General features: G+C 40.2%; 3 protein-coding genes and 1 non-coding gene across 10 annotated transcripts; 3 read left to right on the top strand and 1 right to left on the bottom strand.

Annotated features, from left to right (window-relative positions):
* The first annotated feature begins 1,312 nt into the window (after nucleotides 1-1,312).
* On the top strand, nucleotides 1,313-6,625 carry LOC121970174 (polyadenylate-binding protein-interacting protein 11-like). 4 transcript variants are annotated; one of them, XM_042520695.1, is made up of 10 exons: nucleotides 1,313-1,802; nucleotides 2,073-2,180; nucleotides 2,362-2,406; nucleotides 4,411-4,483; nucleotides 4,553-4,665; nucleotides 4,821-4,880; nucleotides 5,057-5,104; nucleotides 5,195-5,263; nucleotides 6,228-6,289; nucleotides 6,355-6,625. In XM_042520695.1, the coding sequence occupies exons 1-10, from the start codon at nucleotides 1,509-1,511 to the stop codon at nucleotides 6,419-6,421; spliced, it is 939 nt and encodes a 312-aa protein (XP_042376629.1). In that variant the 5' UTR covers nucleotides 1,313-1,508; the 3' UTR covers nucleotides 6,422-6,625. The 4 variants fall into 4 exon arrangements, with proteins under 4 accessions (XP_042376629.1, XP_042376628.1, XP_042376627.1 ...); XM_042520694.1 differs by having other exon boundaries at nucleotides 1,315-1,802; nucleotides 2,070-2,180; nucleotides 4,556-4,665; XM_042520693.1 differs by having other exon boundaries at nucleotides 1,315-1,802; nucleotides 2,070-2,180.
* An 18,795-nt stretch (nucleotides 6,626-25,420) lies between these two features.
* Nucleotides 25,421-33,800, top strand: LOC121970173 (casein kinase 1-like protein HD16). 3 transcript variants are annotated; one of them, XM_042520691.1, is made up of 16 exons: nucleotides 25,421-26,059; nucleotides 30,441-30,575; nucleotides 30,682-30,755; nucleotides 30,833-30,902; nucleotides 31,012-31,067; nucleotides 31,148-31,219; nucleotides 31,346-31,440; nucleotides 31,526-31,592; nucleotides 31,719-31,848; nucleotides 31,918-32,136; nucleotides 32,230-32,348; nucleotides 32,441-32,615; nucleotides 32,702-32,792; nucleotides 32,878-33,035; nucleotides 33,127-33,315; nucleotides 33,398-33,800. In XM_042520691.1, the coding sequence occupies exons 1-16, from the start codon at nucleotides 25,724-25,726 to the stop codon at nucleotides 33,455-33,457; spliced, it is 2,046 nt and encodes a 681-aa protein (XP_042376625.1). In that variant the 5' UTR covers nucleotides 25,421-25,723; the 3' UTR covers nucleotides 33,458-33,800. The 3 variants fall into 3 exon arrangements, with proteins under 3 accessions (XP_042376625.1, XP_042376624.1, XP_042376626.1); XM_042520690.1 differs by having other exon boundaries at nucleotides 32,212-32,348; XM_042520692.1 differs by lacking the exons at nucleotides 25,421-26,059; nucleotides 30,441-30,575; nucleotides 30,682-30,755; ... (3 more) ...; nucleotides 31,346-31,440; nucleotides 31,526-31,592 and having other exon boundaries at nucleotides 31,719-31,841; nucleotides 32,212-32,348.
* Nucleotides 33,801-41,980: 8,180 nt separating this feature from the next.
* Nucleotides 41,981-45,601, bottom strand: LOC121970172 (zinc finger CCCH domain-containing protein 17-like). Of its 2 annotated transcripts, none has more exons than XM_042520687.1 (9): nucleotides 45,087-45,601; nucleotides 44,926-45,021; nucleotides 44,758-44,847; nucleotides 44,602-44,680; nucleotides 44,328-44,451; nucleotides 44,049-44,258; nucleotides 43,254-43,340; nucleotides 42,425-42,511; nucleotides 41,981-42,036 (listed from the first exon to the last, which is right to left on the bottom strand). In XM_042520687.1, the coding sequence occupies exons 1-5, from the start codon at nucleotides 45,489-45,491 to the stop codon at nucleotides 44,423-44,425; spliced, it is 699 nt and encodes a 232-aa protein (XP_042376621.1). In that variant the 5' UTR covers nucleotides 45,492-45,601; the 3' UTR covers nucleotides 41,981-42,036; nucleotides 42,425-42,511; nucleotides 43,254-43,340; nucleotides 44,049-44,258; nucleotides 44,328-44,422. The 2 variants fall into 2 exon arrangements, with proteins under 2 accessions (XP_042376621.1, XP_042376622.1); XM_042520688.1 differs by having other exon boundaries at nucleotides 44,608-44,680.
* A 14,178-nt stretch (nucleotides 45,602-59,779) lies between these two features.
* Nucleotides 59,780-59,885, top strand: LOC121973983. Its single transcript, XR_006109876.1, has one exon. It is a non-coding gene; the product is annotated as a small nucleolar RNA R71 (small nucleolar RNA).
* The last annotated feature ends 11,545 nt before the right edge of the window (nucleotides 59,886-71,430 follow it).

Genomic DNA, 71,430 nt, shown 5'->3' with positions numbered 1-71,430 from the left:
GATAGTCAATGAGGTTAACTGGGATTATCATATATATATATATATATATATACACACACACACACAAAAGGCATATGCCGACCCGTACACCCCACACGGCCGATCTCATAGCCATATATAGAGAGGTAAAATAGGAAATCGAGCAAACCGCCACATGATAGGGTATTTTCACTGACTTTGTCAGGAATCAACCCTTATCTATTTCTACAAATCTATTATATGATGACCAACTCAACTTTATCCTGAGGCGAAAAATACCCTTTGTAGCATTTATGAAAATAATAGTCGACTGAGCGCTCATAAAATTGTCACGATGTCTACATGGTCAGATCCTACCACGCAAAGTGTTCTCCCTTGAGCGTGACACATAATTTCTACTCATTCTTGTTTCTAAGATAAGAGGTGCCCAATTAATTAAAGGGTGACAGATTTATTAGAGGTTGAGATTAATTTTTCTATCGACGTATGCCCTTGAGAAAATAAACTTTTCTCATTCTAACCCTATGTGTCGGATGGGTTGAGTGGAGGTTAAAGGGTCCCTTTCTTACATCCAAATAAGTATGTTATCTTTCCTTTACTTATCCACTCACCTCCTCATAAAGAAGTAAATTAAATTTATTTAATGCCACATAAAGAAGTAAATTCCACTTCCTGACCTCCTTCACTCACATCCTTCTCTAATAAAAATTAAAAATTACCAAACCTTTACTTATAAAAAAAAATAATAAAAAATTACCTTTCCTTATTACCATAATAGAAATTTAGAAAGAGATATTTATCCCCATCTCAAATTTCCTTTTATTGGAAGGAAATATTTACAAATTATCGGGTAGAAGGTTTTACCACGTAATTTCTAATTTTTATCAGTAAAAAATAAAAAATAAGAAGTCGAACGAAAAGCTACACGGAGGGAGGTGGTTACGTTGGTGAGGACCACGGTTCCTTCATTTAATTTTTTTAAAATTCAATAAACATTATTTTTATTATTTTATATTTAAAAATAATTAATTATATTTAAATGTAAAATTATTATAAATATTTATTTGATAAAATATTTGATAATAAAATTTAGAATATTTAAAAATAAAATATTTGATTCATTACTATTTAATTGGTAAAATATTTAATTATAGAATTTATGGTGCTTAAGGAATGGAATAATTAAATCATACTGTGGATACAAAAATAATAAATATTATATTTGAGGAAAATATCTACCCATATTTGACTGTAGATGCACTAATCTTTTCCTCATCACCTCTTAAACAAAACATAAATTGACCGTGATTTACCTCCCTTTATTTAACCTACGGACTGGCGCGAGAGTAATCACCTCGGAGAGAGAGAGAGAGAGAGAGAGAGGCTGTCAGACGTGGGTAAAAAAATCTCGCTTTTTGCTCTATTTTTGATCGGATTCGTTGCTTTCTCGACTTGATCGATTCGGTCGTGTACTCTGAGCTTCATCGGTGCTCTGGTCGGAGATCGCTGTGGGCGTTCGAGATAAATTAATGGCTGCGGTGGTGGAGAAGATTAATGGCATCGGGTCGGACGACCAGCTCCTCTGCAGCCATCCGCCGGCGGAAACCGACGCTGGTGCTGAGTACCATGGCGACGTGCGGAGGCTGGTGGATCTCTTCTCCAAGTTAAACCCGGCCGCCAAAGAGTTCTTCCCTGCCGCGGCCTTCTCCGACGTCGCCGTTGAGAGGAAATCTGAGAACCGGCTTTTCGCCGGTGGGTTTTATAGCAATAGTTGTAGAGGTTCGAGCAGCGACGGGTTGTTGTATAACCATCTGAATCGTACGGTAATTCGATTTTCTTCTATTTTGATTTTGATGCATAGTTAAGCGAGGGTTTTGGGGTTTTCTCTGTTCCAAAATTTAGGGATTTACAAATGCATCATTATTAAAAGTTGAGAAATGGAGGCAATTGAGCTTTTTCGATGGGCTATCGTCATCCCTCCCAGATCTTCACATTTTGGAGGATTTCATTCAATTTGTTTGTATTTCTTTGCCGAATTGATTTTAATAAATGTATATGTTTGAATTGCTTACTCATTTTATGGTTGTCAGAAGAAAGCTGGTAATAGTCAGGTGCAACAGAGGATTAACAACAGAGTTAAGAGAACTGAGAGACACGAAAGTGTTAAACGAACTGTATATGTATCTGACGTTGATCGACATGTGAGTAGACTAAAGAAAAAAATCTAGATTTTTTATTTGACCAGCGACAAAATTTGACGTTTTCATCTCATTCTCATTGTATTAATTTTTCATAGAGACAAAAAGGTGGATTTTTTTTCATGTATGATTGCAAACAATCTGTTATCTGTGCTAATGTGAGCTGTTGACTGACAAATATCAGGTGACTGAAGAAAGACTTGCCGAGATATTTTCTACTTGTGGACAAGTAATTTCTCAAACTGTCACTTCCCTATCAAATTTGTTGAACAATATAAGGATATTGATGAGATTGACAAAATGGCTTTATTATATTTTTGACCTCTTTAGGAATTTCAGCATCCATTGTGTTCCAATTCTTAGTAATTTCATAATTTGTTAATTTAATTCACAAGTTCCTAGACATGGAAAAAAAACCTAATGCTAAGATTGTCACCATTATTTCAGCTATACTGTCTAAGAAGCATTGCTTTGTTGACTAGCGACAGTAGTGTGGATTTCAACTTTTATAGCATGAATTTGAGGAACAATGAAAAATGATTCTTATACTTAAGATTAGTTTGACTCATTTTATCTTAAATAATATGGCATCTCGAAGATATGTACAGAAGCTACTAGATACTTGGTCAGTTGGAAATCTGCACAGATCTATGAACCAAAAAAGCATTACATGTCTCTTGTATAAGTTTTATTGAGTCTAAAAGCAACAGTTGGATCTGTAAATAGCATGATAGGCAAGCAAGACTGCCTTGCTTGCTTCCTTTTTAGGAAATAGGAGCACGGTACATTTTCTGCATCAAATCAAAAAAAATATTACAAATTTATACTGTAGAAGTTGAACTATTAATTGCCATGAACCTTTCTATAGGCTTACCTCTTTCTTTTTTCTATATGTTGGGGTGAGGAGAAGGTTGACTCCTTTAGTTCCATATGGCCAATTTAGAGAGATCCCACCCAAGTGGCTAGCAACTTTCTGTGGATTTGGGCTCATAACGTATTGGCATTAGACCCAGTCCTCTTGGTCATTGACTCTGGGTATGGGACCAAGGACTAAGCCCAACTAAGGGGAGAGCTGTGTTTTGAGAGGGGAGATGGGATGGATCTTTCTAGAAGCAGATACATGACAATCTAGTTGATTCGGTCAAGTCCCATAGTCTTCTCTCTTGTCTTTCAGATGCTGGGATGGAAAGCTGAAGGGTGGCTCCTTTAGTCCTACATTCAGGAGGTATTGAGAACCTTATGTGAAGGGAATGGCCCCGACCAAGTTGCTAGACATTTTGATTGGATCGGGGCACACAACATACCGATCGCTTATTGATCTCATTACATATACTCCATTCTTAGTTTAATTGCAAGCCAAATTGCTGAACCAAGATTTTGTTGAGTAGTCATATAGTTTTTCATAGACTTCAATATGATTAGATTCATGTAGTTGATCCCAAATTGTTGAGATTCATGCTGCGTGTTTTTGCTGTTGGTTGAAGATTCAGATATGGAAAATTTTGTCACTTTTGTTGTTTAGTTGGTCACGAGTTTCTAACTAGGTATTTTTTATTTCCCTTACACACTCCTTGGTCAGCATACTCATCCTACTTTAGCAGAAGCAACTTTATTCAATTTGTTTTCATTTTCTCTATTCATGTTCTTTTACTCAGAAGTACTTCTGATTTAGCCTTAGTTTTCTTGATGGCTATCCCATCAATCAATAGGACCAGAAGACTAACTTTGCTAATTCATCCTTCTTTTTCTTTATTTTCATTAATTTTTTGTATTTGTAATTCATTTCCAACTTGTATTCTAAACATTATAATAATGATAGCTTCATATACATGGATAGGTTACAAATTTAAATGAGGCCATCTGTTTTTTGTTTTGTGTGCCAACCCCAATCATTTGCGTGATTAGACCATCCAGTAGACCTAATAATATTCCTATGTTCTGAATCTGGTCCATAGATCAATGTGCTTAACATGTGCATTAGAATTTGAAGAACAGCCTCAATAGTCTCAACATTGGTGCTGATGATCAAGAAGCCACGCCTACCTATCAAAATTTGAAGGTTAATGGGAAAAATACGAAGTCAGGCTTCAGTCAGTGGGCTGCCAATTTTTTGTGTGTATTGTTTCTCTTATATGTGCATGTTTCTTGGTTTCTCCCTTGTTGCTTATCTGGGTGTGAGTATTTTCATCTTCTTCTGCCTTTGTCAAATTTCTGTAAAATTTGCATATTGAAGGTAGTTGATTGCCGAATTTGTGGTGATCCTCACTCAGTGCTACGGTTTGCGTTTATTGAATTCTCAGATGAGGGTAAGTGCAACTGTAATTGGCACCCATTTCTAATAGATGTATGTTGACCGTAATTTATATAATTGACAGAAGGTGCAAGGACAGCTCTAAATTTTGGTGGGACAGTTCTTGGTTACTACCCTGTCAAAGTGTTTCCTTCGAAGACTGCAATTTTGCCTGTAAATCCCAATTTTCTTCCTAGGGTAAGTTTTCCCTCCAATTGTTCCCCCTAAGCATAGTGATCTGTCCTTTGTAAGTATTGTCTAGATCTCTGACAAAACTTAGAGATTTCTTTTATGACATTCATTCTTCTAGTACTAGATCTTTCAACATTATTAATTACCAACAAATTATACAGACTAAGGATGAAAGGGACATGGTCATAAGGACAATTTATTGCACAAACATCGATAGAAAGGTACTTTGGCTTCTTCCATCTTTTCTAATACACAGATTGCATGGTTGGCAATTATGACTACTGTATTATACTGCATGAAGAGATTCAGATTGTCTAACGATTGCAATGTGCTGCTTTAATGGATCTAGTTTTGGCATTGTTTTCCTCCATGATCTGGACTTCTATATTTGTGGCAGATGATGCAGACAGATGTCAAAGCTTTTTTTGAGCAACTCTGTGGCCAGGTGCAGTTAATTATTCTCGATCTAGGAGGAGTTTCTTTTCTAATTGTCCAATTAGTTCATTATCATGTGAGCATAATTTGGTTTGAACAGGTTTCTCGTTTGAGAATTCTTGGTGACAACAAGCACTCAACACGCATTGCATTTGTAGAATTTGTGCAGGTAATATCAATAGGTATCTTTATAAACCTTTTAGTAACTAGTTTTAGTGTTACAATACTGTATTTTCTCCTTGTTTATATTTTGATGTTATCCCTTGCTGTTAGCTTAAGAGGAACTCCCATCATTGAGCACCTTCTGAAATTCCCATAGTTGCTGTTATACCGAAACTATTCTTGAAATCTTAGACATGAAAGTTCAAAATGAATGAAGGATCCATAGCTAAACCTATATATTAGTTAGCTTCACGAGAATGTGCTAAATTGATCTTCTAATGGAAGGTGCTCTTATCTACTAATTGAGATTTAACTGTTGACAAAGAGAAAGACAAGGCACAGTAGATTTTTCTGAATTTAAAGTGATTTTCTTGTTTTCTTCTGTTTTCATATCGGTTGCTACTCATTATTTAACTGCAAGTTCTGGAAGCCATAAAATCTGTCATATTAAAAGATATCTGTATTTCAGAAAGTGAGAGGATTCAGTTTTGGAGCTAATCCTTCACTGATTAACAAATTTGAGTTATCATTTATTTTGATGGCATAAGAAATAATTCCGTGGATTCTTTGTAAGATCATGTGACAGTAAATCTCTAAGTTGGTTGCTAATAGTCATCGTGCTAGCAACTATTACTCTTCATTACATTTTTTTTTCTTGTGTTTGGGTTCCTCTTCGCCATTTTGCTTCATCTATTTTCTATTTGTTTTACTATTTTTCAACTTGCGCATTACAGAACTGAATTTCACTACTCTTGTTACCTTTCGTTCTTGTTTAACTTCTCGATATTGCACTGTTCTAAATTTCATTGAACTACATTGATGTTTAGCTCCCAAGCTACACTCCTACAAGGAAATCCCAGTAAAATTTCAGATTTATTCTGCAATGTTTGGGCATAAAACATTCTAGCCGTAGCCTCGTTATTGTATCGATTAAGCTGCTCCGTGCTGATTTCCCTGCAAACACATGACAGGCAGAAAGTGCAATCTTAGCTCTCAACTACAGTGGCATGGTTTTGGGATCCCTACCCATTAGGTATGCTCTCAATCTGTCAGCTAGTTTATCGTTTTAGACGATGCCTCTTAATTTGTATATTTCAGGGTGAGCCCTTCGAAAACTCCTGTGCGACCGCCGCGCATGCCTTTGAACTCTGCCCATGGCAACTGAATTCAGAATACCCAAATCCTCAGCTGGGTTCCCATGCCACCCTAATGAGACTTCAGTTTAGGACCACCCATGTGTTTCATCTATGTATTCGTGTAAGTTGAATTAGTGAAATAAACGAGGTAGGAAGTAAGCGGTGTTGTTGGCTGAATCGTAGTTATCCAACTAGTAACTTTAACTGAACTAATCAAGACCACATGTGCTCAACATAGTCCCTTCGTGCGATAGTATGAGAATAGACGCTTGGTATGAACTCGCATTTGATTTCTAGCTTAGTATTAGATAAGCCATTTGCGTTGAGTTACGTTAGACATGACTCAAACATGGGTTGAGCTAGAAGTTGACTCAAACATGTCGGGTTGAGTTAGAAGTTGCATGATTCAATTTGCACATGACTACTTCCTTTCCTTCCATTAGAGTTTATATTTTTTTATATCTATTAAAATCAAAGTTTTAGATTATATATATATAAAAGAATTGTTATCTTACGGATCTTTTTCTACGGAATCATATGGACAAACTCAAGTGGCATATCTATCTCATTATTTCTCAACGTATCATCCTATTTTTCCTTATTTTCTTTTCCTCTCCTTGCCGTCGAAGCCTCGCGATCCTCCTCACTGTTGAAGCCTCGCGATCCTCCTCGTTGCCATAGCAATCTCTCGTCTCACCTACTCTCTTTCTCTCTCTCGCCACACCCTCCCTCAACTTTCCTCTCGTCATTCTCCTCGTCGAAACCCTTCCAACCCTAGCCCCTTTGGTCGTGTCCTCTTTCATCATGAAGTCTACCGTCATCGCGCCGAGCCTCCCTCCCTATTACGACGAAGCTAGGTTTTCCAACGCGTCCCTCACTTGCTGCAACGAAACGAGGTTTTCCCTCGCTCGTCGATTCGTCGTTCCTGTCGATAAGCTAGTTAGGAGAGTAATTAAGCCTCAAATATTTGTATTGAAGGTCTCCCTCACCATGCTACGCCAAGTTTAGCGAGGTATACCTCTGCCAAGTTCCTTCTCATTTGATGCATACACATCTTTTTTTCCTTCCCAATTTGCTATTGATCTTGTCCGAAAGTCTATGAGATGGAAAGCTGAGGATGTGGCACTCCCGTTGACCTAGACTTCGCTCCGACCCGCAACATAAATTACGTCAGTGCCAAGCTAAGGAAGGGGTCCCCGGCGTTGACTCTCTGACGCTCAAGTTAGTCATCGACAATGATGTAAAAGGCGGAGCAACAAGAATGAACAATAGCACTAGTAGTGTATGTTGCGTGTGTCGCGTCTGCTCGGCCGGAACTTCCCTGTGCTTGTGTCACGTCTGCTCGACCGAAACTCCCCTGTGCTTGTGTCATGTCCGCTCGACCGAAGTTTCGCTCTGCCAATGTCGAGTCCTGTTGCTTGGCCGAGTGAGCTAGCTGCTCGGCCCGGCTTCTGCACATTGTCTCCTCCTCTGTCGGACATCCAATATTCCATTCAGCGCCAGTCATTTGACACCTCCATGTGTCGAATGCGGGATTGGACCGAGGCCTTCTCCCCCCGGTCGGGGCATGATCGCCCGATCTGCCAATAATATCTGAGCGTTGACCTGATCGCTCGACCGACCGATGATATTTGAGCGTTGATCTGATCACCCAACCGGTCGATGATACTTGAGCGTTGACATGATCGTCTTGACTTTGACCTCCACCGTGGCAATTATCCTCTGCGGGGTGGGGCCCCTCCTTACCACCGCATCACATGTCTCCCCCTCAAGTCTAGTCGAAGGAGACTGCAAGTCCGACTAACTGAACAAAATTGTATATGAAGCTTTCCACCCGATCAGCTTCGACACTCCTTGGTTTCTGATCGGACTAACGTGGCACAACAGTCGGCTAGGTGACCACTCTTTGCCGGTCGACCTGTTGAAGATTGTCGTTCGACCATAAGTCTAATCCCTTAAGCTTATCGGCACAAAGAACATTCATACTTGGAAATCTTTTGGGCTTCTTTGGGTGAGCACGATCCGGGCTTACGTCACCCATATTTTTGGGAAATAGTGCAAATCCCTATGCATTATGGCTGAGCGCGCTCCCATGTCTTTTAGTTGCCCTCATTAAATGTCGGCCTATGGTGAGGCGTCATGTGTCCCACCTGTTGCCGCCGCATGCCTGACGTGATAGGAGGATATCCTCTGGCGATGTGGCCTTTGGCGTTTTGAATTCAACGACCAGATTTATGCCTGGGATTCCGCGACCTAGATCGGACGACTCCAGTCGGCCAACCTCGAGGCTTATAAGCTCGTGCGCGTCACCTTCTCCTCCTTCGCATTCCCGTCTTCGAGCTCTTCGGTGATACCCCGTCTCTGTGCTCCGGCGATATTCTTCCTTTCCTGCTCCTCTGGCGACCTTCTAGTAAGCTTCCTTCCAATCGCATATCACCTTCTTCCTCCATACTTCCCTGTCTTTGAGTTTTTTGGTGTTTCTTCGTCTGTGTTCCAGCGATATTCTTCCAGTAGGCTTCCTTCTCCTCGCATCCTTTCGCTGCCTTTGTTTTTTGCGATGACGAGTTCCTCACAGCCGCCTGTCGGCGTCCTTGGGCTTTGGTACACCTCTATTGAGTCCAGGTTTGAAGCTAGCAACGCTAAGAGTTTGACAACCGCCTTTAAGTTTCCTTCTGGATACAAAGTTGTTCTTTCTTCTCATTCCGATCGGCCAAACTCTCCGCCGCCCGACTATCTTTGCTTCTTTAGTGATCAATTTACTGTCGGTCTGCAGTTTCCTATTCTCACCGTTTGTAAATATTTTCGCATCTCCCTTTATCAATTAGTGGCGAACTCCTTTTGACTCCTGTGCAGGGTAGTTGTTCTGTTCCGCCTGCACGACATTTTTCTCACTCCCCAGATTTTTCACTATTTTTATTATCCGAAATTGTCCAAGCTGGGGACTTTTCTTTACCAAGCCCGAGTGAACTTAGTTTTCTTTGACAAAATACCGACCTCCAATAAGAATTGGAGGGAATACTTCTTTTTTGTACACCTTCCCGAGTGGCCAGACTTCCCGACCCACTAGCAACTCGAAGTGGCGAGTCAGCCTCCCTTGAAACAGTACAAGAGCCGATCAGACTACCTCAAGGCAACTTCAATGTTGGCCGGTCAGAAATATGACATCCATAAGTTACTACTAGAGGGTGTCCTCTACATTTTCGACTTGAGTCCGATCTGCACCCTCTTCCGTCCAGCCTAGGTATGCAACTTCTTCACTCCTTCCTTTGATTCTAACTGTTTTTTCTTCCTTTTTTGCAGCTGAAGTCATGCTACGTGCGGTCTGGTCGGTAAGGCTAAGCTTCAGGATGTCGCAATCAATGCGGCTGCTGTGGAGGAATCGGAGAGCCGCAGTCTGCAGCCGGTCGGTTCTCAAGAAGACCCACAAGATGAGAGCGAAGTGGCTCCAATTTTAGTGAGCAGAGGGGCAGCCAATCGGACGCCTAGTGGTGGAGCGGCTAGTGGATGCCAACCTCACTCCGAACTGCTTCTGATTGTTCAAGTTGAGGGGGCATCGGACTCCTAAGGAGAGCCGCTGATCAAGCGTAAGAGGCGTCGGGCGGAGCCTTCATCACGCTCAGTATCCTTGATGATGCGGTCAGCTGAACGGGTTGAAACTTCGACCCCCACTCCATTTCAAGAAACTACGGCCCCCACGTCATCTAATCGGACGCGCTCGTTATCCTGTCTGCCGCAAGGGACTCTCTACGTGCCACTAGTGGCCTTCATGCCACCACCATTGAAGGTCAAAAAATCCGGCATCAGTCTGGTGTCCTCGTCTTGGCCGTCCGGACGAGCGACCTCAGCCCAATCAGCCCCGAGCAGCCAACGCCATATAACGGTGGTTCTCCACCTCCCGACTGTAGAATGGCGCGAGTCAGCTAGCGCTGAATCCCGATCCCCCGAGCACCAAATAATTATTCATGGGCCGCTCGCACAAATATAGGTTGACGCTCGAGCTCGTGCAGCGATGATGCCTCCGGGGGTGCTCACGGACAGCCATACCCAAATATTGACTGGGGTAAGTGTTGTGTTTTATTGTTTTTCGTAATTTATCCCCAGACGATGGTTATACTTTCCTGGTTATTTGCAGTATTGGGTAGAGAATCTGACCATGTGCCAAAAGCTCGTATTTTTGGAGGAGGAAGTCAAGAAACTGAAGGCGTCGAGCGGCCAATCATTCGCCTCTCAGGAGCAGATCAATGCTGAGGTGGCTAAGCTGAGGGCCGATATGGGGAAGAGCACTGAGCTGCTAGAGGTCGAGTGGGGAAAGAGCACAGAGCAGGCCTCTCTATTGGCTCAGCTTAACAAGCAAGTCAGCACTTTTGATGCCAATATTGAATCGGCTAATGCGAGGAAACTTCGGTCCATCGAAGACCTCGACCTGAAGAATAAAGAGGCCCGGGCTCTCGCTAAGAAACTCAAAGAAGCCGAAGATTTTCTGGTTGTCAAACGGAAGAGCCGGTCGACCGAAGAAACTACCCTTCGAGGCTAACTCTCCGCAAAAAATGATGAGCTGGCCACCACGAAGGACGAGATGGAGGCCTCCCAAGGGCCTTGAAAACTTATCAAGATGCTGAACCTAGCCGATTTGAGGCTATGAAGAGGAACTACATCTGCTCGGACGCTTTCAACGACAAGGTCGCCGACCGAGCACTTCGCTTGTTCGACCTGACAATCAAAGGGACGTTCGGCCAATTCTAGGTAGGCGGCTACATCTCTGCTGCTTTATCGAGTAAGGTCATCAGTCGGGACAAGCTGACTGAAGCACAGCCCGATGATGCCTTAGATTACCTTGAGTGAGGTTGCGAGTTTTGCCTTTGTAAAATTTGAAGTTTCAATGAATGCTTGTCTGTTCGGCTAAGCTTATCTTCTTCTAGTATTTGTTTTTTCAACTCGTCTTTCGAACATTGCATAAACTCATGGCCTCGTGACTCCTCCGATCGGCAATGACTAGTCTATCTAGCCAATCGATCCGTTTTGTTTTTAGAGTTGCTCATTATGATTCTGGGACCTTCTGATTGGTGATGGAAGTATTTCGAAGAATAGTCCCGAATGATCACTGTATTTCGTGGTCAGTCGTTCATCATTATTGAGTTATAAGATTGTCGCTTGACCACTTATCGAGACAAGGGTTTAAGGTCGTCGCTCGACCTTCGGTGAAGACCAGGGTTTAAGGTCGTCGCTCGACTGTTGATGAAGACTGGGTGAAGACTAGGGTTTAAGGTCGTCGTTCGATAGTTGATGTAGACCAGGGTTTAAGGTCGCCGCTCGACCATTGGGGAAGATGTGGGTTTAAGGTCGCTGCTTGACCGTTGATGTAGACTAAGGTTTAAGGTCGCCACTCGACCGTTGGGTAAAACGAGGGTTTAAGGTCGCCGCTCGACCGTTGATGTAGACCAGGGTTTACGGTCGTCGCTTGACCATTGGGGAAGATGAGTGTTTAAGGTTGTCGCTCGACCGTTGATGTAGGTCAGGATTTAAGGTCGCTGCTCGACCGTTGGGGAAGACGAGGGTTTAAGGTCGTCACTCGACCGTTGATATAGGCCAGGGTTTAAGGTCGCTGCTCGACCGTTGAGGAAGACACATATCAAGAGTGACATTCTTTGCTTTTATTCATATTTGCCCTGCGTTCAGGAAATATATAAAAATACATGTATTCACTCGCGCACCTCTCATCCGACCCTATAGGGTTAGAGATGATTCGCGCTCCACAACCTCTAAAGCTGTCTTGCCCCCTCATCCTCCAAGTAGTAGGCGCCTGAACGGAGTTTTTTGCATGACCTTGAAAGGTCCCACCCATGGGGCTTCGAGCTGGGTGACATCACGGACCAGCTTCACTTTCTTCCATACGAGATCGCCGACCTAGAAGGACCTCGGGATCACCTCTGTTGTAGTTCTGCTTCATCTGTTGTTGGTACGCCGTTAGCTGAATAGCTGCTTTCGCCCGCGTTTCGCCCACTAAGTTGAGCTCCATGAGGCTCCGTTCAGCATTTCCTTCATCGTAGTACTGCACCTCGATCAGATCCTACCCCAACCTCTACGGGGGCAACTGCTTCGCTGTCGTATACCAAGTGGAAGGGGGTTACGCTGGTCCCCTCCTTCGGGGTCGTGTGAAGGGCTCACAACACACTGGGGAGCTCATCGATCCAGTTGTCTCCGGCATGGTCGAGCCGAGCGCGTAGAACTTTGAGGATTTTTCGATTGACAACTTCGGCTTGTCCGCTACTCTGGGGGTAAGCCACAGAGGTGAAGGCCTGATGGATGTCATAGCCCCTGCACCTTTCTCTGAGCCTCTGACTGGCGAATTGTCTCCCATTATCTGATATGAGCTGGAGTGGGATGTCGAATTGGCATATGATGTTCTACCAAACGAACTTAATGACCATATGATCGGTTATTCTCGCAAGTGGCTCGGCTTCCACCCACTTCGAGAAGTAGTCCATAGCGACGAGCAAAAATCTCCGCTAACCTGTCACAATGGGGAATGACCTAACGATATCCATGCCCCATTGGTTGAACGGGCAAGATACTGTGGACACCTTCATTTTCTCGATCAGTCGGTGTGGAAGGTTATGATACTTTTGGCAGGACAAGCAAGTGGCTATCGTCTTCTTGGAGGGTCAGCCAAAAATATACGGTTAGGAGTATCTTCCAAGCTAACGCACGACCGCCCGGATGGCCTCCATAGGAACCTTGGTGCACCTCCTGCAGAATGTATTCTACATCTTTCGATCTGACGCATTTGAGTAGGGGCCTGGAGAATACTCTCTTATAAAGCTGGTCCCCGACCAAAGTGAACCATCCGACCCTCTTCTTCAGCAAGCGAGCTTCTTTTTTATCAGTAGGAGTAACTCCCGATCGTAGAAACTCTATCAGAGTCATCCTCTAGTTGTTCGGGAAGGTTATTCATTCCATTCAGTCAATATGTACTACGAGCGAGACCTGTTCGATCAGTTACCCTATGACGATTGGTGATAACGAACTAGCTAATTTTGTCATCTCATTTGCCGCCTGATTCTCCTATTGGGGGATCTTTTGTATAATGATCTCCTAAAAGTTGGTCTTTAGCTTTTCAAAGGCTTCTGCATAGAGCCTAAGTCTGGCATTGCTTATCTCGAACGTCATGGATAGTTGCTGAGCGGCCAATTGAGAGTTCGAATGAATGAGGACTTTAACGACTCCGACATGCTGGGCTGCATGTAGGCTGGCTATCAATGCTTCATACTTAGCTTCATTATTGGTGGCGCGGTAGTCAAGCCGAATGGAAAGTCGCATCCGATCTTCCCGTGGTGAGATGAGCAATATGCCGATTCTGCTATCTTGTCAAGTGGACGAGCCGTCAACATATATCTTCCACGTTGCCTTCAGTTCGACATTCTCGACCTCTATGACGAAATCTGCCAAGGCTTGAGCCTTGATTGCTGCTCGGGGTTGATATTGTATGTTGAATTTGTTGGGGTTGCAAGGTTGCAAACATAGTCCCATATTGAAAATACATGGAAAAGATCATGGGTTTATAAGAGAAAAGATATCTCCATTGGTATGAGGTCTTTTGGATAGAGCCCAAGAGAAAAACCATGAGGGCTTAGGCCCAAAGTGGACAATATCATACCATTATGGAGATATCTAAATTCTTTTCGATCCAACAATTGGTATCAGAGCTCGGACTGCCAGAAGGTTTAACCGCCAACTGTGCATAAGAGCTATGGTTTGATTGAGCCATGTGGGTACAATATTGACTTCGAACAAAGAAAGTGGGGGCTCCTATGTTCGGATCAAGAGGACCAGACACCAGGCAAGAAGTCCTAGTTGCGGCTAGGCAAGGAAGTCCTAGTAGGTCGGGTGGACCGAGGGGCAGGAAGACCTGGTGGGTCGATGATCGAACGTGGGAAGCCTATGGTCCTTTGTTTGAGGGGGGGGATTGTTGGGGTTGCAAGGTTGCAAACATAGTCCCATATTGAAAATACATGTAAAAGATCATGAGTTTATAAGAGAAAAGATATCTCCATTGGTATGAGGCCTTTTGGATAGAACCCAAGAGCAAAACCATGAGGGCTTAGGCCCAAAGTGGACAATATTATACCATTGTGGAGATATCTAAATTCTTTTCGATCCAACAGAGTTCACTCAGCTAGAATGCCCATTTGATCAGTCTTCCTAATGCCTCGGGGTTGAGAAGGACCCATCCCAAGGAGCTGTTAGTAAGCATGATGATTGAGTGTGTGTGGAAATATAGACGAAGCCTCCGAGCGGCAAAAATTAAAGTATAAGCTAATTTTTCTAGACCGGTGTAGCGAGACTCTTCATCCTTCAATATATGGCTTAAAAAGTATACAGGTTGTTGCTCTTGGCCATTCTGCCTAACTAGAGCCGACCCAACCACATACTCGTTGGATGATAAATAGATCTAGAGCGGCTCACCAACAATTGGCTTGACTAATACAGGTAAGGAGTTAAGATATTCCTTAAGCTCTTCCAATGCCCGATTGCACTCGACATCCCATTGAAATTTTGTAGCTCAGCGAAACACTTTGAAGAATGGCAAGCTCCGATCGGACAACTTGGATATGAATCTGAACAACACGGTGATCTGATCCGTCAGTCGTTGAGCTTAGCTTCCTTCAAGTTCCGAGGCGGCGGCATGTCTTGCAACGCTTTGACTTTGCTTGGATTGACTTCAATGCCCCGCTCGATGACGATATAACTCAGGAAGCAGCCACTCTTCACACTGAACAGATACTTGCTCGGGTTCAGGTTTATTTCATAAGCCCTCAGCGTTCGACAGGTATCCTCGATATATGTGCACAGGTTAGCAGCTCAGAAGGATTTTATTAATATGTCGCCGACACATACCTCTATATTACGGTCGATCTACCGTCGGAACACCTTGTTCATCAGCCTATGGTAAGTGGCTCTGACATTCTTGAGTCCAAACGGCATGACGTTATAGCAGTACGTTCCGTCAGCTGTAATGAAGCTGACCTTCTCCTAGTCTTCTCGAGCAAGCGGCACTTGGTGATACCCTTGGTATGTGTCGAGCATGTAGATCAGCTCGTAACCCGCCGTTGAGTCCACCATCTGGTCTATCCTGGGTAACGGATAGAAGTCTTTTGGGCACGCCTTGTTCAAATCGCGGAAGTCGATGTAGACCCGCCATTTATTGCCTGACTTGGAGACTAACAGGACATTAGCTAGCTAGCTCGGGAATTGAACTTCCCTAAAATGGCTGGCCTCCAGCAACTTCTTTATCTCCGCCTGGATGATCAAATTGTCCTCCGCGTTGAAGTCCCTCTTTATTTGCTTCACCAGCCGAGCGTCCGGTCGGACATGAAGCTCATGCTGAGCCACACTCGGGGAGATACCGGGAAGCTCTTGTATCGACCAGGCGAACACATCGTGATTATTTCTGAGACATTCATCCAGCTCTACCTTCTTCCTGTCCTCCAGGTCAGTAGCAATAAAGGTGGTTGCTTCTGTCCAACTTGGGTGGATCTGAACCTCCTCCTTTTCCTCGTATACCAGTGTAGGAGGTTTTTCAATGATTGCGTTCACCTCCAAGCGCAAATTCTTTCGAGCGCTTCTCACTTCGGACTTGACCATCTCGATGTAGCATTGCCGAGTGACCAGCTGATCGCCTTTGACTGCGCCCACCCGGTCGTCCACTGGGAACTTGATCTTTTGACAGTATGTAGACACCACCGCCTAGAATTCGTTGAGGGCCAGTCAGCCTAAGATGACACTTTAGGCTGACTGTGCATCCACCACGATAAAGTTTGTGGTCTTGGTTCTCCTCAGTGGCTCTTCCCTGAGTGAGATGGCCGGTCGGGCCTGTCCGAGCGGCGGTACTTCGTTGCCCATGAAACTGTAAAGAGGGGTCGTCATTGTTGGAGCAATCTAGGTGCCCTAGGTTTTGATGTTTGGACAAAGGTTTAAGTTAGGTTTATTGTTGTATTTGATATACATTGTGAGTGTGCAGGATACAGGTACAACAAGGAAAGTCCAAGTGTGATCTTGGCAAAGGAGGAAAGTCCAAGGATGAGTCTTGGCGGTGTAAGTCCAAGTATGTAGTCTTGGCGGTGTAAGTCCAAGTATGTAGTCTTGGCAACGTAAGTCCAAGTGTGACTTGGCAATGGATGAAGTCCCGGAGGCGCGACCTCTTGGCAAAGGAAGACCCGACAATAATGACAAGGCCGATGGAAGTTCCAGAAGGCAAGACGTGAAGGATGGGGAGGCATCCGAGAGACGCAAGGCTGATGAAGGAGGCTAGAAGGCTAGGTCTAGGTTGGTCGGGCGAAAACGAGTGCTGAGTGAATGTACTCGAGGTAAAATCCTAGAATTAGGGGGGTACTGTAGCAGTACTGTAGCGTTACTGCAGCAGTACTGTAGTGTTACTGTAGCAGTCGATTGATGACTGTAGCAGTCGACTGGTGCACTGTAGAGAGCCGTTGGGCTGGCACCAGTCGACTGGTGCAAGGACCAGTCGACTGGTAATGGGCAAATCAGCTTACTGATTTGCTCCAAGCTCTATAAGAAGGAGCTTGGGATGACCGGCCAAGGTGACGAAATTAGACTTGGTTAAAAGCCTAATTAGTAGTCACCAAATGTGCTCAAGGTTCTCTTGTGTCCAAGTGTTCTTGGTTGGTGTTGTGATGATGTTTCTCTACCCACAAGGAGTTGCTTGAGTAGCCGGAGTTTGCCGGGGGTTAATCCACCGAAGGATCGGGATCGTCTACCTTACGGACAGCCGTGGAGTAGGAGCAAGTTATCTCTGAACCACGTTACATTGACGTGCATTGGTTTGCATTTCCTTTCTTTGTCTTTAGCTTTTATATTCGTATTTAGTTTCGTATTATTCAGCTGTGCAACTAACGAATACATAGGAAGCCATCGATTTGGGTGAGACGCTATTCACCCCCCTCTAGCGGGCACATCGGTCCCAACAGTCATGGGCAGCAACTCATTTTGATCGATTTGTAATTGATCGAATGTCTTCTTGAAGATGATATTCACCGAACTTCCTGTATCAACAAAAGTTTGGTGAATAGTCTAATTAGTAATTACCACCTGAATGATCAGCACGTCGTCGTGAGGGATCTCCACTCCCTCCAAATCGCTAGGGTCGAAGCTGATCTCAGGCCCTTCTGCCTTCTCCCTGCTACATCCCATAACGTAGATCTCCAGTCGCCAAGCGTACGACTTCCTGGCTTTGTTGGAGTCACCGCCGGCCGGCTCATCGGCGATCATGCCTATTTCTCTTCGAGTGGTGTTGCTTCTATTTTTTTCTTCCCGAGCGGAGGGTCTATTTCGCTCAGTCGGGACTCGAGAGGGATCAATGTTATCCCTCCGATGGTGTTGATGGTGCCGCTCCGGCGCCCTTCTTTCGTCCTCTCGTCGCCCAGTAGATCGTTGTCTATGTTGCCGATCGGGTGTTGAAGATCGGCGATGATATCCTCTTGGCGCCGGTCGGCTGTCAATCAGTGTCAGATTGTAACATTCACGTGTGTTGTACGTCGCCGACTGGTGAAAGGAGCAGAGCATTGGCGTCCATACCTTTCCTCTTGTCGTCTTCTGCCGATTGGAGGCCACATGCTGCACAGCATGTGTCCTGGCCTCTTGGTGTGGTCGTGCTCCCTTTGCTCTTGGCCCTTTGGGCGGTTGGTGGTTGCTCGACGGTAGCTGCTCGGGCGCCGGCACGGGCTCGGTCGGTGTTTCCTTCTTCCTCATTGTCTGGGCTTCTTCCACATTTATGTATTCATTGGCCTTCCTGAGCAGATGGTCGAAGTCCCTAGGCGGCTTCCTGATGAGTGACCGGAAGAATTCTCCTTCGACGAGCGCTTGAGTGAAGGCGTTCATCATCGTCTCGGATGAGACTGAGGGGATATCCATGGCTACTTGGTTAAAGCGCCTGATGTATACTCGGAGCGCTTCCTTGGGCCCCTGCTTTAGGGCAACGAGGCTGACACTCGTCTTCTGATAGCGTCGATTGCTGGTAAAATGGTGCTGGAATGCAGCTCGGAAGTCCTGAAGCTGTGTATGGATCCGTCTGGTAGTCTTTGGAACTAGCGCTACGCTGAGCCGGAGAGGGTAGTGAGAAAGAGTCGGCACTTTACCCCATCTGTGTACTGGTGCAGCGTGGCCGCGTTATCAAACTTGCCCAGATGATCATCTGGATCGGTCGTTCCATTTTATTCCTCGATCGCCAGTGGGGTATAGTGCCTAGGTAGAGGGTCACACAAGATCGCCTGAGAGAACAACAGATTGATTCGCTCTGGCGAAGCGTGACTTCTAAGCGCCTTTCCTTTTTGCGCATCCCGAACGGGAGCGTTGCTCGAAGATGACCCCTTTCCTGGTTCGCCTGAGCTATTTCTGAGGGGGTTTGGAACAAAGCGCGATAAAATGGGATGAGCACGGGCGACGCTTCCCCCTATGTGCCGGTCGAACCTCTATTCTGCCCTATATGAAAACTGGTTCCGATCGATCTTCCAATCCCGCTCGCTCTCTTGCTGCTGGCATCGCCGACTATTGTACTAACCGATCGGCTAGTGCCTGCTATTGCTGCTGCTCGAACATCTTCGCCGCTCGGGCTTGCATGAGCATGTCGGGCTCCTCTTTAGTGAGCCTCACGATGGTGAGTCATCCAGCATCCTCCATCTTCTCAACTCGGATGCAGGTTAAGTTTCCACAGACGACACCAAATATGATCCTGTCTAAAAGTCGATGAGATGGAAAGCTAAGGATATGGTTCTCCCACTGACCGCCTATAAATTCTGCTCCAACCTGCAACACAGATTATGTCAGTGTTGAGCCAGGGAAGGGGTCTCTGGCATTGACCCTCCGATGCTCAAGTCAGTCACCGACGATGATGTAGAAGGCGGAGCAACAAGAATGAATAGTAGCACCAGTAGTGTCTGTTGCGTGTGTTGCGTTCGTTCGACCGAAACTCCCCTATGCTTGTGTCACGTCCGCTCGGCCGAAACTCCCCTGTGCTTGTGTCACGTCCGCTCGGCCAAAGTTCCGCTCTACCAATGTCGAGTCCTGCTGCCTGGCCGAGCGGGGTAGCTGCTCGACCCGGCTTCTGCACATCGTCTCCTCCTCCGTCCGACGTCCAATACTCTATTGAGCGTCGGTTATTTGACACCTCCCCGTGTTAAAGGCGGGATCGGACCAGGACCTTTTCCTCCCGGTAGGGGCATGATCGTCCGATCGACCGATGATATCTAAGCATTGACCTGATCGCCCGACCGACCGATGATATTTGAGCGTTGACATGATCACCTTGACTTTGACCTCTATTGTGACAACTATCCTCCGCGGGGTGGGGCCCCTCCTTACCACCGCATCAGTTATAATGAAGATTGAGAGAAACAGAGACCTATGCTTGCTAACTTGTATATGTTACATTGTTGCATTTAAATCTACTAGTACACGGATAGATATTTTAATAACATAGAGATTTTTTTTCATGTTCTTTGTTGATATCTTTGGCATAAGCTATGTGCTAAGTAAAATGGTTTCCTGAAATTTGATTAATGTAAGCATATTATTTCGAAAATTACTGATTGAAGTACAACTAAGGGGCCAACCATAATGATATTTGTAAAACATTTCCTTCTATATCATAGTCCACCAAGCTATTGTTATTACTATTTGATTTGGTCATCATTTTTCTAAAAGTCTGACAGTAGTACTGATTAGATATTTTTGATTGAAGTAGCTAAAAGTTTGGCAAATTATTAAATAGTAGAAATTGAAATTTGAATAAGTTGTATTTTTTATCAAATGGTTTAATACTTGTAATTTTGAGTTTAAATTGAAATAAGTTGTAGTTTTTATATATTTATTTACTTATCTGTTCTCAAATATAATGTGATATTCCTTAGAAATGGAAGAAAATAGAGTTGATGATCATGAATATATTCTCTAAGTTGCAAATGATCGAAAACCAAAAATTGGGATGGAATTCTCATCACTAGAGAAGACATAGTCATTCTATAACCAATATGCACGATAAGCCGGATTTAGTTCGCGGATAAACACAAGCAAGAAAAATAAGATGACAAATGAAGTGATGTGGAAACAAATTGTATGCTTTAAAGAAGGACATACAAATCTAATACGGAATGCTAAACATACAAAAGTTGATCAACTGATAAGGGAAAAAGCACGTGACACAGTTAGAACAGGTTGTAAATCAAATATTGCATTTGTCAAGAAACAGATAGGATCTAATTGGGTTGTAAGTAACTTCATAGAAACCCATAATCATCCAGTCTCAACTCCATCAAAGGTGCATTTGCTACGCTCACATCGTAATGTTTCGGCAGCAAAGAGAACATTGACTAAAAAGTTTTCAGAGGCCAATGTACCAACTTGTCAACAAATGCGATTATTGGAAATAGAGCATGGAGGGCCTGAGGGGGTAGGTTGCATAGAAAGAGATATTAGAAATTTAAAAAAAAACTAAGAGATGAACAAAAGGGTATTGATGCCAAAACATTGATCAAGTTATTTGCAACTGAGCAAGAGAAGAATTTAACTTTTTTCTTTGATTATAAGACTGATTTAGATAACAAATTTAGTAAGTGTTTTTGGGTTGATCATGTATCAAGGAGGGAATACAGTGTATTTGATGATGTAGTTGTATTTGATACGACATATAACACCAACAAATATAACCTAATTTTGGCATCATTTGTAGGAGTTAATCATCATCATCAAACAATTATTTTTGATTACGGATTTCTAAGTAATGAGAAAACTGAGTCTTTTGTTTAGTTGCTTAAGAAGTTTATAGAAGTCATGCATAAAGATCCACCAAATGTTATCATTACTGATCAGGATCTTGCTATGACGAAAGTCATTGCACAAGTCTCTCAAGCAGTACATCGATATTGTTTGTGGCACATACTGAACAAATTCCCAGATAAATTACACTCTTTGACTTTCAAAATCACTATCAAAGCATAAAGAATGTTATTGTAAATTCTACAACATCTGATGATTTTGAGAAGTCATGGGAATAGGTTATCAAGTGTGCTAACTTGGAGAAAAATAATTGATTGTCATCTATATATGAATTGCGTCACAAGTGGGTGTCAGTATATTTTAGACATGTATTTTGTGCTGGAATGTCAAATAGTCAGAGATTTGAAAGCTCACATTCACTTTTCAAGAGGTATATCTTAAATAAGAACTCATTAATGGATTTTATCACCCGTTTTAATAGAGCACTGAGACACCAAAGACATAATGAGTTAATTGCGGACTATATTGATATGAATGAGCATCCTAAGATTAAGGCAAACTGGCCAATTGAAACTCAAATGGTTAAGTTGTATACAAAAAAGAAATGGTTGGAGTTTCAAAGTGAAGTGGGCGAGAGTCATGGTTATTATGTACAACAGGCATTTGCAGGAGTTGACTCAGTGGTTTATCATGTGATGAAATTTCAAAGTTGTTCTTCCTCCAAACCAAAGGTGCTCACCCATGATAAACAAAGGGATTATATATCATGTAGTTGTACGAAATTTGAGTATGAGGGCATTCCATGCAGGCATAAGTTAGCATTTTTTCGTATCAACTAAGTGTTTCATTTGCCTAATACGTATATACTCAAACGATGGACACAAGATGCAAAGATTGAAGGAATATATGCTTTGGGGGAGCAAAAAGATCCAAATCCATATCCAGAAAGGTTTTTGATGTCGAGACACTCGAGATTATCCTATAAAACTTCATTATTAATTGATAGTGCATCTTTAACTGATCAGAGGACAAACTTCTTGGATGAATAATTTGATTGTATCTACAACAAAATTCATAATTCAAGAGATGAACATTATTAAACCATGTGGTGATGGAAGTAAAAGGAAGAAATCCATAGGTGAGGGCCTTGGTATTATTGATCATTCTTCAGTAAGAACAAAGGGATGCGGGAAGAGATTGAAATCATCAAAGAAGACGTCAATCTCAAAGTCCAGGATATGTCATGGATGTGGATATCGAGGTGTGTCACATGACAAGCGTAACTGTCAAATTTTACAGTAAAGGTATGTGTGCCAATTAATTTTGTTTTTTTATTATAATTTTACTTGCAAACTCAAATTCTTTTTATTTTATTACATTTTGAAATAATGACGATGTGTCGATGGTTAGATCAACTGAAGATAATCATCATAACAACGTTGATGACACATCTGAAGTAAATTTAACATCTATAGTTGGTACTATCAAATTTTTATTTTATTAAATCATAATGGTTCAGTGAGAAAATGAAGTTAATAATTATCTTTTTGGTTACAGATTCTAACAACATGCACTAGGATATTCGTAATCATCTATAACTAGTAATCATCTATTTCCTTCGTTTGCACAATTGGAAAGTACATTTCATCTTACTTTTATTGAGCTAGTTTAGTAACGCAAATATAATTTTTAACTTACTCTTTGCCAACCTTGGCCATCCAAAGTCTTTTTTATAGTGAAATATTGGAATTGTGGACCATTTATTATAGCTTTATGTTAATCATTTGCAAAATGTCTTTTTAGGTTGGTGTGACAGAACTTAAAGTTGCAGTTGAGAGAACAGGAGGTATTGTTGTTCTAGCACTCACTTCTGATTTTTTTTTTTTTAATTTTTGGTGTCCTTTCTAGAACTTTTTCACAGTGGTATGTTCGAAGTTAATTGCTCGAAAGATGTAAAGGTTCAGGATATCATAGGTCTCTGTGCTTCTCTTGAAAAGTGGGTTGATTGTAATATCATTGCTTAGTTATTAATTTAATGGTAGCTCTGGGTGATTTTGCTAGAAAGGACCTCCTTGGGCAGAGACGGTTGTTGGTTAGGGGAACACAACTGCTTGGAAGATGTGTGGACTTGATAAAAAGACATCACTATGTCTGATATTTGAGATAGCCAGCAAAGATGGTCCAGAACCACTGTAATTAATTTGTATAGTATTTGTTGACTTACTGGAGTCGAATTCATTTGTGGGTGTAAATTGAATTTTGTACGTTCTTCTGTTTATCAATTTGGTTGCTTTTTGTTACTCCTACATTAAGAACACACATCTGAGTCATTCAATTCTCAATCCACACGATCAGAAATACAAAATTCAAGTTATTTTAGTTCTTGGCTGTCATTAACTTTGTCAATTTGCCCAAGAACAGAGAGAGAGATAAAAATCAACTGGGAGAATAGAAAGAGATAAGTGTTGATCTATGAGCAACTTAGAGAGGATAATAAAGACAATAAGTGCTAAAATTTTGTGGCTATACTAAGAATTCTGCAGCTTCATAGATGTTTGAAACCGACTCCTTGCAGAATATACAAGCATCTGCATAGCATTCGTAAACCAGAAATATAGCACATAATATCCCATAGCAACACAACCTTGCATTTCACAAACCTTCTGTCAAAATCCGAAAACCAAAAATCAGTAGCCAAACTTTTTTAAAACAATCCATGCACAGCCGAATTCAGCCAACCACAAGAGGATAGCACCATCACACACAAAAATGAAAATCTCAATACTACAAACACTTGAATATATCAACACTCTCAAAATTAATGTCAATATTATGATTTTTCACAAAAACTCCAACAACAAAGAAAATTTGATCATAATTAACACATATTTTCATACCATAATCTGATCAGGGAATCAAATTCAAGAAAAACAAAAACTTTTCTTGTTTTCTAATCATCCAAAAACTCCATCAAAACCTCCACATAACAACCACAGGAGGGAGGGTGCGGCAAGTTTCGTTACGGCAAGAGAGGGAAAATCCCGTTTCGTCGCGACAAGTAAGGGACGTGCTGGAAAACCTAGCTTCGTCGCAATAGGGAGGGTGCGGCAGGGAAAACCTAGCTTCGTCACGATGAGGGAGGGAGGCTCGGCGCGGTGACGGTAGACTTCGCAGTGAAAAAGGGCACGACGAGAAGGGCTGGGGCTAGAAGGGTGTCGACAAGGAGAATGACGAGAAGAAAAGTTGAGGGAGGGTGTGGCGAGAGAGAGAGCAGGCGCGGGGAGAGATTGCTGTGGCGGCGAGGAGGATCGTGAGGCTTCAGTGGCTAAGAGAGGAAAGAAAATAAGAAAAAATAGGATGACACTTTGAGAAATAATGAGATAGATATGCTACGTGAGTTTGCCCGTATAGTTCCATAGAAAAAGGCGGCAAGGTGAAGTGGCTCATATGATAGACTGGCCATTTGGTAGAATGGAGAGGGTTGATTCATCATTTTAGCTGATTAAAAAATTTTCAATTCAATCTAAGGTGGATTATGGATTAGACGGGTCAATCTGTGATCTATTAAAAATTTTAAAATAAAATTTTATATCTTTAATATTTTTATTTCGGAAATGTTTTATCAATTAAATTTATTTAAATATAGATATTTTAAATATAAATAAATTTAATTAAAATAGATATTTTAAATATAAATAGATAAGTATTATTTTTATTTTAAAATTATAATAAAAAAGAATAAATTAACATGAAATTTAATTTACATATATTTTTTAATTTAAGGGTTAATTCAAGGGTAAAGTAGAGAAATTTGGATTAGACGGGTAGATTCGTGCAAGTTATGAGTAGACGGGTTGACCCGCGAAATTTGGATTAATAAAATTTTAACTCAATTCTTTGGTTGACCGGTTCATCCAATTCTAAATTGACAGCTATACGGCGGATGTGTACCGACTAACGAACCCACTGTAGCCCGAAGTTGAAAGGTTCGACCTGTCGCATGCACGAGAAAGCTGGACCATGGCCGATACGTGCCAGCCGATGGGCGATTCCGTGAGAAGCAGTCCACTTTTGTGGCGTCTGCCATCTCACCCCTTTTGTACCGTTCATCTGATTTGGTAACATGACTTTACATGGGAGCCACTTGCAGGTGCATCAGGCAATCGAGTACACGAAATACTTTTTTTGTTACCGTTTTCGCTTGGTTTTTTTTAAGCAGCAACCGATCGAATTCACGAACCTTTTCCTTGGAATAAAGAGGAAGAATACCCGAGAATTACATTTTTCTGCCCTCTCTCCTCTCTCCTCTCTTCTCTCTCCTCTCTCTAACTGCCAAATCGACTCTGCTGTAGCCGGAAATCCTCCTTGTTCCGTCGATCCCTACTTCCGATCGACGATCCGCCACCTCCCCCGCGCGATTCCCGACCCTTTTTTCCTCGAATCGATTGTTTGCTGGTTGAGATTTCCGGCGCGGTGATGGAGCTGAGACTTATACCATCGGATGGGGTCGTTGGTTACTTTGAGATAGGTGTAGGTAAGTGAAGATGCCCGAGCTGCGTAGCGGGCCGCGAAGAGGCCGAGCGCAGCTGAATCCGGTGCCTAAAGCTGCCCGTGGGGCGGCTCCGGCTACGAGGAGGAGAGGGGCGGCAGTGAGGAGGAAGGAGACGGGCGATGCGAATGATCTGAATAGTCCTGTCCAGCAGGAGGAAATTGGTTTGGTTGAAGGTGAAGGAGAAGGAGAAGGTCGGGGAGATCCGCAAGGAAATAAGGAGGAAGGAGTCGCGGACAAGAGAATGGATGAGTTCGATGGCGGTGGGAGGAATGCTGACAAGCTTCCTGGCGCTGAGGAGGAGGGGAGCACTGCGCCCCTGCCAGAAAAGGTTTGATTTTTTTCTTTGATTCATGGTGACTTGTAGTTACAAAGATATGTCTCAATAGGATCGTATTCATTATAAAGGTTATCAATTAGTACTTGAAACCGCTAGTTTTTGTCTCTTGCCGAACTATTGATTGTTAGATGTTATTTTTCTATCTTTAGTTATGTGTAGAAGATTAAGTTAAATGCTTAACAACAGAACTAGGCATTTCACTTTCTACATTCTACTGTTTATTTAATGCGTTCTTGGAATCCAATTTTCACTCAGACAGTATTAGCTAAAATCTCTTGCATTGTTTACTTTAATGGTTCTACCTTCTCATGCTTTAGCTGATTTCGTGCAATCCAAGCATGATTTACGTTCTTGATTTAGTTGGAAGGTCATGGGTTCGAATCCTAGAAACAACTTCTTGCAAAAAGCAGGTAAGATTACGTACAATAGATCCTTCTCCGGGACCCTGCATGGCGGAAGCTTGGTGCACCGGGTTGCCCTTTTTTAGTTGGAAGGCTAGGAATTTTGGAGCAGCAAATGTCTGAGAATAGTTAAGTGATATACCATTAAGCATTTTTTTTATTCAGTTATCTGATTCTTCCTTGATGGAATATTCTTCAATCTATTAATGTTGTATCCTACTAAGCATAAACTTTAGGAAAAAGTAAGAAAATAGTAGTCCCCTATCCACCTTTGTTCACTTTCAATGTTTCACTTTTATTGGAGGCTGGGGTGACAATTCACATCATGTCATGTTAATCATGTCACAAGTAGATTGTGTCATTTGTGTCAATATGGAATAATAATAGAATAATGATATATTTATAAAACAATAAGCTACATGATCTAAAATTTATTGAACTTGCTAAAAATAAATTATATGTAACAAAAAAGTTGTTGGAATTTCTGAAAACTAATTAGAATAAATCAATCGATGTCGCTTGTTTACACATTAGGGTTGTCTCATCACACTTGAATTTTTTTTTTCCTTTGTTAATGATGTTTCAAATCGGGTTGGGTTGGGCTATGTTAGGCTATCATATCCTCTCCAATATTTCTGACCTTATTCAAAGGGTTGTTATCTTGTTGACCCCCTGCTCTCAGACACCATCATGGGAAGAAGTAAAAGTTCAAAATATTATTAACAATCATATATTTTTACTACCGACCTTTATTGTATGTGAAGACATCATGGATTACCTTATGCACTTTGATCAAGCACTTCTATTCTAAAAAGATAAAACCAATTAAGTTGTAAATTAGACTCAAAGATGAATCTTGTTACACCTATTAACCTTGTCCTGGTAGAAGCATGCGTAAATTTTCAGTTATGCACACATTGTATTTCTCTTTCCTTGTCTCATCTACTTTATAAATATATGCTTAATTTTCAGATCTGATCATGACTTCAACTCCAAAATACTTGAACTTGAATCTCCACAGTTCGTACCAATTTGGAGTATTCGCCACTCAGAGCATACACAATAGACATAGCTACTAAGGTATATGTCTATGGAATACAGATCTAGGAACATAGTCTTGTAGTCAATTTCAACATATATGTTGTCTAGGTCTCATATGCACCGCCCAAAGTCACATAAAATTGTTTGTTGAAGTGGAACTGTCATGTGGATTGGAGCCACCACCCAAAATCAATGTCACAGCTGCGACTCCATTGGTTTTTGTGTCCTCATCCATATAAATGTAACAAACATAAGAATACTCAGTGCTTCTTGTTGAAAGCATGAAAAATGAATAATTCTTCTAACAGTCATAATATACTTATGGAACTTAAAGGATGGTAGAAGATCCATGTGTCTCACTAGCAACAAAGATGTAAGAATGTCTAATATTATCATGGCATTAAAGAAATGTAAAAAAAATGAAGAGAGAAGAATAACAAGTGAGGAATTGATGGTCATAGCTAACTTCATCAGTGTCTTTATACAGTCATTAAAGTAATAGAACAACTCATCCCATGAGTCAGTAAACCTAGGTAATATGAAACTTATGGTGACAAAGATAGTCAGGCATGGTGAATATAGGGATCAAATGGAGAATGCACTGTGATTTAAATACAGGAGTGGATGCCTCTGGTAACTTGTAGACATGATAGCCTTAAAATTGTCAAACTGTTACATCTATTGGGGTAAGATAGATCAACACTAACTCATGCTCAACTACTCAACTCTCTCATGGGTGATCATCTATGACAAAACAACTTGCAAGGAGATCCTCAACACTAACTCATGCTCATCTTTTACAGTTTGCACTATGCAGCACAGTCGCAAACTGTAAAAACTGTCAATATCAACCTTCAACATGCTAGTCCTCAACTTCTTTACCTTGGTAGGTTTAAAACTAATCATCTTCCTTGAAACAGAGGAATGTGTATCTCAGACTCCATGACAGTGTTCAACATTCAGATCATGGTGTCAAGGATAACATAGGTTATATATGAATTCATTCTTGGAATAACAATTATACTAAATCGTATCAGTGTAAGTGGAAAAATACTATGAGATTGTGCACTTCTGTGAAGGTGTGTAAAAATAATCAACTCATGCTAGTTAACATATTCAACCATTGAATTGACCTTAGTCAAGTGGGCCTCGGCCAGCATATTACTCTCATGTTTAGGTACAGAACTCCTATAAGTAACACAGCTCGTTGAGATCTAGAAACATCACTAGTTAGATATTTCGGGTCCTGATCATGATGTCGTATGAGATTATAATGTGCTACTATACATACAGATCGTTATGTCAAGGTCAGGCAGTGTAATGACATTGAGAATATAACATGTGCATGTGGTTGACCCCAAATAATTGGGACAGCCACGACCTAATGATGATGATAACTTATGTACATCAACACCTCAGGATGTATATTTGCATATCTATGTGTTTGATGTGATATAGTGATACAGTTGCAACATAATCAGGTATTCATGTGATCTAGTATGGTCATACAACCTATTCTTAATTTTTTTTCTTTTTTTTTAAATGGCAAGCATAGTGGTATAGATAGAGGGGCCTTTCTGAAAAATAGGGGCTTTTAAAGGAATTTTTCCCATATAAAATGAAAATTTGGTTGGGTAAATCAAGAAAAGGAAATTCCACGTCTATTAATAAAGATGGATCAAAGTCATGAGGTAGTGAAAGAATGCCACATTTGAACAATAAAATTGGATGTTGCAGTGAAATGCAATTTGAATGTCAGCAAAAATCCATGAGTACATTGTCGTTTGAGAAATCATGAACAAGTATCCTGAAAATGATAAATCAGTAGATGGTAGATTTCTCACCTGTTTGGTACTCCACTAGAAGCATCTATCTATTGGGGATACTACCAATCCAAACTCCTGCAGCAGATGTTGCTGAGGGAAAGAAGCCAATGTTCAAAATCTTATTGAAAATCAACCTTTTGCCTTCTGGTCGCATAGATAACATAGAGCACCTAGGTTTCTTTTAGTGAGCAGTTTTATGCATAGTAAAATATAAGAGGTCAAGATCAACACAGTTATAGTATACCTTCTGTGATGGTTCTAGCCAATTTGGTGGCCTGTGACCTTCTTTTGTTGATGCAATTAAGGTGATTAAATTTTAAATCTTGAGGTTCTGGTACTCTATTGACTGTTTCTTTAGCTCAAATATGCAGGCTTAAATTTTGCATCGAGTGCATGAGCAAAATCATATAAAAGTCAACTTAACCAAAATGTTTTTTTGACAGTATAGCTCTTCTATGCTAGTTGCTAATTCAAGAAATCAACAATATATACTGGTATTATATCATAACTAAAATTTATCTGCCAAATAGTTTGAACTGTATTGTTTTCATGTTATTGAGATTTTGTCTTGATTCGCTTTTTGGTTGCTTCATTTCTTCTTGTTTTTCCTTGATTAACTTTAACTCTCTCTGGAGTTTGGCTTGAATATAGTATCATTTCATAGGTAGTCTCTAAGGATGGAGGAAATGGAATCTCCAGTGCATGCTTAAATTTTTCATTGAGCACATGCTCAAAACCATATAATTTTAACTCAACCAAAATGTTACTAGTCAGTACAAGTCTTCAATATTAATTTGTTGTTAATTCAAGAAACCAACAACATATACTGCTATTATATCATAACTAAAAATTTTCTACTGAATAGTCTGAGCAATATTGTTTTAATGATTTAGATTATGTCTTGATTCTCTGTTTGGTTGCTTCTTTTCTTCTTGCTTTCCCTTGATTAGCTGTAACTCTCTTTGGAGTTTGGCTTGAGTATAACATCATTTTATATGTTGTCTTGAAGGATGAAATGGAAACTCCCTTTATTTCACTATATCACAATGGATATCCAGAATGCTATTTTAGTGAAGCATTTATTTTTATTTTTTTTGGTTACAGGTCCAGATTGGCAACTCACCAGTATATATACTTGATAGGAAACTTGGGAAGGGTGGATTTGGACAAGTATATGTTGGTCGACGAATTTCTGCTGTCAATGTGGATGACAGAATCACTGGTTCCAATGCTTTGGAGGTGTTTAATGTGTTATTGTTATTAGTTTTTTTAAGTGATCGTTGTGTATTCTTATAGGAGATTTCATTGCAAATGTGCTTAAAGTTTGTCAATTCGGCTTTCCCAGGTGGCACTGAAATTTGAGCATCGAACAAGCAAAGGGTGTAACTATGGGCCTCCTTATGAATGGCAAGTCTACAAGTGAGTCAATTTTCAGTATGAGCTTCATGTGTGATTCAGATTTATATATTTCTTTTTAATGGAGATCATGCTTGCAGCACACTAGGTGGAGTTCATGGTATTCCACGAGTTCATTACAAAGGCCGTCAAGGCGACTTTTATGTTATGGTAATGGAGTACTAGTTAACTATTATTTGTAGTATGTGAAAGAATGGTAGAGGCTCAGTGCCTTTATTTTTACTGAAAAATTTGTATCTAAAAATTTTGAAATGCATAGGTCATGGATATGTTGGGTCCAAGTTTGTGGGACACGTGGAATAACAATTCTCATACGTGAGTTACAAATATGTTATGATTTCGCACTGCAATTCGTGATTCCCAACATTTCTATTGTTATTTTTTTGTATGTGCAGGATGTCCATTGAAATGGTAGCATGTATTGCTATTGAAGCAATTTCTATCCTTGAGAAAGTTCACTCTAAAGGGTGGGTGTTTTCTTGGTTCCAAGAGTTTGATAGATCACCAAATTGTCTTTTGTGTCTTTGATTTAATTTTTGTAATATTTTCTTTATATGCTACTAACTTGTGTTTCATATCCCACTCTTAAACAGATATGTTCATGGGGATGTAAAGCCAGAAAACTTCTTACTTGGTCCTCCTGGAACTCCTCAAGAAAAGAAGCTTTTTCTAGTTGATCTTGGATTAGGTAGTTGTTGATATTTGCATGTGTAATAGCATGACAAATTTGATAAATTTAGTGATTTATTTCTTTATTTCTCTATCACTATCAGCGACAAAATGGAGGGATAGTGTTACAGGTCAGCATGTTGAGTATGATCAGAGGCCTGATGTTTTCAGGTAATGCTATGAGAAGCATTGTGTGTATTCTTTTTTCATTCATTTCTCATAATGCACATTTATTTTCTATTGTCGAACTTATAAATTAACTAATAATGCTAAACTTTGTCCATATTGATATCTTAGGGGAACTGTACGTTATGCTAGTGTTCATGCTCACCTAGGAAGAACTGGAAGTAGGAGAGATGACTTGGAATCACTTACTTATACCCTTATATTTCTTCTCCGAGGTCGTCTACCGTGGCAAGGGTACCAGGTTTGGTGCTGTTTGATTGGTATTTTGTGTTGATTTTACTTCTTATGCTTACATTCACCTTCTTTGTAGGGTGAGAACAAAGGCTTCCTTGTCTGTAAGAGAAAAATGGCTACTTCCTCAGAGTCACTGTGTTGCTTTTGCCCACAACCTTTCAAGCGGTTCATTGAATATGTTGTCAATTTGAAGTTTGATGAAGAACCGAACTATGCTAAGTGCATCTCACTATTTGATGAACTAGTAGGTCCAAATCCAGATATCAGACCTATCAACACAGATGGCGCTCAAAAGGCATAGATAACCTTCCAAAATCTAATTTTCCTTTATGTTTTCATGTAGCTAATCCTTCTTGATTCTCAAATGAAGCTTATTGTTGGTCAAAAGAGAGGCCGACTCACCATTGATGAAGAGGATGAAGAGCAACCAAAGAAGAAAACCCGTGTTGGTATGCCTGCAACACAGTGGATCAGTGTCTACAATGCCAGGAGACCTATGAAACAAAGGTGAGGCTCATCAAATTTGATGCTTGTTCTGCAAATGAAATACTCACCAACAAGAATAAGCTCATTTGGTCTTCACCATGTTAATGTTGCAGATATCACTACAACGTTGCTGATGCAAGGATTGCACAACACATTCACAAAGGAAATGAGGATGGGTTGTTCATTAGTTCGGTTGCTTCTAGTTCAAATTTATGGGCATTAATTATGGACGCTGGCACTGGTTATACTGCCCAAGTTTACCAACTTTCCCCGTTGTTTCTGCATAAAGTGAGTAATATCCCAAGTCCTCGCATAATTACAGGAATTCCTCTTAAATTTTCTTCAGTTTCTCATCTCTTGCAAATAATGTGAAGGAGTGGATAATGGAGCAGTGGGAGAGAAGCTACTACATCACTGCTTTAGCTGGGGCAAACAATGGCAACTCCTTGGTTGTAATGTCAAAAGGTAGCTACCATTTTCTTTTTCTTATATCTCATATCCGTTTGAAAACTTGCATTAATGTTTCCTATCTGTATAATATCATCGCAAGGCACACAATATGCACAACAATCATACAAGGTCAGCGAGTCATTTCCCTTCAAATGGATAAACAAGAAATGGAAGGAGGGTTTCTTTGTAACTGCAATGGCCACTGCAGGAAGTAGATGGGCAGTTGTCATGTCACGAAATGCTGGTTTTTCAGATCAGGTCATTTCTGATTACCCTCAATTCATCACTAAGGATTGTGATTGCCTTTGTGCTCTGATATATGCAGTGATATTCTCTTCTTATCAACCAGGTTGTGGAGCTTGATTTCTTATACCCCAGTGAAGGTATACATCGAAGGTGGGATAATGGTTATCGCATCACTGCAACTGCTGCAACATGGGACCAGACTGCTCTAGTTTTAAGTATTCCTATAAGAAAACCTATTGATGAAACACAAGAGACGTTAAGGACATCTGCTTTCCCCAGCCAACATGCCAAGGTCAGCTTGCTCATACTACTGTTATTTCTTCAATTGGTTGGCAGCATTACTCATAATCAATTTTTACCCTGCATTTACTCAGGATAAGTGGGCTAAGAACCTCTACATCGCATCTATCTGTTATGGAAGGACAGTTTCTTGAATCCTTATCCTGCTGGAAGTAATTCTGATTTCAATCAAAGCTATTTCAGTTTAAGATTTGTTTTAGTGACAAATACTTGTACCAGATGCAGACCAAGGATTTTTAATATATAATCTCGAGTCTCTTGACAGCCATATCTAAGCCAACAAATGAAGCGCTGTTAATTCCTACAGTTGCTCTTGCTTGAGCTGTAGTCCGTGCCTTTGTGGTCGACTTAGAGACCTTGTGGTCCTTTTAATCATTTTTGTTTGTACAAATATTTCACTTATAGAAAAGGCGTATACCATATTTATTGGCTTAGCTTTTGCTGGAGACAGATTCATAATATATGATACTTAATATCTGTTTGCTGGGTTGGACCTTGGTTCATCTTGTTAAACTACCTCGTGGTTTCTTGTGCTTTTAATTGTAGAGCCAGTGAAAGGTAGACAAGAAACTTGCAATTCCTTGTACATAAAAACTGTCTAGTTATAGCCATCAATCATCTTCCTGTCATAGTTATTGATCTTGCAATTCCTGGAGTGTTTAGTTACAGGAGACGAGGCTCAGTGAAGGGGTGTCAAAGAAGATCAAATGGGCTCAGTGAGGAGCTCCAACAACACGAACCAACTAAGCTTCCAGGTCAACTTTAAGAGGTTTATGGAATATTTTTGATGATTTGTAAGGTATTTGCACACAAGTTGAATAAAGAAAGTGATAACAAAGAACAGGTAACAAAATCAATTCATGGTTGCCATTCAGGTTTCAGATTCTATGCGTGTTGCGATTCTAATTTGCTACGGAAAATTAGCAATCAATCGCTATCTATTGATTAGTATCTCCAATTGTTAACCACCACTAACCACGTTGGTTCAAATTGTTAGACCGGGGATCTACTCCTCGGTGCTTAGAAATTAGGAGGAGTTGGTATTCAAATGATAGATTTGTATCAAGAGTAAGGTTTAAATCCCTTGGGGTTTATTTTTTAGGGAATAAAGCTCCCTTCTATCTAAGAAGCTGTTCAGGGGCGAATTTACACGTGGACCTGCGGGTCATTCCCCTTCGCATGTAAACATTATTATTAATAATATTAGTAACCCAAACAGCTATGTGTCGGTGTGAGCACCGAGAGCATGACGCTGAACGCCTACTTGGGCAACATTCGTTCCATGCTTGTCGGCCTCTTCCGTCTGGGCGGCGCCGTCATCCTCACCAACCACCGCCTCTATGACCGGCGTCGTTCCAAGTACCAGCTGATCCACACCGTGCACACCAACAAGGGCATCGACAATCGCAGCTACTCCTACATCACACACGAGTGGGACACGGAGGGCAGGGTCGGTGTCGTACTATCTAATACGACGAGTAAAGTGGAACTCTCGAAGTTGGGGTTGAGATCTTCTGTCATCAAAATGATGTGTCTCCTCGTCGATCAGATGGATTAAATCATATCTCAAGGATGCAATGCACATCACGAGGATATCATGACCATCCGATCAACGAGGAGACACGGGGACACATCATTTTGGGGACAGAGGATCTCAACTCCGAAGTTGGGTTTGATATCAAGAAAGTCAGCTGATGTGGCGGTCAAACTTAGGACAGGATCAACTCTCGGGTCTTATCGATATCATGCCAAAATATGTCCAGTGCCACCGCCGAGTGCTCTAACCGATCGGACCAAAATGTCGATCAGATACGCTAGGCACATCACTCAGTTGGATAGAACTTTATATTCAAGTATAGAGGTCGCGTGCTAGATGAACCCCCAATATAAAGTCCGATCGAGCATATATTGTCAAAGCAAATTCCGAATCTCCAACATAAACCCGGTTAGCCCAAAGGTCGGTCGGACCTTAGGGGCTCAACTCCCCACTTCTCTAAATACAAGGCTCTCAATTTACATCCGCTCCGCCCCAACACCAGTTAAACTTATGGGGCTCAGTTCTCCACATGAACATGACTCATAGTCTACAGCCGGTCAGCTCAGAGCCGATCAGACTCTCCCTAAAAGACAACATTGTCAGAGAATATGTCATTACTATTACTGTAACGACCCGGCCCCTCGACCCCTTGGGCGGCCCATTTGGCGGCCCAACTGACGATCCCTTATGTCATCGACCGACGACCCTCGGTCGTGCCGTTACTCACTAGGTCTTCCCACCCCTGGCCAGTGGATTTTTGCCTTACCCAGGATTCAAACTCTAGACCTCCAGGCTAAGTACTAGAGTTTATGAATCCTGGTAGCCAAGTGAGCGCCACTCACTTGGCTACTAGGATTCATAAACTCTAATACTTATCCTGGAGGTCTAGAGTTCGAATCATGGGGAAGGCAAAAATCTACTAGCTAGGGGTGGGAAGACCTTATGAGTAACGTCACGGTCGAGGATCGTCGGTCGACGACATAAGGGGTCGCCAGTTGGGCCACCATTGTGGCCGCCCAAGGGACAAGGTTGGGCCGCCAGTTGGGTCGCTAGTATGACCACCCAAGGGGCCGAGGGGCCGGGTCGTTACACTGACATATGCATGCAATGGAGCTTTCCTCTGCCTATAGGAAAGCTGCCATACATACTCCACCACTCGACATACTTTGACATAAGACATTCTCAGATGCCTCATTAATGTGGAGGATATGAGAGACGGTATAAAAAGGGGATCCTCTCCGTTAGATAGGTACGCGCATGAATGCATATGCATTCGTACACTCGTGCATCTAAACTATGGTTCTATTGTTCATCATCTTCTTCATTTCGCCTGACTCTTGTTCTGACTTGAGCGTCGAAGTGCCTGCACCAAGGACCCTTCTTCCCTGGTTCTTGCTCTAACGTTCCCGTTAACTCTGTCTATGGTGTGTGCAAATCCACGGTTCTTAGCTCCAGGATCGCTTAGTGTCATCTTCTTCTAGCTTAGAATTTTCTCCCAATCAACATACAAATCACCTCAACGCCACCCCCTATCCAACACGTCATCTCCCCAACTTTAAATAGGATCACTATCCAATGACCTCATGCCGTCGCCGGTAATCTTGTCTGAAAACGATGAAGATAGTTGACTAGGGGTGTAACTCAGCAGTTGACCTTGTGAAGACTCCACTCCAATCTGTAAAACCAAGAATGTCAATGTCGGGCCAAGGAAGGGGTCCTGAACATTGGTCCTCCGACGCTCAAGTCCAGTCACCAGAATAGTAGAAAGACGATAAAGAACTATAGCAACAACAGGAGCTTAAGCACAAATAATGCATACCTCCGTCGGTGCATGGACCCCCTTTATATAGTGCTCCAGTAGCAAGCGTGCATGCCTCTCAAGGCACATAGACGTTTTCCCAACTTTCCTATGAAAAGACATGTCAGGAAAGTATCTCTGACACCATTCCTTAACAGGGCATGCAAATCCGTGACATGACAGTGGAAGCTTCCATCATACGATTTGCCTGCTGACCATGTGATGCTATCGGTGACACCAACTCTCAGAAGGATGCAATGACCTAAGCAAGGGGTCCCATTGTTTGGCTAAGCTGGAGAGCTGCTCAATCGAGATTCCCGGCCCAATAAATCTCAGTTGTTCCTCTCCATGGTCGCTAGACTCGGTAGGTTGTTCCTTGCGCAACTGGACATGCAATCCAGTCGGACTAGCCCTTATAAAGTCGTCACAATTGTATTGATTTGATGTCCTCTCTGTATAGTCATCCCGGCCGGATGAGCGATTTGCTCAGATGAGCCTACTGGTCGATCGGACCCTTCAGGTCCGCTTGGCTAGTTGCCACCCGCTCGGCTAACTTTGCTGACCCGACGATTTTTGACCTTTGACCGCCTTGAATTTGAGCTCCACGTCGGCAGCTATTTCTGCCTTTAACTCATACTTGGTGGGCTCCCTTTACCACTGCATCACAAGCCTTCTCTCAAGTCTAGTCGAAGGAGGCTATAAGTTCGACTGACTGGACAAGCAGTGTCTTTAGTGACCTCCACGGCCGATCGAACATTCTTGGTTTTAGAACAACCATTCGGTTATGGTAAATACTATAGGTGTTTTCCGCCTAGCTATCACTAACTGACCTGAGTTTAAAACTGTTGCTCAGCTTTGCGTCCCACCAATTAAGAGTTTATAGTTGCCGCTCAACTTTACTCAAATTTAGAGCCGCTGCTCGGCTGTAGAGAATACTACAGTCACTTCCCACCATGAGTTTAGAGCCGCCACTCAACTGTATCTCACTGACTTAGGCTTAGAGTCGTCGCTCGACTATTTTCACTAACCTGGGTTTAGAGCTGCCACTCGGCTATTTTCACTAACCTAGATTTAGAGTCGCCGCTCGACTATATGACAATCCACTCCGTCTGTTCGAGATGCTCGTGGGTAGCACTTAGCGTTTTTTTCAACTTCCCTCCGCTTCCTCTGGTGAGTGAGTATCTTTTAATGGTTGCTAACATCATCCCAATTTCTTGAAAATTGTGCAAATTGTTGGATCGAAAACACTAGAGGGGGGAGGGGGTGAATAGCGCTCGTGACTTTCACTTTTGTATCGGAAGAATCAGAAATAAAACATGCAGCGGAAATAATAAAAACAAACACACGAACACCAAGATTTACTTAGTTCGGAGCCTGGGGCGACTCCTACTCCAAGGTCCACGCTTGTTGAGCGTTTAATTTGGGCAATCACTATAAGCACAGAAGTTATTTACAATTTAAGTATAATATTAGAGAAATAGTAAAATTTATACCGACAACAAAAAATAATAAGTTTGAAGCTCCTAGTCGTCGGGGTCTTGTTATAGCTTTTCTGGATCATTTTTTGAGCAACACGAAAAAGACAGATTGTAATTTCGTTGTTGTGTTAAGCTCCTGCTCGAGACCTACTTATAAAGCTCGTGGAGGGCGCTCTCAACAACATGGAGGGCACCCTCATCCCCGCCGAAATCACAGCGTGGATGAACTTTGACTTCTTCGTCGCTTATCCGCCCGAGGGCGTCCTCAACCTCCATAGAGGGTGCCCTCGCAGCAGTGTCTAGGGCGCCCTCAAGCTCCATGAGGGTGCCATCGCGCCAAGCTGCGAGGCAGTCTCCGCATACGACCCGAGGCGCCTCCAAGCTCCATGGAGGGCACCTCGGGTACTGTTCATTTGAGGCAAAGTTGTCCAATTTGCTTCCTGTAAGATACGTTAGTCCAACAAACCAACTATACCCTGTAAAACAAAGTTAGCACAATATAGACATGTAAAATAAAGTATTTGACAGTCATCGGACTGTCCGGTTCTGACTTCGGATTTTCGACTGAAAATCGTAGGTCGAACTGACGTCTACTGTTCCCTCACCGGGGAACGCATCCTCACCTACTTCACTCAGGAGAGTTTACCTGTTGCCAGTTGATCCTCTAGACCAACTGGACTTTTACTTAGAACCCAAGGCTCCAGGACTTTCTGCTGGACTTCCGCTCCACGACCCGCCCAATCTTTCACCTGGTTTGCGACACCAGGACTTTTCACCTAGAGTCCTCGACTCTAGGCCTTTTTCCTGAAGCCCTCGACCCGCCAAGACTTCTCGCCTTGGGTTACCACCCCGTAGGATCTAGGGTTATCTCCCCCTAGGACCTAGGGTTACCTCCCCCTAGGGTCTTCAATCTTTCTAACTGCAGCTAAGACTTTTTACCTAAGTACACTTAGGACTTCCTTGCAAGCTCATTCAAACACGTTAGATAACAAATAACATTAACTTTGAACCCTTTGCCATTATCAAAACTTAGGTTCGATCATCGGATGTTTCCCGCATCAACAATCTCCCCCTTTTTGATTATGACAATAAAATTCAAAGTTAAGTAAAACAAAAGTACTCAAAAAGTATAAATGCAATATTAAGAATCAAGTAATTGCAATAACTAGAATATGTTAAGTAGTTGTAGCAAATTGAACAAAATATTCTACTTTTCGCTTTTATTCATTTTTACTTTAACTTTCTTAATTTTCACTTCCCTCTCCCTCTTTGTCATATATCAAAAATATATAAAGTAGAGAAAGAGATGTAAAGAAAAGATAATCTGCTCCCCATGAAAGACAGCTTAGAGTTGAAATATTAGATTTGAAAAAGAAACTTTAGCAAAAATATTTTTCCTTTTTGTTTGAATTTTTGAAAATGACTTATACATTTGAAAAACATTCAAGGAAGCTTTAAATATTAGTAAAGTACTTAAATTTTTAAACGCTGGGAAAGAGAAGTACTTTACTCAAAAGATATTTAAGATTTTTGATAATACCTAAAAATTTTGGTTATAATTTTGATTTTAGCTTAAAAATCTTAAAATCCAAGAAAAACTTTAGTAAGATGTAGTAAAAATTTTAAAATAATTTTAAAAGGATATTTTTAAGCTGAGTCAAAAATAATTATTTTAGAAATAAAAAATTCTAATACTTAGTAAAAAGTTGAGAAAAACTATAAAAAAGTTTTCAATCACTAAGTAACATAATAATTTTTATTTCGAAAACTAAGTCAAAAGAAAATATCAATTTAGTTTTTTAAAAATCCCTTGGTCACTCCCCCTTGATTAATGCCAAAATAATTTTGTTATATAAAAAATAGTCCTAGAGTCCAAGTATGAATAACCAAATTATTTACTTACAAACAACTGTCTAACCTTTAAATACTAGCTGTTTACCAAGAGATAGTAGCTTTCACTTGGTTAATTAAATTAAGTAAATGTTTCAGTTAGTTTTTGACTAAACATGGATCGCTAAATTTGATTTATATAAAGTTTGTATTTATTACCCAGACTTATGTCGATGCACATATATAAGTATTTTGAAGTTCAGGTAGTACCGTATGCATCTCACATCATTCTAAGTGTTTTTTATACACAAGCAGGATAAACCTAGTGTGCTTGTGAGATGCTCTGGCTAAGAACTAGAGGTAGATTCTTTATAGGGGGTAAATTCCTAGGCTAAATCCAATATTTTGAAAAATTAATAAAATTAGGATTTTGAAAATAATTTTCCTAGAATTTGAAACTGAGTAATAGACTGAAATAGCAAATTTAGAAAGTAGATAGATTCAAGTCTATAAAGGATGTTTATCAAACATAGTAGAACAAACTGTCTATAGATAGGATGTCAAACATATACAAAGCATAGAGAAATATAAGGACTGATCAAGTCGGAGCATCGTCAGTAGGTGGTGGTAATGGTCGCTTAGGGCCTCGGAGAGTTTGAAGAATCTGGTCAAGTCTGGAAGTCACGTCATCCCGGAGAGCAATCATCTCTCACCAGAGTGTGATGAAGCCATCCGAGACTGACTGTAGTAAATACGCAGAGGACTCCTCAGGACGAGTGAGGCGATCCTCGACGGACTGTGAAATCGAGGGTCGAATCAAAATCGAGGGTCGGGTCAAGGTCGAGGGTTGTGCTGGAGGAGGATCCTCAAAGAGATCTGCCTCTGTAAACTCTAACCACTCCTCTCTCTCAGCAGAGGCATAAAAATCATCTCTTGTTAGAGCAGCTGGCTGTGGCCCACCTCTCCAGGCTAGGATCCCCTGAGCGGTAATATCTACATGCACTAGGGCTAACTGACGCTGTCCGAACTCATCGTAAGGACTAAGGGAAGTAATCCTCCCCTGGGTAGTGTCTATCTCTAGGATCAAAAACATATATGTCAAGACATGACAATAGGGCATATGGATCTCGAGCCTAGTGATGAGACCGGAGGCACGTATAATGTTATGGAACATATGTAAAGCTATATCTATGTCCAACCGTTGACAAAGGGCATATAAAAAGAAAGAATGAGAAGGGTGCATCTTCAGAACGTTCCGAGATGCGATCGACAAAATGCAAGAAGTCAGGACTTGGTACATGCACTACAAGAAAACCCCTTATAGACATCGATTTTCCACCGCTGTCTATTACAAAATCGACTGATGTCTATGAAGGTGATGTAAAATGTCTGTCATTTTAGACATCGAGTTATAACCGATGTAGTATCACTTAACGACATCGATTTTCGAATCAGTTATAAACCAGTGTAGTATCACTTAACGACACCGTTTCAGCAACGGTGTAAAACCGATGTAATATATGTTAATAACACTAGTTTTGACAGCGGTGGAAAATCGATGTAATATCAGTATTGTTTAAAGACACCGATTTAATTTCCGAAATAGTGAAAAACTGATATTATACAACATTTTAATAGTACAAAATTTAGTTAATATTATTATACATCGGTGTATCTAAACACACCAAATCATTATCCATGTAACCAACACATAATATTATTCTTATAACATAAAAAGATAATAGATATTGTACACTCAAGTCCGAATCCATAAATTACACAAATATTCTTCTTACAACATCAAAAGGTAATAGATATGCTTCTTACAACATCAAGTCAGTATCCATAAATACACAAATATTCTTTTTCCAACATCAAAAGGTAATAGATATTGTAGATATTGTACACATCAAGGTAGTATCTGCAATTTACATTCCATGCAAATGCATGCATCATCCAAAGTTTTCAAAAATCAAATACCTTTCCTACTCAAATGTAATCTAGCATGCATTCAGCCCACTCAAACCACACTTCATCAATTTCAACTCTGGAGTACTTGAGATTTGTAAACTGTAAAAACACATAAATAATATATTAATAAACTCAGACCAAAAATCATAGTTGAAAAAGAAGTAAGAGAACCAGGTAATAAGATGACTAATTGGAATGCTTAAAAAGAGAAACGTTCATCAATTATCTCAACCACATCATATAGTGATAGATCTATCATTCCTGGGAACTTAATATAATCCAAACTAGAAATTATTGCAACGAAGTTTTCTCATAGTTGCAATTTAATTAATCAGTATTTATCTACGACTTACAGTATGTACAAGTAGAAAGATACAAACAAAAATAAATTTCACCAAGTCTAAATATCTAAAACACTATAAAAAAAGGTTATTTGTTGACATAACTGTTTATCAATAACTCATAAGATGATTAAATTAAGGCATACCTCTTCAATTGGCTCGATATTCTGAAACAACTTTTTGAGAACAGATAATGACTGTGCATACTCATGGATATGGTAGAGAATGATTGCCTGTGAAGAACCAAATTAACAAAAATACTAAGAAGAGAGCAATTTATTAACTCATTCACTAGTTATGGAAAGAAAAATTTTGACAAAATGCGTTGAACTACATACAATATTCAACATTGTTATTGAAACATCAAACTCTTGGGTATGGACAACTCTACTACTATTTATAGCGGCATTTTGATGAATTGAAGCACTATTAGCTTTAGACCCTGAAACCATATAGCCTAGGCAGCTATTCTCAGAGTCAATCTGGTTCATAAAAGTATGTGCAAGCTCTTCACTCTACTCCTATAACCAATATAATTATTAATCAAAGAGTGCATGTAAAATATCTTTTCAGTTGCAAGAACAATGCTAGTTTAAGAAATCATAAAATATTGACTAAATGGATAAACATGGATTAAATTATTTCCAACTTTGAAAAAAAGATAGAGAAAATGGTGAAATTACATGAAATAGATAATAAAATATTAGCAATATTCAAAATACCATGATTTGGAGAAGACATGATTCTCAAGGAACAACAGACTTCTCTGCTATAGAAGAATGGATGATTCTAAAGATCATGTTTAACCTTATCATACATGTTAAGTATAATCATGTCATATAATATCATATATTTAATATGATTATAGCTTTAATGTTTAATAATTTGTTTCCTCAAGAATGTCAGTATGAAGACGAGAAATTATCTTCATAAATTAATTCAAAAAACTAATTACCTGTGATTCACTAAACTTACTTTAACCTTGTTTAATGCATCAAGGAGATTCCTAGGATCAGTGCAACCATCTCGAAAGTATTCTGCAACAGCAATGTTATGAAGAACCTGAAATAAATAGAAAATGATTAAGAGTTCACACAAACAAGAACTACACATAGTAAATAAACTTCTCTTCTTTTGTATGCAAGTCAACAACAAATCATGTACTTTAAAAATGAGTAAGATATTAATTAAAATAGAAATAATTAGAGGAAAAAATAGACATGTTTCATATAGCAGCCAATTAATACATTTTGACATGGAGAAACAACATCAAACCCTGAGTTGCAATTATTAGGGAGACCTAAAGACAAACAGTGTAAAAGCCTTCGTACAAAAAGTAGAAGTGTGGATATCAAATATGCAATTTCTTCTTTCATATCAAACCCAACAAAGAATCATTGGATCACTGTCATCTTTGGGAAGCAATGAGATTTCAATTAAAATAGAATAAATTTGAGGAATTTTACATTCTTGATTTGTATAATAACTGGTCAATTGATTTTCGTATGAAGAAGAACCAAGTAAAATATAGTCAGTGTAAAATCCTTAAGAGTTGAAGTCGAATTATATTTCAACTAAAATACATATTAAATCAATGACAAATGATAATCAAAGTGAAGAAATAAACAAGTAGACAACAGGTTCCATTATCACAACAATTCACAGAACCTAAACATTCTAAAAACACTAAATCTAAGAATTTATTTGTGGTAAAGAATCTAAGCTTAAACAACCTACTAGAGTTAAAAAAGACCACCTTAGACAACTTACTATAAAATCTTCAGACATCCGATTAATCACAAAACTACTTCAATCTTCAGGTGAAATGCAATGCCCTTGAGGTACCTTGTTGAGAAGCTTGGGATTATTTCTATTTGGTTGGATGAATGTCCTGGTGAGGTGAGTTTTATACTGACGCCACTTTGAATTTACAGAGCTCAAACACCCATTACTCCATTTTAGGTCTACTTGGTATGTCAACTACACAAACAAATATCTTAAGTAAATAAATAAAAGAAAAGAAAAAAATACATCACATAATAATAAAACCTGAGTAAAGCTTCATGGCCCCTGCAACTAGAGAAAGTACTGCATGCCGCTGATCAGAAAGAGAAGTAGCTGGTTCAAAGACATTCCCAGCAGCACTAAATTTCCACACTAATATTCGTGCATCCTGCACAAAGTTAAGGCATAGTTGAAAACATTCAAAATGTACATCACATGATGTATGGAGATCATGAAATGAACAACACACACTAAAATAAAGGTATAACAAATAATGTTAGACAGAAAAGAAGCACCTATGTTCCAGCAAATAGCATACCATTACCAATGGTCAAAGCGTAAACTTGTCCGACAGGGCCATCAAGGCCTTGTTCTGTTGTTGTTTGTGTGTTCCATGCCTGAACCAGCATACAAACAAATCCATTTCTCCATTTCCTTATATGACATGATGGTAACATATTCTAAGAGCTCTAACCTTGACAGCATTCACAACTCCAATAAATAACCAAGGACCTTCACTGGTCATACATCCAACCTCACATCCCATATTGATGGCTCCAACGCACTTCCACAAAATTGCAAGAGTCAGGCACTATGTGATTCCTTTATCGATGTAGTAAAGGAGTTTGAAGAGCATCAATACCTTCCCAGTTTGAGTATCCCAAACACGAACAGACTCATCCTTGCTACAAGAGTAGAGTTTATTAGACCCTGAAGGCAGAGCGATACCAGTCACTACCTATCAGAATATTCAGACTATCAGCCACCAAAAGCAAGTAAAGCAAAAGAAACCAAAAGAGCCACCTTTTGATGCCCCTGGAGTTGGGTCAAGAGAGAGAAGCTATCGCTCATGAACCACGAATGCAGGAACCTACACTTATCTCCGAAACTACAATTTCCAGCGAGGAAGTAATTGTAGATTTTGTCGGGAGCCTTGCCACCCGCTCGACCCTTACCCCACTTGGAGGGCGGCGCACCCGCAGAGGCAATATTTCTAGACACGTGGCCTTGCAAGTGCCCCCGCTTAGCAGCACCATCGGCGAGCACGGTCTGCGGCGGGTCGCTATGGAGAAAGGGACACGGGTGACGGCTGCATCGCCCCGCCTGCCAGTGGAAGCATACCTTGTTGCTTCTGTCTGGAACCTGAGACGACCCCGCTCGCTGGTAGCCCCTCCTGTTTCCGTACCGATCTGGTTGCTCGAAGTCCATCAAACGACCCAAACAAATAACTTAGATGCAATCGGAGATCCAGGAAGATGCCACAAATAGGATGATCCCAAAGAGCGATCAAAGTCGGCGAGGAATGCCTCAAGCCACAGATGGCGCCCCTTGGAAGACGATTAACCCTCTGTTTGGGAGGAGGTGAGTAAAGGGGAGGGAAAGGTAAACATGAGTAAAAACAAATTTTACACTTGTTTGGGAGAGAGTGAGCCATGAAGGGGAAGGGGAGAGAAGGGAAAAGCTTCCCTTTGCATGCTCGGGAATCAGCAAAATTTCTTACACCCCAAATTGGGGTGTAAGGAAGGGTAAGGAAAAATTATCCCAATTTTATTCTTATTTATATTTTCACATGCAGATTTATTAAAAAAATAAGAGGATATTTTTGTAAATTTGTATATTTAACCTTCATTTCCATCCCTTTGAACTTTCCCTCCCTTCCAAACAAGGGTAAGATAAATATATTACTTTCCCTCCCTTCCCCTCCCTTCCCCTTCCATCCCCTTCCATTAATGAACCTTACCTCACCCCATCCAAACAGAGGGTAACAAGGCGGCGGGGCAGTGAGATTCGCTGAAAAACCCTAGAGATCCATGAGAAGGCAATCAAGATGAGAAAATTAAATTTTTCATAGGGTGGACAGCGCGATATAAGTTTAGGTTTGGACGGAAGAATGAAGTGTTACAAATTTCGACTAAGTAGTGGTGGAAAAATTAAATTATTTTATTTTATCATAGACATCGGATTTTAAAAATCGCTGTTAAAATCGGTGTCTATTAACGAAAAAAAGCGCTCATAGATATCGACTAAAAAAACTGATGTCCATGAGCGAAAATCTGCGCTCATAGACATCAGTTTTTGAAAAAACCGGTGTAAAATACTCAAAAACATCGACTTTTGCTTAAAATCGATGTTGTTCCGCCGATGTCTATGAGGGTTTTTCTTGTAGTGATGATATAGTCCTAGACCCTAAGAGAGAGTGACCTGAAGTCAGTCACTACAGGTGGTCTCTCCTCCCCAAAAAGATACATATAGATAGTATCTAGGGTGATATGGGAGTAGGGCTCACCAAATAGTAAGTCCCTACTAGGGTAGCACAAAAAGGAATATGTGGATGACTTAAGTCCTAGACTAGTGTATAAAAGAGTGGGAAAAAATTGAAAGTCCCTTCCACCAACTTTGGTGGAGTAAGTCAAATCATCTACTCTATCTAGATTATTATAAAACTGTGCACATAGGTCATGATTAACTGCATGGTTGTAGTAAACCAGCTTATATAGCTGGTAGTGCTCAAACATCTGGATGATAGATGGACAATATCTAGTAAAAAAGGATATGCTTAAATAACAACATTTTAATGGAGTAAATTTATGCCTAAGGAATTCTATCCTATGCCACTCAAAGGGAAACCTAGGATCCCTGGATGGTGTGCTACTAGAAGCAGTGTCTACATTCCTTCTCTTCCTATTTTTACACAAGCAAACATATAACAAAAAGTAAAAAAAAAAAAAACATATTGAAGCAATCAAACAAAATAGGATATTCTATTTTGGGGTCGAAAGGGAGAAAATTAGGTCGAGGAGGGCACCTCGGTGTGAATTGTTTCGTGGTTGAACCGTGAAAAGCACGAACAGAAACCTTTATATGCGTTGGAAAAAACAGCGTTATGGGGGGGGGGGGGGCTCCGATTGGTGGGTGGCGCCCTCCATGGTTTCGGCGGGAATTTTCCCGCCGCTCACGAGGGCGCCTCCTTTCACTGTGGAGGCGTCTTCGTGAGGCACCCTAAGCGGGTTAATTATTATTATAAATTTTTTATCTTTATATATATATATATATATATATATATATATATATATATATATATATATATATATATATATATATATATATATATATATATATTAGTTAAATTGTTTTAAGTTGATTTATTAATTTAGTTAAATTTATTAATTGATTTAATTTAAGTTGATTTATTAATTTAGTTAAATTTATTAATTGAGTTTTAAGTTATTTATTAATTTAGTTAAATTTATTAATTGAGTTAAATTAATTTATTAAATTATGTTAAATTGATTAATTAAGTTAAAATTGATTAATTGATTTTATTTATTAAGTTAATATTGATTTATTAATTAAGTTAAAATTGATTAATTGATTGAGTTAAAATTGATTTAGTTGATTTAATTAATTAAGTTAATATTGTTTTAATTCAATTCTAAATTTTATCTAGGTCCATCTCATCCATTTCTAAATTATCAATCAGGAAACCTTATGGATTTTGTGAGATGGTTAATTTTATCTTTGGTTTAAATTATATCTAAGGATTAATTTACATTTGGGTTAGGCTCAGATTTTTCAATTGGTCAATTAAATATACATTTCAAAGATTGACTTCTAGGCTGTGGCGAGGCACTAGGCCTTCTTGGGTATGAGATCATCCACCACTTCTAGACAAAGCCTTTTAAAGAAATTGAATATTTAATTTTCCTTTTGAAATCCCTTGGTCTAACTAGTCAAGTGTAAATTATGCCCAGGTCCTTATCTAGCCTAATCTAAGCATGTATAATAAAAGCAGTAAAAGCAATCATCAAACAATTCTAAAAATGATCTTCCTATTGGCTCCCCCTGGATCATAGCCTCGATATGGTCTATCAAGGTAATGTATTTGATCCTTGGGGACCTAATATTGTCCAAGTCCAACTTGATTAACCAAGTTCAACTTGGGGACCCATGCTTGGACTAATTTTCTATTTGTTCTGTTAACAAGGGATAAATAAGACTTATATTTGCGCTTAGTTTTAAATCCAAGTCCGGATTTGTTGTAAATGACTCGCTGTTTTCCAAGAATCAGATCAAGATTCTTGGAAACTAGAGTAAACCATTTCAACGTTTCCTTTAATTCCTTGACTTGATCTTTCAGGCTAGAATTCTCTTCCTCAAGCTTTTGGACTTGAATTGAGGTTCCAATATGATCGAGATCAGTCAAGGAGCTAGGGTTAGTCACTTCTTTAAGGGTTGTTACCTCCTTTTGAAGTGACTTGACCTGGATATTAGATTTAGCTAACTTACGCAATAAATAATTAACTAAATTGTAAACTTTATCTATTTGACAAGTACTTACAGTGGGTTTATGCCCTTCAGAAACAGATACGGATCTGTGGCTTCGCTCGGAGTCATCTTTCAATTCGCTCTCGGTCTCTGACTCGTCGATGTGTTCCCTGGACGTCAGTGCAAGAAAGCTTGTTTGTTCAAGCTCTTCATTGGAATCTTCTGACGAGGACTCGTCCCATGTGGCTTGTAGTGCTTTCTTCTTCCTCTGCTTCTTTGCTTCTTTTAGGTTTGGACAATTGGCCTTGATATATCCTTTTTGATTGCACCCATAGCATGTTACTTCAAACTTTACCTTTGGACTTGTTTGTACCTTTTTAGACTGAACCATCTTCTTGATATCCTTCTTTGTGAGCCCCTTCTTCTTTCTGTAGAGCTTGCGTACTAGGTTGACGAGTTCGGCTTCTATCTCGTCGTCTTTATTATCTAAGTCCAGTTCTTCTTCGAACTCGGGTTTGATTTGATGCTTCTTTCTTGCCTCCTTTATCTTGCTTGTACTTGCAAACAATGCAACACCTTTCTCGGTTAGACGCCCATTAGTTTGTTCGTGCAATTCAAATTCAAAGAAAAGTTCGTCTAACTTAATTTGAGAGAGATTCTTGGATACTTTGTAAGCATCAACCATGGATGCCCACAAAGTATTCCTTGGAAAGACATTAAGTGCGTACCTTATGACGTCACGGTTCTCCACTTTCTGTCCGATCGCGTGGAGTGCGTTCAGCAGGTCTTGAATTCACGTGTGAAGCTGGCTTGCTGTCTCTCCTTCCTGCATTTTGATGTTATATAATTTGTTAAAGAGTAGATCACGCTTACTTACCTTTGTGTCATATGTGCCCTCGTGCAGCTCGATCAGTTTTTCCCATAGCTCTTTCATGCTTGAGAATGGGCCGACTCGGTTCAGCTCCTCCTTTGTTAGTCCACATTGGAGGGTGCAAGTTGCTTTGGCATTGACCTCGACCTTCTTGATTATGCTTGCATCCCAGTTCTCGCATGTTACCAGTTTTCCTGAGCCGTCGAGTGGAAGTACGATCCCAGTCTTGATGATCATCCACATTTCGAACTGAGTTTGGAGGTATGACTCCATTCGGCCCTTCCAGTAGCCGAAGTCCTCACCGGTGAAGAGCGGAGGGCGAGCTATGCTGTAGCCTTCTTGATGGGCCATTATAGCAAAGGAAATCTCGCACACACAAAAAAAACCAAAAATCTTGTTCCAAGACTTAGTCTTGGATTAGTAGTGCGGGATTAAGAAATTAAAACATGAACTCGAGTGGTGTTGCACCAGCTTCGAGCAAAAATTTTGATTGCGAAAAAAATGGATAAGAAGGTGGCAATTATACCAATTCCGATCGACTCTGAAAAATCAGAAAATTACCACGAAAGAAAGAAAAAGATTGCTTGAATGGCGGTTTCACTAATTCGAAGCGACCCCGCTCTGATACCAATTGTTGGATCGAAAGAGCTAGAGGGGGGTGAATAGCGCTTGTGGCTTTCACTTTTGTTTCAGAAGAATCAGAAATAAAACATGCAGTGGAAATAATAAAAACAAACACACGAACACCAAGATTTACTTAGTTCGGAGCCTGGGGTGACTCCTACTCGAAGGCCCACGCTCGTTGAGCATTTACTTTGGGTAATCACTATAAGCACAAAAGTTCTTTACAATTTAAGTACAATATAAGAGCAATAGTAAAATTTATACCGACAACAAAAAATAATAAGTTTGAAGCTCCTGGTCATTGGGGTCTTGCTGTAGCTTTTCTGGATCATTTTTTAAGCAGCACGGAGAAGACATATTGCAATTTCATTTTTGTGTTAAGCTGCTGCTCGAGACCTGATTATAAAGCTCGTGGAGGGCACCCACAATAGCATGGAGGGTGCCCTTATCCCCGCCGAAATCGCAGCGTGGATGAGCTTTGATTTCTTTGTCGCTTATCCGCTCGAGGGCGCCCTCAACCTCCATGGAGGGCGCCCTCGCGCCAATGTCCAGGGTGCCCTCAAGCTCCATGAGGGTGCCCTCATGCCAAGCTGCGATGCAGTCTCCGCATACGACCCGAGGCACCTCCAAGCTCCATGGAGGGCGCCTCGGGTACTGTTCATCCGAGACAAAGTTGTCCAATTTACTTCCTGCAAGATACGTTAGTCCAACAAACTAACTATACCCTGTAAAATAAAGTTACCACAATATAGACATGTAAAATAAAGTATTTGACAGTCATTAGACTATCTGGTTCTGACTTCAGATTTTCGACCGGAAACCCTAGTTCGAACCGATGCCTACTGTTCCCTCACCAAGGAACGCATCCTCACCTACTCCACTCAGGAGAGTTTACCTGTTATCAGTTGATCCTCCAGACCAACTGGACTTTTGCTCAGCGCCCAAGGCTCCAGGACTTTCCGCTGGACGTCTGCTCCACAACCCGCTCAGTCTTTCACCTGGTTCGCGACACCAAGACTTTCCACCTAGATTTCTCGACTCTAGGACTTTTGCCTAAAGTCCTCGACCTGCCAAGACTTCCCGCCTAGGGTTACCACCCCTAGGACCTAGGGTTACCTCCCCTTAGGGTTTTCAAGGACTTTCCGTTGGACGTCTGCTCCACAACCCGACCAGTCTTTCACCTGGTTCGCGACACCAGGACTTTCCACCTAGAGTCCTCGACTCTAGGACTTTTGCCTGAAGCCCTTGACCCGCCAAGACTTCCCGTCTAGGGTTACCACCCCCTAGGACCTAGGGTTACCTCCCCCTAGGGTTTTCAACCTACCTAATCGCAGCTAGGACTTTTTGCCTAAGTACACTTAGGACTTTCCTTTAAGCTCATTCAAACACGTTAGATAGCAAATAACCTTAACTTTGAACCCTTTGCCATTATCAAAACTTAGGTTCGATCGTCGGATGCTTCCCACACCAACACAAATCTCTTGTCACTATTGCCAAGCACGCCACCCATGCCCTTTAATTAAACCTCATTAACGCCTCCCTATCGCCAGGCGCCACGTGTCCCGCTTTTTGTTACCGTACATTTGATGTAATAGGCAGATATCTGTAGTTGATGTGAAAAACGTCGTTTAGAATTCAACGACCAAAGCTTGACCTTGTTTTACGTAGCCTTCAATCGAATGGATCAAAACACCCATCTCCAGGGGTTATAAACCCTTATTCACCGTCTTTCTTCTATGTTACTACATGTTCTTCCTCGCGCATGCTCTCTGCTAATTTTCTTCTACGTCATTCCTCGCCGACAATATTTCCTAGTAAGATTTTTCTCCCTTTGTTCGTCCACTCTTTGATATTCGTTAGCATTCCCACTTCTTCTTTTCATTGTTTCTCCATGGCCGCCTCTTCCCCTCCTCCTCCACCTATCGTTGACTTGTGGTATACATACACCAAATCCAATTTTAACGACGATGAAATAATGCAGATGCAAATGTCTTATAATATTCTTGATGACTACCAAATTATAAGATACTATATCCAAATAATAATTAAATAATAAGTATTATTAGAGAAATAATCTTATTGGATTTTTAGGAAATGTTTAGAATTTTTTCGAGATTTAAATGGAGGTCATATGCCATATTTTAAGGGGATGAATCAATTGGGCTTAGAAGAAGCCTGTTTAGAATAACTATTAAGTTGGAGTTAATTGAAAAATTAGCTTAAGGTTAAATTATTTAAACCCTAAGTATTTAAGCAGTAACCTAATGCCTTAAACGTTATTCCTTTCTTCTTCTCCTACCGACGCCCCCAAATCCTCTTTCTCCACCCGATCTCTCTGTTAGTGAGAGCACTAGAGCCGATCATGTGATGATTGTTGTATGGACTCGATATATCATATTCCTATATATATATATATATTTATAAAGGTATTTCTTTATGGTTATTATACTTGTATTGGTGCCAAATAACTGAGTGTAATAGTATCCTTAAGTAGAAGGTTCTTATATATATCAATCAATTGGTTGAATTGATAATAAGATGATATAGAGAACACTACTCTTAATCATTCCTAGTCAAGTATTAACATTCAGGGACAATGTTAATGCGATGAGACTAGCATGTAGGTCAACTCGATGACTTGATTTCACAAGTCATGGATATTAGATATCAAGTTGACACATGGGTATGCATTAGAGAATGTATACTGAATGACCCGCCATGAGAAAGTATCATGGATCGTTATATGAGTGTCATATACTTTCTCATGTGACTATTAGTATGACTATCAGTCCTTGGACCTGAAGTCACCATGGTTTCTTACATAAGGAGTTGCATACTTTGGCTTCGTCAAACGTCACCCATAAATGGGTGGACTATAAAGGCGACTACTGGGTATGTAATAAATTATACGGAGGGATGTGAGTGATGTAGAAAGAATCTATCCCTCCTATATGACGGGAGTGATATCATGATTCTTGATAGAGTGAGACCACTAAGTGCATGGCCTTGCCCAAATAAGTCAATATGAGATATTGAGCTCATTTGATTAGAGTGAGTCTACTTGGAGTTCAAGACATAGATTGATTAGAGGATGACACGGTCTATGCCTCAATTGATCAATTTAGATGTCAAGGATAGAAGGACTGTTACGCTCCGCAAGTGTACGGAAATGTCGCAAGTAATATAAAAGATTATCGTATCCACAGGGACTGGAATAAGCACTAGAAATGTCTCAATGCGAGTTAGCTAAACAACTATCCAATTGTTTCAAATGCAAAGTGAAGGTAAACAAATCTAATATTAAAGATCAACAAACAAGAGTTTAGTGTTTTGGGTTATGATAAAGAGAGATTCTAGGAGTTTTGGTTTCTTTGTAAGATTTCTTGAATGTAAATGGTTCACCAATTCTTATCCCTCAATTGCCAAACACTTGTAGAAAGTTGCCGGTTCTCTCTTGCAATAGATAACCGGCTAAGGACTGAGAAATGTATCTAAATATGATCAATTAGACGTGAACCTACGTTGTTCTTACACAGAAGCGCACCTATTACTATGCCTTCCTCGGATATCAACATAGAAGCCCACAACTTATTAATCTATCAAGATACAAGAAACTAATCATAAGATCCATCCTACTCTCTTGAATATTCCTATTTCCTCTTCAAGATTATCTCTCAAACGTCCTTACACGGGCTTGCACCTGTCACGCGGATCCCTCGGATGATCGAGTGAGAGTTTATCTTTACAAAGTTCACAAGAAATCCAAACAATCAATCAAGAATGAGAATTAAGCACAAATCACCATTAATCATTCAAGATCTAATTGATACAAGCAAGACAATGTCATTGAAACAAGAAAATGGCAAATCCATAAGAGATTACATTAATCCATCATACAAATACTCCCTTAATCCTAGAATACAAGATCTATTCCATGAATCGAGGAAGAATACCCGAAGAAATAAAGATTACAAGCATTTCTTAAATCCCCAATCCAAGAAACCAAGAAAAGGGGGAAAGAGAAAACTTATCTACGAAGAAGCCTCGTCTTCGGATCCAATCCTCGCTCCGGAGTCGAAATCGTCAAGAACTCCCCTCGAATCGCCCAGAAATCCTCCCAAGAATGGGAGGATACCACCAAATCTTACCTTCTCCCAAAGGGGGAGAGATCCCCTTTCAATTCATGAAGGAGGGTTTAAATAGAGGAGGAAATCGGGCGCCACACGACCCCATGACACGGCCATGTGAGATTCACACGGCCATGTCTAGTTCCTTCTCTGCCAAAGCTGCACGGCTGTGTGACTCACACGGCCAGGACCCTTCTGTTCTTTGGAAATGCTACACGGCCGTGTGGTGCACACGGCCACCACCTGCTTGGCCTCTGGAAACCTCACACGGTCGTGTAGATCTACACGGCCATGTAAGGCATCTGCTCTAATTTCTTCAAATCAAGACACGGCCGTGTGAGATTCACACGGCCATGTCCTCTTCCCTTCCTGTTAAAACTACACGGCCGTGTGTGGTACACGGCCTGATGCTCTCTCCCTTCAATTCCTTCCAAGCTTGCCTGAGGACGCATAATCTTCACCAATTTCGACTCCTGTGTACAGAAAATGCACAAAAAGCAGATCTCCGAACCAAAAGAGTAAATATGCTAAAAGGAAAGCTGAAATATAAAAGTGCATAGATCAAGCATGCTCAAAGTATGTAAATGTGCGTATAAACATGCATAAAAGAGTATATAATCTACGCACATCACACCCCCAGACTTAAACCTTTGCTTGTCCTTAAGCAAAATGCTGCAGTCTAAATTCATATGTTCTACAACACATTCATAAAACCTAGTGCACTTTCCTAACTCTATCAAAAAGTTTCATTAACAAGCGTGATCATGGAAACAAGTAAAGTATGGTTCAAGCATAAGAATCTTGTGCACAGTGTAAAAGTAACTCAACACCCTTCAAGTTTCAATCCATGTCCTAGTCAAGTCGTCATCAAATTTGAATTCCTAGTGTTTCCAGTGAAAGACAAGTAACCAGTGATAGACACTTACTCACCATTCACTTGGTTCATATTTCTCAACTAACCCAAGGTCTCAAAGGTGTGCTCAATCTCAAGGGAAGCTAAGCAGTCATTTCCCCAGTAACCTAACTCGGTCTCAAAGGGGTGACTTGTTAGATTCCACTCATGACAACTGTTTTTTATATCCCTTATTATTATTATTATTATTTTTTATAAGTGTTTGCATTGTGCAAAACTTATTCACAAATGTACTTTTAGCACACATGTTGGGATATTTTGATTTTTCCAAATGAGCTTTAATGATTTGAGCCTCATCCAGTAACCAAAATGAAAGTTGAGAAATCACCATGGAAACCAAGTACTAAGCAAACAAGATGAATCATGACTATTTCAATGACATCAACTATTCAAGCATCAAGCACAAGTGTAGTGAAGATAAAATCCTTAAGGTTGAACCAAAACTAAAACTCATCACCATAAGATTCTTAGCTTATTAATGCTTCCCAAGATAGAAAAAAGAACTACACAAAGTTTACTACTAGCATCATTCGAACATCATGAATCAAGACAATAATCGTGCGAACATTTCACTTGAATCCAAGAAAGCATATAAGTGAAGATTTGATGTTCTCAAAAATTGCCATGATTATTTCAAAAACAAGCAAAATAAAGCAACAAGCAATGAAAATAAGAACCAACATGAAAACTAACAAAAACTAAAAACTGACACCCAGACTTAAACATTTCATCGTCCCGATGAAATCAATATGGTGGAGGAGGTGGAGGTGGACGAGGGAAAGGAGGTCTACGACGTGGTTGGCCAATAGGAAAACTAGGAAAACCTGGAATCTCACCCAAGGATCTATGATACTCATATAAAGCATCTACTTGTTGGCTAGAAAGCATCATGCTCTGCATAAAATCTCTCATCCTAGCCTGATCAGTATCATAATCCTGCACAAACTCAGCCACTTGACCTTGAAAATTTCTCGTAAACTGAAAATGATTTTGTACCTCCCTAAACTGATCATCAGATAAAGAGAAGCGCCCCTCCAACATTTTTCGTTGGGCATCTTACTTCTCATGAAGTGATTCTAGAGACGTACGAAAATCTGAAAAATCAAACCTAGAAGATCCCGTGCAATATGCAAAAGAATGCCTAGCAGGCTCCATAAAACTAGAAGGTTGCGGGTGTCCATATGACGAGGGCTCATGATGTGGCTCAGTGTCTCCAGGTATAGAAGGGTTATCCTCAAAATCTAACTCAGAAATTACCCAATTAGCCGGGTTACGAATAGTAGTTCGTTCAGGAAAAGGAAGGGGTAAAGGAGAACCACTCCTCCTAGGAAACGCGAAACCATTCTCATCCCGAACGATCATTTTCATAGCAAGACATGCATCAATGTCAATCATGTCATTACCATGAATTATTTCCAACCCATCAACATCAAGATTTAAATTATAAGCTATTCGGGTAATCAAACCACCAAAAACAATTGATCCCGATGATGCCCTAGCAGATCTTAATAAGGTTTGAACAAAATGAAAACCAGAATCAAATTCAACCTTATAAAGCATAGCCCATAAAGCATAAAGCTCTATCTTTTTAACCACCCCATCACTCTCCCCTACCAAAAATAGTTTTACTCATGACTCTATGTAGATACTTAAAGATGGGGTTTTGCATATGGGAGGCCTTAGCTCTTGAAGGCTCATAAGGTTGATCTAACCCAGTTATTGCATTCCAAAAATGATTCCAATTAAACCTTGGATCAAACCTACGAGGGCTACCGGTGGTTAATCCAAAACAAGAATTAAAGTCACTAAATGCCCATAGAAATTCTTGATTCATTAGTCTAAATGAGATTTTTCCAAAATAATCATCTTCATTAGTAAAATGGACATCCAATGAACTTAAAAATTCCAAAACAAGACGAGGATATGTAGGCAAATGTGTGTACATAATATCACTCCAATCCAAAAACCCAATCATCAAATCTACATCTTCCCTAATTCCAAGCATATCAAGAACAGTTGGGTCCATATATCTAGTACACACTATCTTTCTATTGACAAGAATTGCAAATCTAGTTACTTGATCATCATTTCTAAACACAATATTGAATTCATTGTCATTACCTTCGTTGCGTGAAGTCCTTTTGCCTTTGCCCTTTACTGGTTGTTTTCCTTTGTCCCTTGATGGCTCCTTCTCTTTGTCTCCACTGGATCCACCACCTCCTTTGCGAAGTTTCTTCAAAATATTGGACATCTTGATGAGTTTAGATAGGGGAAGAATTATCTAGGGTTGGAAAAATGGAACTCAAAGAACAAAACTTCAAAGAGCAAAGATCTTAGGTTAGGAGAACAAAAAGTCCAAGTCTTAGAGAGGAGGAGAATCCGGATCTAAGAGATCTTGAGAGATTAGAGAGGAGTTTTTAAGAGATTGGGAGAGAAAGAGATGTTTTGGAGAGTTGGGGGTGTGCGGAACACGGCCAAGATCTAGCCGTGTAAGGTAGAAAGAAGACTTTAATAACTCTCCTACACGGGCCGTGCAGATCCACACGGCCTCCCTCTCTTCTCCCAGATTGCCGCCGTCTGGACAGAGCTTGTGGTGATCGGAGGGTGGGACCCTCGCACCTGGGCTTCGACCGACGAGACACGCCTAGACCTTTTCTCCGGGGATCCACGGCCGTGTCTGGATGACACGGCCCAAGCAGTTCCCTTCTCTGCAACCTTTGCCTGGCCGTGTATAGCACACGGCCGGGCTCTGTTTTGCACCTAACCTGAAAACAAAATCAAAAGAATGCATAAAACTAAAAGAAATTAAGATACAAATCAAAACTAACTAAAAGAACCCTTGGGTTGCCTCCCAAGAAGCGCTTGTTTAAGGTCTTTAGCTCGACCAAACTTGATCATTCACTTCTTTTCCTCGCCCTTGGAGTACAGATATACTTTTCGTTTTTTGTTGGGAGATCTTCTCCCAACATCTTCCACCACATTGTCTCCATCGTTTGGTGGCCTTCCATGAGGATGGAAATTCCATTCCTCAAGTTTATAAATGCTTGTCCTGCTACAAGCATTTAAAAGAGACGAGACATGGTTAGAGATATTAGATAAATCATATTCCAACCTTTCCTTACCAATTACCAAAGAAAGCTTATGATTTTTGACATCAATTATAGCTCCAGTTGTAGCAAGGAAAGGTCTTCCTAATATGATAGGAATCCTGAGATCCTCTTCCATGTCCAACACGACAAAATCTGTGGGAATAACATTCCCATCCACCTCTACTGGCACATCTTCTATAATACCCAAAGGGTACTTGCAGGAATGATCGGCAAGTTGAAGTGCCATAGTAGTAAGTTTAATGTTTTTGAGACCTAATTTATTACAAATTGAATAGGGAATGAGGCTAACACTTGCCCCCAAATCACAAAAAGCTTTTTCAAAAAATTCTTTTCCTATGTTGCAAGGAATATAAAAGCTCCCTGGGTCCTTTAGTTTTGGGGAAGTGTTCTTCTCCAAAATAGCACTACATCCCTCACTAAGCGCAATGGTCTCAACCTCTCCTCTTCTTCTCTTGTTTGACATGAGATCCTTCAGGAATTTGGCAAATCTAGGCATTTGAAGAATAGCATCAATAAGAGGTACCTCTACACAAATTTCCTTAACTTTTTCTAAAAACTTGCCAAATTCTTCATCTTTCTTGAGCATTGTAAGTCTCTGAGGAAAAGGGACAGCTTTGCTCTGATGGTTCAGTGGGAGAGTCTCTTCAACCTCAATGGTACTCTCCTCATTAGCTTGAATCTGATTTGGTATAAGAGGAGAGAGCTCTTCTTCTTTTTGTATCCCTTTTGGAGCAGTTACTTGGGAGTCTCCCAAGGTCCGTCCGCTCCTAAGCTCAATTCTATTGCAATGCTCCATAGGATTCACATCAGGTTTTCCTGGAAGTTGTCCTGGTGCTCTGGATGATGAGGAAGCTAGTTGGGCAATTTGACTATCCTGGATCTTTTGATGCTTTTCAGAATTATCCATTCTCTGAATGAGCTTTGCTAAATCTTGCTTCATTTCATTCTGACTTGAGATAATTTCTTCAAGCATCTTTTCAATGTTTGACTTTGGTAAGCCTTGAGAAGATAGATGTTGAAAATTTTGTTGCCCAGCTTGAAAATTTGGTCTTGCCCCCATAGATGGTCCTTGATCTTGATTATTTCTGTAAGAAAAATTGGGATGGCTCTTCCATCCAGGGTTATAAGTATTTGAGTATGGGTTGTTCTGCCTTTGATTGTAACTCATGATTGCATCACATTATTCCAGTTGATTGATTTGTGCAGTGAAAGCTCCCAATGGACATGAGTCATTTGAGTGCTCTGAACTCCCACATACTTCACAAGATGTACTAATAACATTGACCATATTAGCACTAGTCCCCATATTCTCAAATTTCTTTGTAAGAGCGTCCAATTTTGCAGACAAAAGAGTGACTGCATCTACATCAAACTTCCCTGATGCTTTAATTGTTGGGTTTATAGAAGAATAGCCACCACTTCTTTCATTTGCCCATTGATGATGATTTCGTGCTACATTGTCAATAATTTCTTCAGCTTCATCTAAACTTTTATTCATAAGTGCCCCTCCAGCAGCTGAATCTAGGGACACTTTGGTATGATAGTTGATACCATTATAAAAAGTGTGCAACACTAACCATCTTTCCAACCCATGATGTGGGCATTGTCTGAGCATACTATTATATCTATCCCATGCTTCAAAAAGAGATTCTGAGTTAGTTTGCTTGAAGCTTGCAATTAGATTCCTCATATGAGCTGTTTTGCTTGGTGGATAGAATTTATCAAGAAACTGTTGCTCACACTGCTCCCAAGTGGTGATGCTATTAGGGGCCAAAGAATTCAGCCATTGCTTTGCTCTATCTTTTAAAGAAAACCCAAATAATAATAATCTAACTGCTTCTGAAGGAACTCCATTCATTTTCATGGTACCACATATTTCATAAAAGACCTCTAAGTGTTGATTGGGGTCTTCATGAGGTCCTCCACCAAATTAGTTCTGCTTCACCATAGATATAATTGCGGGTTTGATCTCAAAGTTATTAGCTTCCACTGAAGGTCTTGAAATACTAGATCGAAAACCTCTTGCATAAGGTGCAGCATAATCCTTGAGTGGTCTATTCGCCATGTTCAAATGTTCCTGTTCTTCAATTTGCCTTTGCAGAATTCTTCTTTTATGGAAAGTTCTGTCAATCTCAGGGTCAAAAGGAAAGAATTCCCCTGCAAAGTTAGATCTTCGCATACACAAGAACAAGATAGCAAATGACAATTCAACAGAAAAAGAAAAAAATAAAAGAATTAAAAATGCAGAATTGAATTTGTACAAAAAGAATTAACAAGAAGTAAAAGTTATACAAGAAAGTAAAAACAGGAATCTAATGATTAGTTACAACTATGCAATATGAAAGGAAAACAAATGTTATGTTTAGTCTAACTCAATTGATAATTCCTAATGTTATAGCGCAGTCCCCGGCAACGGCGCCAAAAACTTGTTACGCTCCGCAAGTGTACGGAAATGTCGCAAGTAATATAAAAGATTATCGTATCCACAGGGACTGGAATAAGCACTAGAAATGTCTCAATGCGAGTTAGCTAAACAACTATCCAATTGTTTCAAATGCAAAGTGAAGGTAAACAAATCTAATATTAAAGATCAACAAACAAGAGTTTAGTATTTTCGGTTATGATAAAGGGAGATTCTAGGAGTTTCGGTTTCTTTGTAAGATTTCTTGAATGTAAATGGTTCACCAATTCTTATCCCTCAATTGCCAAACACTTGTAGAAAGTTGCCGGTTCTCTCTTGCAATAGATAACCGGCTAAGGACTGAGAAATGTATCTAAATATGATCAATTAGACGTGAACCTACGTTGTCCTTACACAGAAGCGCACCTATTACTATGCCTTCCTCGGATATCAACATAGAAGCCCACAACTTATTAATCTATCAAGATACAAGAAACTAATCATAAGATCCATCCTACTCTCTTGAATATTCATATTTCCTCTTCAAGATTATCTCTCAAACGTCCTTACACGGGCTTGCACCTGTCACGTGGATCCCTCGGATGATCGAGTGAGAGTTTATCTTTACAAAGTCCACAAGAAATCCAAACAATCAATCAAGAATGAGAATTAAGCACAAATCACCATTAATCATTCAAGATCTAATTGATACAAGCAAGACAATGTCATTGAAATAAGAAAATGGCAAATCCATAAGAGATTACATCAATCCATCATACAAATACTCCCTTAATCCTAGAATACAAGATCTACTCCATGAATCGAGGAAGAATACCCGAAGAAATAAAGATTACAAGCATTTCTTAAATCCCCAATCCAAGAAACCAAGAAAAGGGGGAAAGAGAAAACTTATCTACGAAGAAGCCTCGTCTTTGGATCCAATCCTCGCTCCGGAGTCGAAATCGTCAAGAACTCCCCTCGAATCGCCCAAAAATCCTCCCAAGAATGGGAGGATACCACCAAATCTTGCCTTCTCCCAAAGGGGGAGAGATCCCCTTTCAATTCATGAAGGAGGGTTTAAATAGAGGAGGAAATCGGGCGCCACACGGCCCCATGACACGGCCGTGTGAGATTCACTCTGCCAAAGCTGCACGGCCGTGTGACTCACACGGCCAGGACCCTTCTGTTCTCTCGAAATGCTACACGGCCGTGTGGTGCACACGACCACCACCGCTTGGCCGAAACCTCACACTGGTGTAGATCTACACGACCATGTAAGGCATCCGCCTAATTTCTTCAATCAAGACACGCCGTGTGAGATCACACGACCATGTCCTCTTCCTTCTCTTCCAAAACTACGTGTGTGGTACACGGCCTGATGCTCTCTCCCTTCAATTCCTTCCAAGCTTACCCAAGGACGCATAATCTTCACCAATTTCGACTCCTGTGTACAGAAAATGCACAAAAAGCAGATCTCCGAACCAAAAGAGTAAATATGCTAAAAGGAAAGCTGGAAATATAAAAGTGCATAGATCAAGCATGCTCAAAGTATGTAAATGTGCGTAAAAACATGCATAAAAGAGTATATAATCTACGCACATCAAGGACATTGTCACATGTTGTGAGAGTCACAATTAGTAGTCACAATGGTGATGTTGGATCTCAACATTCTTATAACTTGGGTAGTAATGATGTATTGCTAGATACCGCTCATTGCTTATATTTCTAAATGGATTTAGGAGCATTGTCAACGTTACAAGAACCTCTAGGGTCACACACAAAGGGCAGTTAGATGGAGATTAGTTTCATATGATGGACCAAGAGGATTAGGTTCATGTGATGAACCAAATTGGATTAAGAGTAATTCAAATTAGACTAATTGAGTTGGACTCAATTTGATTCATGTGTCGAATGAGTCTAATTTAGACTATGATTCATTGAGTCAATTTAAACCAATGAATAGAGATTCATTAAATTAAATTGATTTGAATCAAAGGGTAGATTTGATCAACTATGGAAGATAAGAGGTCAAGTTTGACTTGACTTGAGAGGGAAGATGAAGGGTCAAGTTTGACTTGACTAAATGCCACCTCATTGTGACTTGGCATGAGCCGACCAATGATGATGTTCCACATCATCAAGACTACATCATTGTGTGCCATCTCATGAGGAAGACCAAGAGTCATGACTCTTGGTATTACATGGAGGTATAAAATGCTCTAATAGGTGGCCGACCATAAAGAATGAATAAGAAAGGGTGTGCTTATTCAAGGTCTCTACTTCTTCCTTTCTTCTTTTTTTTTCTCCTTCTCCTCCATTTCCGAGACCTCTCAAGAGTGCTAGCACACTCTAAGTGGTTCTCTCCACCTTTTGTCCGTGTGGATACGTGTAGAGGAGTGTACACTTGACACTCTACGAGATCTGACAACCATTTGGACGAGCAGGATAAGCGAAGGGCATCGCGACAAGGGTAATACTTCCTTTTCATGTAGATCTAAGGTAGATCTAGTGTAGACAAACATGTACATGAATATTTTATTTATCTATCTTCGCACGGATCCGTGGCTTGCTTCGAGGTTTCCGCAACATAAAATAGTGGTTTCTGCGGCTCGAAAGTTCTAACACTCTCACCCTCTCCCTTCTCTCTACATCTTCTCCAACCACTATGGGTCGATGCTAGGTCATTACCACCCTGATGCCATCGATCTCTATGGCCACCAACACCAGGTGTGGCCACAATGGGGGAGGAGGCCAGCCCCTCAATCGATCCTCTTCTCTTAAGCCCGAAGTTGTCGCCTCCCGAGCACCATGCCGCCTCGATTGACCGATAGCCCTGTGCCACCACCATCGTTGCCGTGAGGGTCAAGCCATCGATCCCCTCTCTTGATCTCTTTCTCTCTCGATCTCGTATTGCCGCCCGATTTTATCGGATCTATGCTCGGTGTTACCACTCGATCGTACCGGATCCCTACTCGGTGTCGTCATTCGATCGGGCCAATGCCACACCGTCGTCGTCCTCTCATCTACTCGGCTCACCACCATAGTGGCATCTCAATTCCCTTCGAGAGAAATCTGTGGATCAGGTTAGTGTTGGTTTAGCATAAATTCGATTGGGTATTCTGTTTGGGATTTTGTGATTAATTGTTTGATGATCGATGAAGCTATGGTCATTCCTATTAGTGAGCAGTTCAGCCAGCGGACTGTTTCTCCTTTGCACAGCTAGTAGCAGCTTTGAGTTCCTTTCGTAGAGCTCCTCTGTTCCATTTTCGGCCATCGTAACCACCATCTCAAGGCAGATTGGGTAATAATCAAGATCTAGTTCTCAATTTCTGTTATGGAGATTAATGGGGGATTAATACCTATCTGAATTTGATTTATATGGCAGATTTGGAGCTCTTGATTTGTTGTGGCTATCCTCCTTTAGTAAGGGGTTATTAAGGTTAGTTTTCATGGTAAGCATTGATCCGATCAATAAATATATTGATATCAGATTTGGAATGTGTTATTATGTGGTGGTTTGGTTATTTAGATGGGTGATTGGAGAAACATATTTGATGGGCGTATTTATTAGTAGTGATTGATTGTGGAATATGGATGATTATATTAATTAGATTGTTGAGATGTAATTGAGTTGTATATTTGGATTGTGGATTGATTAGGGTTATTTAGTCCATTTTGTTGGTGGAATACTTAAGGATACTTAAATCTAAGGTAGTTGTGATTGATTATCATCCTATTGGTTCATTATGATTGTAGTTGATACATGGATTAAATGATGGTGTTAAATGGAATCATTAGTTGATTGGGGATGCCATGATTGATTGGTAAGGATTAAGAAATTGATCGTTAGATTAAGGAGGGACTTATCATCTAATTGGATTTGGTTTATTAGGGGGAATTAAACATGGTTACCTAATCGAATTAGGATTGGGTTTTAGGTTTACCTGATTGTTGTATATGTGATTAGTTAAACTATATATCATGTGATTTGCAAGACATTGATTCGAGACAAGCGTCTCAATGTGGGATTGTTTAGCACGATTAATAGATAAAGGCGGGTATTTATTCCTTGACCTCTTTAGTTCTTTAAACTTAGTGCATGGTTGTTTTTGATTGATGGATTAGGTTTCTTTACCTTAAATCTATTCGAATTGTTATCCAACTTGATATTTGTGTTTGACCTTTGAGATGATATATTTATTCATATACAGTCTTAGCTTTTGGATATTTGTACCCTGTTGTGTATATACATGTAAAGTATGCATGATAGGGGATATCATATTGACTGAATTAATATACTAATTATGCATTTGTTGTTGAGTTACACATGTTGGGTATGAATTATAGGAGTCACCTTGTTGACTGTCTATTTACATGTTGTGTGTGTACACATGTCTAGTGTTTACTATTGGAGGAATCATATTGATTGTACTTATATTGCGTGTACATGTGTTTGACTATTGGGGATATTATGTCGATAATGACTATGTTGGTGATTTTGTGTCTGGTGTGATATTGGAGGTATCATGCTGATTATACCTATGTTGTAGGGTGCGTACGTGTGTGGTGTGTACCTGTCTGGTGTTGCACTAGATGGATCATTGTACCGGAGGTATTTATGGTGGATTGAGGTGTTATATTGATGATGGCCATGTCTATATCATGATTATTACATCATGCTCATCATTTACACTGTATGCTAACAATCAAATGTCTCCCTTGTGGTTGAGCAGGTTGTCAATCATTTTTTAGCATCGCACACTCAGTCACTCATGTGTAGTGGTAGCTAGAGCAGTTGCCGCTTGTCTTGTTGTGCCACCCGGTCACTAGGTGTTGTGATATCCGGCGTTGTGAGTAGTCAGGGACCCCATCGCTATGTTGTTAGATAACTACTTAGGGCACTGCCGCCTCGACCACTCGAAAGTAGTGTTTGCTTAAGAGTTGTACAGTTGTCATTATCCTGACCCCTCAGCCACATAGGGGTCATGGCAGGTGGAGGGATGGACGAGAGTGACATCATGTGGCATGCATGGGCATTTACATATGATGCGCGGTACATCTTGTAGAGATATATTTACATACATGTCTAGTAGATACTAGTTACATGTGATTGTGATATGTTGCACTTGTATAAGGTATGATTGTTGCATATGGTTGTCATGCTTCATACATGTCATTTATTATATATGTATATGCTGTCGGTTATATTGCTCAGGTGTTATGAGCAGGTTTGTTGATGATCTTTGGTGAGTTTTCTGTTTATTACACCATGTGTATTCGACTAGTTCGGGTATGTGCATTTATTATGTCATTTAGGATCTTGACCTTATATGTTTGTTTCAGTTTGGATAGGTTCACTTACTTATGACATTATGATCATGATATTATGTGTTGGTCCAGATTGGGTATATACATTCATTATGTTAGTTATGATCATGTTCTTATTTTCTTGATGAGACTGTATGTTTTAATCTATATATTTTATTTAGACCATGCACTATTTTGTCTATTACCTGCTGAGTGACCTGCACTCACCACCGCATTTGTGTATTGTGTTTTTCCTCAGATAACAGATAGATGATTGTGGAGTCGCTTGGAGTATTCTGTCTATTGGTCCCATGTCACATTAGAAGATAGTCTTTACTTTGCTCTTGTTTTCTTACCCATTTTTCTTATGGTATTGTTATTGTATTGGTGTTTAGCCATGACTATTTTAACATTGTGGTATTTTGTTGTGTTTAAGCTGTGCCGACATACATTGTATCTTTTTGGTTTATGGGATCTCCTTATGTTTTTCGCTGTGTTTTTAGTATAGCCGTGTGAGCTGTTTATTATACAACTGTGTGGTTGTGATCATTTTGTTCCAGTCGAGTGGGTTGTGTATATAACTGTGTGGTTGTGTATGTTTCAACCGTGTGGGCTGATGATTATAGCTTGTGAGTAACTTTGTGGCATTGTATGCATGTTGCATATTGTCACAGTTACAGAGGAGATGATGTCTGTTTGCTGGGCAGGGACTCCTCTAGGGTGTGGCACAAGTAATCATTCCTACTGCATATGCACACCCACATACATCGCCGAACGACTACCTTACTTTTTTTAAAGACCAATTTTTAGCTGGTCTGCATTTCTCGATCCACCCCTTCTTCTCTATAGTCTGTAGATACTTTTGTTGGGGATCTTGTATGAACGGCTAGAAGGGGGGTTGAATAGACATTGCCCCCCAAATTGATTACTTCTCCCTATGATGTTAGTTTGCGCAGCGGAAATATAAACTAATACAAACACAAGTACGAAAGCTAAAGACTAAGAAAGAAATGCAAACCGCTAACAAGTTCATTTACGTGGTTTGGAGATAACTTTCCCCTACTCTACAATTGTCCATAAGGTGGACGATCCCTGTGATCCTTCGGTGGATCAAGCCTCGGAACTCTGGCTAGCGCGAACTCTTTCTCGGTGGAGTAAACCTTGCACAACCTTGATCAATACACAGCACTCTAATCAAAGCTCAAGGTAGACTACTAATAAGGGGTAACCACCTCTATTTCATCAACCTTAACCAAGGTCCAAAGCCTTGGTTATATAGGTCACAGGTTGGAAAACCCCGCCTACTAGTCGATTGGTGAAAGTGCCAGTCGACTGCCCTCCATGGAGATTCTACCGTTATATCCCAACATCTAGATACCAGTCGACTAGTGAAAGTACCAGTCAACGGCTCCACACTGGCTGAGTGAACAGAGACATTCTGTTCGCTCCCCAGTCGATTGGTGAAAGTATCAGTCGACTGGTACTCTATGTACAATCTCACACACTCGGACTCTCACCCTTATGACTCACTTGACTCTTTGTTGCAGCCTTGACATCTTGCCTTCAAGTCTACTTCCTTTGAATCTCGTCCCTCAGATGCACCCAAGCCCGTGGCTCGTCCCAATGCCATCCTTCATGTATGCCTTGAATTCGCTTCCCTCGGCCCTTGTCCTTGCTGCCTTGTACACGGTCCTTCGGATGCTCCATCCTTCACTGGACCTGAAGCCATCAAGCTGAGTCATATGTGTATCCTACAATCTTGCACAACTTAAATACAATATCAAATACAAGGGTCAACCTATCTTAAACCCTTTGCCCAAACATCAAAACACATGGTCGCATGGGCCATTGGGATTGCTCCAACAATCTCCCTCTTTTTGATGTTTGACAATACGGTTAAGTTAAGGAAAACATAATAGCATATAAACATGATAAAAACAAATGGACTTATGTTACTAAGGCTACACACTTGGACTTACACTGCCGAATGGACTTACATTGCCAAGACTACACACTTGGACTTACACTGCCGAATCAAAAATGCAAACATACATTGGAATCTATCACAAGGCTCCCCCTACGCCTAAGCTTCCCATTGAGTTAGGAATTTTACCACAGGGCTATTTAAGAACCTATCACTAGGCTCCCCCTATACCTAAGCTCCTCATTGAGCTAGGATTTTCACCACCGCAAAGATATTTTAGGTTTTCCCACTTAAACCTTACTTTTCCCCCTTTGCCTAATATCAAAAAGCTCCAACAATATCCCAATTATCGAAACTTATTATCCAAACTGATCCTAAACTCATGTATTTATCCCTCTAAGGATCTTATACACCAATGCAAGTTAACCCGGTCACAAACTAATGCTGAAGACAATTTCAGACTTGTATCAATCGATTGCCAAAAGTACCAGTCGACTACCCTTATCGAAGCAAACCCACAGAACCATTCTGTGTTTGATAAACACTATTACCAGTTGACTGGTAACTACATCAATCGACTGGCACACTATTTTCAACCCAAACAACATTCTGAACCCAACTTTAGAAATGCGCCAAATATTCTACAGATATTAAAAAATCCCCAAATTTTATGGAGATATATGTTTTACCCGTGTCTACTTGAGAAAAATATATTCAAAAATATATCTATCACTGATCCCATGATTGACACAAAACTCAAAATTATCTAAATGGTTTAATTAAACCTTGACCTAAAGTCCTAGTTTTGGCTTTCTCTTGATGTATTTGCCCATACTAAACCACAATGCATCCATAGTATTGGTTTATATGACATCTATACATCCAAACTAATTATCATGCCATATGACCCCAATGTCATATTTTCAAGCATGAAACACAACCCAATTGTGTCAAATCCTTAGGTTTGAGACTCAAGTCCATCTCCAAAACCCCTTGGCACATTCCATGACCCATCTAGAATCCCATGTAATACTTGTTGGATTGAAAGCGCTAGAGTGGGGGGGGGGTGAATAGCGCTCGTGACTTTCATAATTTTCGTATTCGAAAATCGTTCAAAAGTAACGCAGCGGAAATAATAAGGAAATAATAAAAGAAAAGAAGAAAACACAAAAGACACCAGAGGCTTACTTGGTTCGGAGCCTTGAGCGACTCCTACTCCAAGGCCCGCGATCGCAGATCGCTTTCGGTGGACAACAACTATAATATCGCAAAGTTTACAATTGATTATTACAATAAGTGCACTAATGAAAATGTACCGACAGTACAAGAGATGTAGACGTAGTTGCTGACTATCGGAGTAGCAAAGCGTCGCAGAAGCGTTTGGAGCAGCACATGGAAGAGTACAAGTTATTCTGTTCGAGAGATCTGTCTTGAAGCTGCACCCCGAGGCTCCCTTTTATAGCTCTCCAAAAATTGATCCAGATCCCCAAGGCTCGGGATCAAGTTTGACCCGAGGAGGATCCGTCGACCGATCACCAGTTCGGTCGACCGATCAGATGACCACCACCTCATCTGATCCGCTCGCTCATCTCGATCCGATCAACTTTTATCCGAGGTTCGGTCGACCGATAAACAGGTTTGGTTGACCAATCAGCTGCTCTGACTCAGTCCAGCCGGCCTTATCCAGTCGACGCCCAACCTTGGTTCGGTCGATCGATCCCTATGTTCGGTCGACCGATCCCCTGGTCGAGCCCGGTCCAACCTCTAGAAATCTATTCTGCTGGCTTGGGGGTTCGGTCGACCGATCCCAAGGTTTGGTTGACCGATCCCGGTTAGTCCTAACCCTGCATAAAAATATTAGTTTCCTACAAAACAGAGTTAGAACACAAACGATAATATAACACAAACGATAATATATAGAAATAAATTTGACAATTTCCAGACTATCCGGTTCTGACTTCGGATTTCCAACCGGAAACCCTAGGTCGAACCGACGCCTACTGTTCCCTCTTCCAGGGAATGCGTCCTCACCTACTCCACTCAGGAGAGTTTACCTTTGCTCAGCGTCCGGTCAGATGCTTCCGGTCTTCATGCTGGATGTCCGATCCTTGACCCGTCCAGTCTTCCACCCAGTTCGCGCCACCAGGATTTCAACCTAGGGTTACCACCCCATTGGACTTTTGCCCGAAGATTTGACCCGCCAAGACTTTCCTATAGGGTTACCACCCCCTTTGACTTAGGGTTACCACCCCCTAGGGTTTTCCTTTGCCTAACCGCAGCTAGGACTTTCCAAAAACACTCAATCATCCACATTAGATAACAATTAAACTTAACTTTGAATCCCTTTGCCATTATCAAAACTTGAGTTCGATCGTCGGATGCTTCCCGCACCAACAATCTCCCCCTTTTTGATTATGGCAACCGAAATTCAAAGTTAAGAAAAAAATACAATAAAGATCAACATAAATTAGCACAAGCATAAATAAAACATAAGCACATTAAAGCCCCCCCTTAATAGAAGCTCCCCCTTAAAATAATTTCTTTTTATTTCAAATTTTCTTTAATTTCTTTTGAATTTCCTTATACTCTCCTCCTTTGTCATATATCAAAATAAATAAGAGAGCAAAACGAGTATAGACATAAACACTTAGCTCTTTTTTAAAAAATTTTCTTGTAAATATTTAGCAAAGTTAGAAACTTTGCCATAAGTTTGGAACCACAATTTTTTCAAGGATTTTAAAATTTAAGTTTGAGAAGTAATTTTTAAAATTTTCAAATAATTTCCAAAGTATGCTTTTAAAAGATTTTTCAAATGATTTTTAAAGGCATTTTAAAAGATTTAAATGCAATTTTTAAACAAGTTTTTGAAATAATTTATCAAAGGATAAGTTTTTGAAATAATTTTCAAAGGATTTTTAAATAATTTTCAAAGAATATTTAAATAATTTTCAAAGGATTTTTTAAAATAATTTTCAAAAGATTTTTAAAATAATTTTCGAAAGATTTTTAAATAATTTTCAAAGGATTTAAAATAATTTTCAAAGGATTTTTAAAATAATTTTCAAAGGATTTTTTAAATAATTTTTCAAATAATTTTTAAAAAATTTTTAAAATGATTTTTCAAATGATTTTTCAAATGATTTTTAAAGAATTTTCACAATGATTTTTCAAATAATTTTTAAAGAATTTTCAAAATGATTTTTCAAATGATTTTTAAAGAATTTTCAAAATGATTTTTCTAATAATTTTTAAAGAATTTTCATAATGATTTTTCAGATAATTCTTAAAGAATTCTCAAAATGATTTTTAAAGAATTTTCAAAATGATTTTTCAAATAATTTTTAAAGAATTTTTAAAATGATTTTTCAAATAATTTTTAAAGAATTTAGGTTGATTGGGTTTAGTTGATTTTGATTAAATTTTGAACAATTTGAACTTATTTGAGCTTATTTGAACCTAGATCCATCTCACCTGATTCTAAATTATCAATCAGGTAATCTTAAGTAATTTTGTGAGATGGTTTTCTTTAATTTAGGTTATTTCTAAGGATTAATTTACATTTGAGTTAAACTTAGGTTTTCCAATTAGTCAATTAAATATGTCTT

The sequence above is a fragment of the Zingiber officinale genome, chromosome 4A (genome assembly GCF_018446385.1).
Source record: "Zingiber officinale cultivar Zhangliang chromosome 4A, Zo_v1.1, whole genome shotgun sequence".
NCBI classification, from domain to species: Eukaryota; Viridiplantae; Streptophyta; class Magnoliopsida; order Zingiberales; family Zingiberaceae; genus Zingiber; species Zingiber officinale.
This window is presented reverse-complemented; position numbering and strand designations above follow the sequence as displayed.

Bases quoted from the DNA above. Each gene is read 5' to 3' on its own strand.
- LOC121970174 (XM_042520693.1), top strand. From the start codon at position 1,509: ATGGCTGCGGTGGTGGAGAAGATTAATGGCATCGGGTCGGACGACCAG. The intron at 4,881-5,056 runs GTACTTTGGCTT...TATTTGTGGCAG, and splicing joins GCACAAACATCGATAGAAAG to ATGATGCAGACAGATGTCAA. The intron at 5,264-6,227 runs GTAATATCAATA...AACACATGACAG, and splicing joins CATTTGTAGAATTTGTGCAG to GCAGAAAGTGCAATCTTAGC.
- LOC121970173 (XM_042520690.1), top strand. From the start codon at position 25,724: ATGCCCGAGCTGCGTAGCGGGCCGCGAAGAGGCCGAGCGCAGCTGAAT. The intron at 31,068-31,147 runs GTGAGTTACAAA...TTGTATGTGCAG, and splicing joins TGGAATAACAATTCTCATAC to GATGTCCATTGAAATGGTAG. The intron at 32,793-32,877 runs GTAGCTACCATT...TATCATCGCAAG, and splicing joins CTTGGTTGTAATGTCAAAAG to GCACACAATATGCACAACAA.
- LOC121970172 (XM_042520687.1), bottom strand. From the start codon at position 45,491: ATGGACTTCGAGCAACCAGATCGGTACGGAAACAGGAGGGGCTACCAG. The intron at 44,848-44,925 runs GTATTGATGCTC...ATTTTGTGGAAG, and splicing joins GGGATACTCAAACTGGGAAG to TGCGTTGGAGCCATCAATAT. The intron at 44,681-44,757 runs GTTAGAGCTCTT...ATGCTGGTTCAG, and splicing joins GAGTTGTGAATGCTGTCAAG to GCATGGAACACACAAACAAC.